Source organism: Tripterygium wilfordii, chromosome 21, assembly GCF_013401445.1.
Source record: "Tripterygium wilfordii isolate XIE 37 chromosome 21, ASM1340144v1, whole genome shotgun sequence".
Taxonomy (NCBI): domain Eukaryota; kingdom Viridiplantae; phylum Streptophyta; class Magnoliopsida; order Celastrales; family Celastraceae; genus Tripterygium; species Tripterygium wilfordii.
The window spans coordinates 12,130,913-12,196,125 of record NC_052252.1 but is presented as its reverse complement, the minus strand read 5'-3'; the positions used below and the strand labels follow the sequence as shown (position 1 = coordinate 12,196,125).

Sequence of the window (65,213 nt, the reverse complement as noted above, 5' to 3'; positions counted from 1 at the left end):
TTCGCAGGTCTTTTCGGTGTCCAATTGCACCTTAAATCAATTGGTGGCGACTCTAAACATTTTTCATCCTCAAACGCCGGTCTGCGTCGTGACCCCGGTTGCGACATATGCTTTTCGTGTTAGCATGATATTTTGTTTCGTTGATGGTCTACCAGAGTGCCATTAATAGGTGGTAGCGTCATTAGTCGTTTCTTTAATGATGTTATGGAATAACATCAAGTGTTAATATGGGAAATTTTGGGTGGATACTGTTATCAATCAAGTGAGTGTTTATGGAATATTAAGAATTGAAACGTGTAACAATGAAATCAATATGAAGAAACAACGTTACCATATTACCGATCAATTGGATAATACATTACCAATGAAGAACAGAAAAAGAGATTGAATGTAAAAAGTCAAGCCCAGAGTAGTCTCTGTCTCCTTAAGACTAAATCGCCTCCTCACCGGTTTGCTTCGAGGAATACGGACGACAGTCTCTCAGGATAGAATGGCCTCAGCTCTGCACGGAATGGAAGCTTCACACCAGGCAACTTTTGGAATCAACAACGGCAGCTCTCAACTCTCTCTAAGAACTCAAATGCAAATGCTTTGAAGGTGTGTTCTGTGAATGGCATGGAGGCCTCTATTTATAGTGCTTGGGAGGTATCAAGGATTGGAACGAAAAAGGATTGGAAGCTAATCTACACAGATAATTCCAACATTTATTGAGAATAATCAAAACATAGATAATTAATTGAACAGATAAAATTTGATTTGTTTGTTCTACACAGATAAATTTTTAATCTGTTATTCGTTTATCTGTTTTTGAGCCCCACGAGCTGGGCTGAGACAAGTTTTCGGGTTGGGCTGGAAGTCTGCTGGCCTGTGGGCCAGACAAGGAAAGACTTGGAATAGGCTGAAAGCCCATTGGTCTGTACTCCAAAAAGAAAGGAAAGACCTGGACTGAGCCACCCATCACACACACATACGCGTGAATCGAACCAGATGGACGGCGGTGGAGACGAGCGCACGCGTGTGGCCTTTTTTGCATAAAGTGCATTCTTTCCCTCCCACAAAAGCTTGGGTGCCCTTGGGCCCAAGCCATTAGTTAAACCTTCACTCCTATAAACAAGAGTTGGTTCACTTAATTCTCCAATGTGGGACTTTTATTCTTCCTCAAACTTAGTCATGCCCAAATGGCTTACTTTGAAATAACATTTCATTCACTATATTCCTGGCTTTGAACAAGTGAATACATATAATTATTCTCCACATGAAACTCGATAGATTCATGTTTAGTTCCAACATATCCAATAATTGGATCTCAATTCAATTCATGGTCAAAGACATGAATTTCCAACAATCCCCCACATGAATGAAATGCAGAGATGCTATGCAGACTCGACTTAGAGAAATAGAGAGAGCTTTGGAAAATAGCTGCGTCAGGATAGGTAGCTTTTGCCTTTGAACCTTCCCAAGTAAAATATCATCAGGTTTATTCGCTAACCAGTGAACGCGATGTCTTGAACTGTTCAGCTTTTGTATAAACCAAGACAACAATATTCACACAGTTTCTTTTCCACCATCATTGGGTCCTTTTACATTCTGTCCATTTTGGCCCTGGACATGCCTGGTAATTCATGAGTGCTCGAGAGAGATTAGTCCTATTACTCTCATAGAAGTGGCCCCTTCACACTCATATAGGTGATTTCTTGTTAGAAGTATCCTTCCATACTTCAGTTGAATTTCCAACGTACAAGAATCATTAAAATCATAGATTATCCTGAACCCATGAGAGGTATCACCATCTCATCATAGGAAAGAGTTAGGAATAAATTCCTTAGTGATTACTTTAAGTTCCCCCACAATTCGGTTGTCCCATTGAACCTAGATCTTGGGATCTCCAATCAGCTAGGTTGGGTTGCCAGTGTGGCAGAGCTTCAGGTTATGGACTTTAAACCCATTCCCCTTGATGAATTATATACTTGATCTCTAGTCAAGCCTTTTGTCAAAGGGTCAGTGATGTTGTCCTTTGATTTAACATAATCAATGGATATAATCCCATTTGACAAAAGTTGTCTTACAGTCTTATGTCTACGACAAATGTGTTGAGACTTACCGTTGTATATTTGATTTTGTGCCCTTCCTATTGCAGACTGATTATCGCAATGTATGCAAATAGCCGACACAGGTTTTGGCCACAAAGGAATATCCTCCAAAAAATTACGAAGCCATTCAGCTTCTTCTCCAGCTCGATCTAGTGCTATAAACTTAGATTCCATAGTAGATCTAGCTATACACGTTTGTTTCGAGGATTTCCATGATATAGCTGCACCACCAAGTGTGAAGACGTATCCATTAGTGGATTTAGCATCTTCTGAATCTGAAATCCAATTCGCATCACTGTAACCTTCAATTACAGATGGATAGCTTGTGTAATGTAGTCCATAATTAGTTGTGTACCTTAGATAATTAAGGACTCTAGCTATTGCTTTCCAGTGATCCTCTCCAGGATTACTAGTATACTGACTTAGCTTACTAACTGAGTAAGCAATATCCGAAGGAGTACAATTCATTAGATACATTAGGCTACCAATGATCCTTGAGTACTCCAATTGAGATACACTAGGACCTTCATTCTTTTTGAGATGAAGATTCATGTCTACAGGCGTTCTCGCTGTGGTACTGTTATCTTTGTCAAATCTATTGAGCACCTTTTCAATGTAGTGTGACTGAGATAACGTGTAACCATCCATTGTTTTGGTAATCTTGATTCCAAGGATGACATCTGCAAGACCTAAGTCTTTCATGTCGAATTTGCTTGCTAATAATTTCTTAGTAGCTTTAACAATATTATTATCACTACCAATGATAATCATATCGTCCACATATAAGTAAATAATGACATAATCTGATGATGTGTTCTTCAAATACACACATTTGTCACATTCATTAATGTGAAAGCCATTTGACATCATCACTTGGTCAAATTTTTCATGCCATTGTTTTGGAGCTTGTTTTAATCCATATAGAGACTTCACAAGTTTGCATACCTCCTTCTCTTTTCCTGGAATCAAAAACCCTTCGGGCTGCTCCATGTAGATTTCTTCATCTAAATCACCATTCAAGAATGTTGTCTTCACATCCATTTGATGGATTTCAAGATTGCGTAATGCCGCAAAGACTATTAGAAGCCTTATAGACGTTATTCTTGAAATAGGGGAATAAGTATCAAAATAATCTACTCCCTCAGTTTGTTTATAGCCTTTAACTACAAGTCGAGCCTTGTATTTATCAATTGATCCATCAGTGTTGGGTCTAAATTAACCTTACTAGCAAGTGTACTAGTCGACGACTACAGCACAATGATAAGCAAGGGTCGAATCCACAGGGACGGTGTTATATCTAATCCAAATGTATATTTGTATGTACGTATGGACAATGCAAACAAAAGTAAAGTTCAACTCAAGATTGTTTGGTTGGGTAATTAAACTAAGACAAGCAAATAGCAAAGTGTTTTTGGTATTTTCTTAGAATAGAGATGCAACTAATGCAAATGAGATGAGTTAACGAATATGAGATGAACACCAAGGCTTCGGAATCCCCCTTGGGAAATGACTTGCAATGACATAAATTCACACACATATTTGCTAATTCGGGCATAACGAATCCGTACCTAAGTCTGTTTTAGCACACTTAAGCCAAATCTCCCTAAAATCGATTACTAGCCATCTTATTGGTCTAGGTCGGATATTCCTAAATACATTCTAGCCATCCTATTGGTCTAAACATGCATAGGAATTCATGAAGTTCTATGGAGATTAGGATTCATACAAATTGTCACCTAATTAAAGAGAGACACATTCATAATCAAGTGTTTCAAGAAGCATAATCTACTTGACATATTATTGTCTAAGCAAATTCTCCAAACAATTTCATCCAAAAAACCTAGGTGTTGGCCAAACACCACAAGCATGAAGAAATTGCAATCAAACATAGAAACACAAGATTTATACCCAAATCCACTCATATATATGTAAATCAAGCTATAAACAAAGTCATCAAACCCAAGGCTTCAACCTAGCCTTGGCACAAGAGATTTAGTTACACATAATGAGAGAAAAACACAAAAGGAGAGATGAGAAAATCATGAATAAACCCAATTAGTTGAGTAGATCCAAGTTGAGCTGAAGAATCTCTCCTCCTAGCTCCAAGAGTCGCCTTCCCCCTCTGGTTTCGCTCCCCAGAAAATCAGTTCTAGGTTAAAAAGTGTCGTGCGGCTCGGCAAGTTCGCGAATTAAAACATCCCAAAAAACTGTCTTGTGCGCCTAGGCGCGTTGTATTCACGCCTAGGCACACCACGCCTAGGCGCACGCCTAGGCGCAATCCTAGGCGTGCACAACTTCAAATTCACGCCCCAACTCGCTGGACTGGGCGTGCAGGAGTGATACTGGGCGTGCACAAATATTGCGCCTAGGCGTGGAATGATTCCAAAATCTCCATACGACGTCCGATTTGCACGATTTTAGCGTCTACGGAAAGCTTGAGATGTCTAGTTTCCAATGCCTTTTATTTTGCTTGATTCCGATAACGTGACAAAAAGTTATAAGTATTTGAACACACGAAGGTCGGTGGACATTTTCTTCAGTTCAGCCCTTTTTTCATCACTTTTCATCCAAACCGCAATCAACCTATCAAAAATACAAATCAAAACATAAATACACTCATTATTTATTTAAAGGAAGCTTAAGAGAGGGAGATTCCTACCAAAAACAATAGGTATTATCACACCTATCAAACACCCCACACTTAAACCTTACTTGTACTCAAGTAAAACTAGATTAAGTACATGCACCACTAACATCTTAACTCACTAACGCAGGAATCACGGTTGCATTTAGCATATGCAACAAGCCTTTAAACCCCTAGGTGTCCCTAGTGGAGGAGTTGTGTCTCCTGAGGGCTTACAAGAACGACACCCACAAACGTTTCAGTCTCAAGATATCAAACACCCCACACTTCATCCGCACGATATACTCATGGAAAATTTTCAGCCTACTCAATTAAATCTTTTTTTTTTAGATGGCATGCAGTGCTAAGAGGAAATGCATAAAAATGTGGCTTCCAAGAGTTTATACATGCTAAACATAGTCACATTCCAAGACTCCCAAGAACAACCAAACAATGATACCAAGGCACATTTATTTATATACATACTACTCTGTCTAAAGGTTTTCTCTCTTTTTTTTTATCTAGAACCGTGCAATGCTCACTCCATTAAACTTTCTAGTCAACCCATGTAGCGAGTTCTCAACCAATGACTCCCAACCAGTAGGTTTAGGGCATTAGGTGACAAAGCACCCCTCGGATCAATTTCTCGAGTTGACAAGGTTTCGAAGTTAAGCAGGCCTAGTATGTTCATCATGACTGCCTCACCTTTTTACGCGAAACTCAAGTTGGTTAGACAAGAGCCCCGGTTACTCAGCAAAAACACATGAGCGGAACATGATTTTCATCATTTTCAAGCTTTTTTTTTTTTTTTTTTTTTTACTTGTATACAAATAACTAGTGCCAATGATATTACTGAAATGATGTTCTAGCTCATCTAAGAGAAAATCCACATTCAACACATATATCCAACCAAGTCATACCCCACTACATTTCAATGCAAGTGAATCAATTTTGTAAATAATCAAGTAGGCATCAATGATTCCTCAAGCATATAAGGGGACAAGATGGGTTCGCAACTTAAATATGAAACATAAGGGAGTCCATCCACGCACAGATTAACAGAAAATAAGAGGGCATCATCCATAGTACTTGACCTTAATAACAGCAGCATAAAATAAGAGAGGAATAATCGGGACAAAATAAAATGGATGACAAGCGTAGAACAATACAACCTGCAGGGGAAACTACTGAGTGGGTCCACCAGAGGTCTTGTGGCGAACATAAGTGAGATTTTTGTCGCGCCGCATCTCCTGGAGCATGGATAGGACATCAGTAATCTGCTGACCCTGAGTCTGGAACTGCTGCTGGACATACTCAGCATGAGACTGGAAAGTTTGCTCAAGACGAGTCAGCTGGTCGCTCATCTCCTTGAGCCGAGTATCATGATCAGCAGCATCGGCATCACTCGGAGCGGTATCCGCCTCCTCGTCATCCTCGTCCTCCTCCGCAAACTGCTGCACACCCGGAGCATATCGAGCTCTCCCAGCAGGGGCAGAGCGAATACGAGCTATACTAATACGCCAGTTGCTCAAATCATACGCCTCCATGGGAAGAGAGACGGACTGCAGAGTCAGAGGTAGCACCTAGAGATATGTCAGCAAGCGAGTGATGATCCGCGGCAGAAAGAGCCTCTTCACCTTGACTTTGGTGTCCTCCACGCTCCTACGAATAGCCAAAAAAGACCGAATATAATAGTGGCCAAGATCAAACCAAGTACCAGTCCAGATACAATAAAGAATCTCCAATGCCTCCTCCCTCCTCTCACTCTGGTGCCCAGTTGGCCATAAGTTGCCATGCACTAGCCGGTCCACAAGATACATAACCTGCGGAAGAGCAGATTTCCGAACAAATTTTCCCCGCCGACCAGTAAAATGTTGGACCATCCACTCATGATCCTCCAGCTGGGCAGAAGGAATAGGTGGCTGGAGACCACTATCAGGAGGCTGGGAAGTAGGATGTCCAATACTGGCACTAACATCAGCAGCAGAAAAAGTAATCATCCCGGAAGGCAATATAGCTTGGTAGAGGCCAGTCTCTGTTGCTTCCACGGTGCGATAGAATGCACGCACCAGGTTTGGATAGACCGCAACATCAGCAGCAGAAACATCCGGGGTAGCAATGAAAGAACAAAAGTGGCAGAGCCGGCCGAAAGGCTCACTTCTTACCCCAACCTTGTTCAACAGATCAGCAGATAAATATACCTCCGACACAAGAGTAGCAATGTCAAAGTAATCAGTGGCAGCTCCAGAAGTAGACCCCTCTGTTGCAGGAGGTGGCTGAGGTGTTGTGAACTGAGAAGTGCGCTTCTTGCGCATGGATGCCACTATCTTTTGACGCGGCATAATTACTGCAAAAGCAATGTAAAACAATTAAGAATATCAGGGATAATCATAAACGCAATACTGCACTGACAGATGAAAAAGATGGTATGAGTTAAGGTGACATTACGCCTAGGCGTGATGGAACCACGCCTAGGCGAAGTCACGCCTAGGCGTGCGTGAACCACGCCTAGGCGAAGTCACGCCTAGGCGTGAGGGAACCACGCCTAGGCGTGGTCCCTTCTTCCCCAACACGCACGGGTTGCCATGGCAACCCGAGCTTCAAGCACCAAAACCCACACTTTGTATACAAAAACAGCAGATCAGGCAGCCTATATGTCCTACATGACTCAGAATGAGAGAATCAACCAAGATATCCCATACTTTGGCCCTAAACTCCCAAAAATTAGGAGATGCCATTGCCAAACTTTGCAATTCTCTCACTTCAATTCTTGCTTGGAATAGAGCAAGCATAGAACGCAAAGATCACAAAAAAAAAAAAAAAAGTGGAAGAAACTATTACATACCTGATGCGCTTAGATTGTCGCTTAGGCGAGGATTGGAGAGGTGCGCCTAGGCACGCGGTAGAGAGAAAGCTCGGCGTGGGTATGTGAATGTGTACAGATTGTGTGGTATATAATTAAGAGATTTTTTTTTTTTTTTTTTTATATAGACGCGCCCAGGCTTGGATAGGCCACGCCTAGGCGTGGTGATAAGTTGCGCCTAGGCGTGGATATGCACGCCTAGGCGTGGTCTGGCTGTAACATATTGCCCAGAAATTTCAATTTTCCTGCAGCCAGATTCCAGCACATGCAAACTAACATCCACACAAAATTTTTGCCAATAAAAATGGAATGATAAAGAAGAAAAGGATACACAAAAGGATATACTGCATTGGGTTGCCTCCCAAATAGCGCTAAGTTTAATGTCTTCAGCCAGACGTGGCGGTACTAAGATCTTCAAAGGGATGGAGGATCTTCCAAGCGTAACTTGTACTTTTCCATATCAAAAGAGGTCTCAAAATAGGGCTTGAGGCGGTGACCATTTACTTGCTGCTCAAAACTTGTGCGAGGGTCCTTGATAAATACAGAGCCATAAGGAAGAACTTTAATCACCTCATACGGACCACTCCATCTTGATCGAAGCTTTCCCGGAAAAAATCGAAGGCGAGCATTATACAGCAAGACTTTTTGACCTGGTTCAAATACCTTCCTTGAGATATGTTTATCATGAAAGAGTTTGGTCTTTTCCTTGTAGATTTTAGCATTCTCATAGGAGTCATTCCGCAGCTCATCAAGCTCATTAAGTTGGAGCTTCCTCATATTGCCAGCTTCCTGGAGATCAAAGTTCAAAACCTTGATTGCCCAGTATGCTCGATGTTGCAGCTCTACCGGTAAATGACAAGGCTTCCCAAAGACTAACCGGTAAGGAGACATGCCAATAGGAGTCTTAAAAGCGGTCCGATAAGCCCAAAGAGCATCATTAAGCTTAATACTCCAGTCCTTTCTACTAGAAGAAACCGTCTTCTCAAAAATATGTTTGATCTCCCGGTTCGATATCTCCACCTGGCCACTCGTTTGCGGGTGGTAAGGTGTAGAAACCTTGTGAGTTACCCCACATTTTTTCATCAACTTCTCAAAGTACTTGTTGCAAAAATGTGATCCACCGTCACTAATAATAGCTCTTGGAGTTCCAAACCTTGCAAAGATCATATTTTTCAAGAAATGCAAAACCACACCATGATCATTGGTTTTGCACGGTAGAGCTTCAACCCATTTACTCACATAATCAACCGCCACCAAAATATATAGATTTCCATGGGAATTGGGGAATGGACCCATGAAGTCAATCCCCCACACATCAAATAGCTCAATCGTCAATATGTTGTTCAATGGCATTTGATCTCTTGCTGAAATATTCCCGGTTCGTTGGCATCGATCACACGTCAAACAGAAAGAATGAGCATCTTTGAACAAAGAGGGCCAATAAAATCCACATTGAAGTACCTTGGCAGAAGTTTTCTTCCCCCCAAAATGCCCTCCACACACATGAGAGTGGCAAAAGTGAAGAACACTTTCTTGCTCATTAACCGGAATACATCGTCTGATAATCTGATCAGGACAACATCTGAATAAATAAGGATCATCCCAATAGTAATATTTGATGGAGGATAGAAACTTGTTTTTCTCATGTGTGGTCATGCCCGGAGGTAACTTTCGGCTTACCAGATAATTAACGATATCTGCATACCAAGGAACCTCCTCGACCTCAAATAAATGCTCATCTGGAAAGGTCTCATTAAAATCCATATCTCTTTCACCGTTTTCCTTGATAGCGAGCCGAGAGAGATGATCAGCAACTACATTCTCACACCCCTTTTTATCCCGAATCTCCAAATCAAACTCTTGGAGAAGCAGTACCCAACGAATGAGCCGTGGCTTGGAGTTTTTCTTTGACAATAAATACCGCAATGCTGCATGGTCAGAGTAGACAATCACTTTAGAGCATGCTAAATATTGACGAAACTTGTCCAAGGCAAAAACAATGGCCAACAACTCTTTCTCGGTGGTGGTATAATTGACTTGAGCATCATTGAGTGTTTGGCTTGAATAATATATAACATGAGACTTCTTGTCAACTCGTTGACAAAGCACTGCTCCAATGGCAAAGTCAGAAGCATCGCACATAATTTCAAATGGCAAAGAAAAATCCGGAGGCATCATAATTGGAGCGGTAGTAAGTTTCTCTTTCAACAAATCGAATGCCCTCATACAAGCTTCATCGAATAGAAAAACTGCATCTTTGGTCAAAAGGTTGCATAAAGGCCTAGCAATTTTAGAAAAATCTTGAATGAACCTCCTATAGAACCCTGCATGTCCCAGAAAAGAACGAATTCCTTTCACATTGATCGGAGGAGGAAGCTTCGATATAAGCTCAATCTTTGCCGGATCAACTTCAATCCCATTTTTGGAGATAATATGCCCCAACACATTTCCTCGTTGCACCATAAAGTGGCATTTTTCCCAATTTAGCACCAAATTGGTTTCTTCACATCTCCTCAACACAATAGACAGATTCTGAAGGCAATTGTCAAAACTTGACCCAAAGACAGAAAAATCATCCATAAATATCTCAATAAAACGCTCCACCATGTCAGAGAAGATGCTTATCATGCAACGCTGAAATGTTGCAGGAGCATTGCATAAGCCGAAAGGCATCCGACGGTAAGCAAATGTTCCAAATGGACAAGTGAAAGTAGTCTTGTCTTGATCTTCGGGAGCAATGGCAATTTGGTTATAACCAGAATAACCATCCAGGAAGCAATAATACTCATGCGCTGCCAGTCTCTCAAGCATCTGATCAACAAAAGGTAATGGGAAGTGATCTTTTCGGGTAGCTAAATTCAGTTTCCGATAATCAATACAAACTCGCCATCCCGTGACCTTCCGAGTAGGAATAAGCACATTGTTCTCATTGGCTTCGACAGTAATCCCAGATTTCTTCGGCACAAGATGGACTGGACTCACCCATTTGGAATCAGAAATAGGATAAATAACGCCAACATCCAAGAGCTTCAAAATCTCACTCCGGACAACTTCTTTCATGATTGGATTTAATCTTCTTTGTCCCTCTCTAGTGGCTTTAGTTCCGTCCTCCATCAAAATGCGATGCATGCACACAGAGGGGCTAATGCCACGAATATCCGCAATGGTCCACCCAATTGCACTCTTGTATTCCCTGAGAACACGGAGCAATTTCTCTTCTTCCAAGAGAGAAAGATTAGAAGAAATAATAACAGGAAGAGTTTTAGAGTTACCTAAGAATGCATATCGCAAGTGTGCGGGCAAAGGCTTCAACTCTAGCTCTGGCGGACTCACTATAGATGGTACTAGCTTCTCAAGATTTGGAGAGTCCCTCAAATTTTCAAAGGTCGGACGCCACTTGTGTTGATAACTAGGAGAAGCCTCAAACATGTTTACAACTTCTTGAGTATCATTGTCCAGAGTCCTCTCAATATCTCCCACTAGAAAAGCTTCCAAAGCAATGGTTTTATCATTTCTATGCAACTCCATGTCGACTCTTCTATCCACCACATCCACCCAAAAACAAGTCTTTGAATCATTAGAATGTCTCATGGCCTCAAAGAGCCGAAACTGAATAGTTTTATCAAAAATTGTCATAGTGAGAACTCCCATCTTGACATCAATGATGGTGTTGGTGGTTGCCATAAAACCGCGGCCTAGAATGATTGGTACATCTTTTCCCGGATTAGGTTCACCCTCCATATCAAGCACTAGAAAATCCACCGGAATAACAAACTCTCCCACCTTCACTAGAACATCTTCAACTAGCCCAAAAGGATGCACTAAGGAGCGATCCGCTAATTGGAGAGTGACTGATGTTGGTTTCAACTCACCGATCTTCAATGTAGTGTAAACAGAATAAGGCATGATATTCACACTCGCACCAAGATCCATCAAGGCTTTTTCAATTTCTTTCTCTCCAATAATACAAGGAATGGTAAAGCTACCCGGATCTTTTAATTTGGGTGGGAGCTTCTTTTGTAAAATAGCACTTGTCTCTTCGGAGAGAAATACTTCTTCATGATCACCAATCTTTCTTTTGTTAGTGCACAACTCCTTCAAAAATTTTGCATATGCGGGAATAGACTTAATTGCCTCAATAAGTGGAATATTAATCTCTACTTTCTTCAAAACTTCAAAAATGTCCCGATTATACTTGTTTTTCTTAGCCGGTGTAAGACGAGATGGAAAAGGCACTGTTGGAACAACCTCTTCTTCTGGCTTTTCCTTCTCAACATGAGGTGTGGTGGGAGCACTCGGTACCACCACTGTAGGTTCATCATGACTCTCACCATCAAGCCCTTTATATTCAATCTTGTTGTCCACCTTTTTCCCACTTCGCAAGACAGTAATAGCATTAGCATCTTCATGCTGTTTAGGATTTACCTCAGGTTGACTTGGAAGCTTTCCCGGTTGTCTTTCACTCAAAGCCTGAGCAAGTTGTCCTACTTGCATTTCAAGCTTTGCGATGGACTGAGTATTACTGGAAACAGTTTGTTGCAACTGAGTCATTGAATTGCTCATCTCTGCTTGGGAATGCTGCATTGTGACTTGTGATTGAGCAAGTTGGGTGATAAGGTCCTCCATAGCAGACTTCTTTGCATCTTGAGAAGGTGGTCCTTGTCGTGGAGCTTGCCAAGGTCTGTGCCCTTGATTGAAATTCTGGGATGAAGCATAGGAGAAATTTGGGTGATTCTTCCATCCTGGGTTATATGTGTGAGAAAATGGATCATTCTGCTGCCTATGAAAAGGTTGAACTGCATTAACTTCAGCTTCAGGAAATGTCCCACTTCTAGAACATACATGAGTAGGATGATCGGTGCCTCCACAAATGCCACAAGGCTCCAAATTTCTGCTCAGCAAAGTTACTACCGCATCCAATTTCCTAGCCACAGACGCCATCTCTGAATTTGAAGCACTAGCCTCATAAACCATGTGTCTAGGAGCATCAAGATCACGATTATCCCATTGTGAGGAATTTGCTACCACAGTCTCAATAATTTCATTGGCTTCAGTCGGTTCCTTAGCCATAATATTTCCTCCAGCAGCTGCATCTAACCTATGGCGGCATTCATCAGCCAGATGTTGGTAAAAGTATGATATAATCTGCCATGGCAAGAATTGATGATGTGGGCAACCAATCAATAAAGTTTTATATCGCTCCCAAGCCTTAAAAAGTGGTTCTCCCTTGTTCTGCCTGAAATGGAAAATCTGATCCCAAAGCCTCTGTGTCCTTGACTGAGTATAGAACTTCTGAATAAACTTAGCAGAAAGTTGATCCCAAGAAGTGATAGAATTTGGTGGCAAAGTCTTGAACCAGATCTTAGCACTTTCCTTAAGAGAAAAAGGAAATAACTTCAACCGTATGAACTCTTCAGATATGCCTTGAATTTTTTGAGTGCCACAAATTTCCAGAAAATTATCAATGTGATCACTAGCATCTTGATTTTCCGCTCCTGAGAATGATGGGAGCATGTTAATCACATGACATTTAAGCTCATAAGATAGATTTGGCGGAATGGTTGGTAATATGATGCAAGATTGTCTAGTAGAGAATTGTGGCATAGAGTAGTCCATGATGGTGACCGGAGCATTTGCATTGTTGGCATTATTGCCAACTTCCTCACGATTTTCAGCCATGCTCTCCTGTTCAGAATGTTCTCCCCAAATGTTGTCACTAGATGAACTAGAGCTGGATATAGGAGGAGAGATAGAACGAGTGGAAGATTTCTCCTCAAGAAAATCCTTGTCTCTCTTGTTCCTTCGTGCACGTTCCAAGTCTAGATCGACAGGAAGAATTTCTGTATCTTGAGAACGCCTTCCTTGCATGAACTACAAACAAGAAAGAAAAGTATAAGGATCACTAATTATCAAGTAAGAAAGAGCTAAACTAAGTATGTAAGTATCTATGTATATAAACAAGAATGGATCAAATATAAGCAACCGTCCCCGGCAACGGCGCCATAAACTTGTTGGGTCTAAATTAACCTTACTAGCAAGTGTACTAGTCGGCGACTACAGCACAATGATAAGCAAGGGTCGAATCCACAGGGACGGTGTTATATCTAATCCAAATGTATATTTGTATGTACGTATGGACAATGCAAACAAAAGTAAAGTTCAACTCAAGATTGTTTGGTTGGGTAATTAAACTAAGACAAGCAAATAGCAAAGTGTTTTTGGTATTTTCTTAGAATAGAGATGCAACTAATGCAAATGAGATGAGTTAACGAATATGAGATGAACACCAAGGCTTCGGAATCCCCCTTGGGAAATGAATTGCAATGACATAAATTCACACACATATTTGCTAATTCGGGCATAACGAATCCGTACCTAAGTCGGTTTTAGCACACTTAAGCCAAATCTCCCTAAAATCGATTACTAGCCATCTTATTGGTCTAGGTCGGATATTCCTAAATACATTCTAGCCATCCTATTGGTCTAAACATGCATAGGAATTCATGAAGTTCTATGGAGATTAGGATTCATACAAATTGTCACCTAATTAAAGAGAGACACATTCATAATCAAGTGTTTCAAGAAGCATAATCTACTTGACATATTATTGTCTAAGCAAATTCTCCAAACAATTTCATCCAAAAAACCTAGGTGTTGGCCAAACACCACAAGCATGAAGAAATTGCAATCAAACATAGAAACACAAGATTTATACCCAAATCCACTCATATATATGTAAATCAAGCCATAAACAAAGTCATCAAACCCAAGGCTTCAACCTAGCCTTGGCACAAGAGATTTAGTTACACATAATGAGAGAAAAACACAAAAGGAGAGATGAGAAAATCATGAATAAACCCAATTAGTTGAGTAGATCCAAGTTGAGCTGAAGAATCTCTCCTCCTAGCTCCAAGAGTCGCCTTCCCCCTCTGGTTTCGCTCCCCAGAAAATCAGTTCTAGGTTAAAAAGTGTCGTGCGGCTCGGCAAGTTCGCGAATTAAAACATCCCAAAAAACTGTCTTGTGCGCCTAGGCGCGTTGTATTCACGCCTAGGCGCACCACGCCTAGGCGCACACCTAGGCGCACGCCTAGGCGCAATCCTAGGCGTGCACAACTTCAAATTCACGCCCCAACTCGCTGGACTGGGCGTGCAGGAGTGATACTGGGCGTGCACAAATATTGCGCCTAGGCGTGGAATGATTCCAAAATCTCCATACGACGTCCAATTTGCACGATTTTAGTGTCTACGGAAAGCTTGAGATGTCTAGTTTCCAATGCCTTTTATTTCGCTTGATTCCGATAACGTGACAAAAAGTTATAAGTATTTGAACACACGAAGGTCGGTGGACATTTTCTTCAGTTCAGCCCTTTTTTCATCACTTTTCATCCAAACCGCAATCAACCTATCAAAAATACAAATCAAAACATAAATACACTCATTATTTATTTAAAGGAAGCTTAAGAGAGGGAGATTCCTACCAAAAACAATAGGTATTATCACACCTATCAATCAGCCTTCATCTTTCTTTTAAAGACCCACTTCGAACCCAATGGTTTACTTCCAGGAGGTAAATCCACTAGTTCCCAGGTGTGGTTTTGAATGATGGACTCAATTTCACTGTCTATTGCCTCCTTTCATGATAGAAAGTCAGGACCAAATGAAGTAGAAGTCCGTGTTCTTTTACTTCGTCTTGGTTATTCTTCAACATTTTGATGTGAAGTTCCTTCTTCCTCATTTTGAGTCACAGCTTTATGAGTTCGTTTAAGAGTGCTCATTTCATGTGTACTTTCGTGAGGAAACACATTCTCAAAGAATGAAGCATTTCTAGATTCAATAATCATATTCTCACGTATTTCAAAATTTTATGATTTATGAACTAGAAATCGATATGCACTACTGTTGTGAGCATATCCAATAAACACGTAGTCAACCGTTTTAGATCCTATTTTGATCTTTTTCGGATCAGTGATTGCAACCTTTGCCAAACAGCCCCACACTTTTAAGAATTTGTAGGAAGGTGCTCGACCTTTCCAGAATTCATATGGAGTTTTATCCATCTTTTTGTGAGGTATCTTATTCAGAACGTAATTTGCAGAAAGCAAAGCTTCCCCCCACAAATTTTAGGGTAAACCAGAACTTATTAACATTGTATTCATCATTTCCTTTAACGTTCTATTTTTCCGTTCAGCTATCCCATTTTGTTGGGGCGTGTACGGCGTTGTAGTTTGATGAATGATTCCATTTTCGACACAGTGATTGAAATGGTGACTCATATTCACCACCTCTATCACTTCTTAACATTTTGATTTTCTTGTTGAGTTGGTTCTCAACCTCAACTTTGTATTGCTTGAATGCTTCTATAGCTTCATCTTTGCTTCTTAGCAAAAATACATAACAATACCTTATGCAATCGTCGATGAATGTAATGAAATATTTTTTTCCACCTCTTGTTTGTACAAATTTTAAATCACATATATCTGTGTGAATTAAATCCAAAGGTTCACTATTTCTTTCAATCGAGTGAAATGGTGCCTTTGCCAATTTAGCTTCTACACATGTTTCACATTTTTTATTCATGTCTAAGCTAAATTTAGGTATTAGGTTCTTGTTAATTAATCAACGTAAAGTCCCATAATTAACATGTCCTAATCTGCCATGCCATACATTACACGACTCAAGCAAGTAAGTAGGAGATGCAATATTATTAGCACGATTCACAGTCATTACATTCATTTTGAACAGACCATCAACTAGATAACCCCTCCCCACATACATCCCATTCTTAATAAGAGTAAATTTTTCAGATTCAAAAACAAGTTTGAATCCTCTCTTGCTAAGCAGTGACCCTGACACTAAATTCTTGCGAATTTCAGGCACATGCAGCACGCCAAGGAGAGTCAGCTCCTTTTCGGAGGTCATCTTCAGAACCACATCACCAGCACCATCAACTCTGGTGGTAGCAGTATTTTCCATACAGATATCCTGATTCACTATGGGACTGTATGAGGAGAACATCTCCCTACTAGTACACACATGGCAAGTAGCTCCAATATCCGCCCACCATTCTCTGGGATTTCCAGTCAGATTGCACTCAGAGATCATTGCACAGAGGTTCATCTCTTCCAGATCCTGTTCAACTCCAATAAGGTGTGCCTGTGCCTTCCTTTTCTAATCAGTTTTCTGACCTTTCCTTGAGCGGCAATCCTTGGCTCGATGCCCCTTCTTGTCACACAAAAAGCACTTGCCCTTGAACCTTTTAGAGCCATTCTTGTTGACTCTATTGAACTTCCTCTTAGAGGGCTTGCTTGTCTCCACCACATTGGCCTTTGCCTCCTGATGCTTGTACCCCTTCTTCTCATTATTGCGATTGTCTTCCTCAATCCTTAACTTCAGAGTCAAGTCATCAAAGTTCATCTCCTTTGTCTTGTGCTTGAGATAACTCTTGAACTCTTTCCAGCTAGGAGGCAGCTTCTCAATAACCGCAGCCACTTGGAATGACTCACTCAACATCATCCCCTCAGCCAGGATCTCATTGATGATGACCTCTAACTCCTCCGTCTGAGTTACCACTTTCTTAGAATCCACCATCTGGTATTCTGAAAAACGTCCCACCATGAACTTCTTTGATCCAGCATCCTCTGTTTTATACTTCTTCTCTAAAGCCGCCCAGAGTGCTTTAGAAGTGGGGAAAGTACTGTACACACCGTACAAACTGTTGGTCAGACCATTGAGGATGGTGTTCTTGCATAGATAATTTGAATGCTTCCATGCATCCACCGTAGCTACAGCAGCAACATTCTGAGTGTTGACATCTGCGTCATCCAACTTGGGTGTATCCTCTTTGAGAAATTTGGCCAGATTCAAGGTGGTTAGGTAGAAGTGCATCTTTTGTTTCCACCTCTTGAAATCTGCCCCACCAAATTTCTCAGGCTTCTCACCATGCGGGTTGACATGGAACGTTGTTGGAACAACAACGGTAACTTGCTGAATGCCACCAGCAGCATTCCCACCATTTACTCCAAACGAGTTCATTGTTGGCACGACAGGGATGTTTCCTCCAACCACGTTGGCAGCCATGTTTTCTCCCGCATAAAAACGTTAAAAACTCCTCTATGGAGAGAGTGGAGGAAATCCAAGGCATCAAAGTGGACCGTTATACTCTATCTAGTGTTCTTAGAAGTCTAAGAAGTTAGTGTAGCTTTCCTACAACATTTCGTAACCAATAACACACCAGAAATTAGTAATAGTTTCAATTCGAGGAATGAACCATAAACAACATAAACGAAATTTAGTCTTAAGATTGTTATCAATTAAGTGAGTGTTTATGGAATATTAAGAATTGAAACGTGTAACAATGAAATCAATATGAAGAAACAACGTTACCATATTACCGATCAATTGGATAATACATTACCAATGAAGAACAGAAATAGAGATTGAATGTAAAAAGTCAAGCCTAGAGTAGTCTCTGTTTCCTTAAGACTAAATCGCCTCCTTATCGGTTTGCTTCAAGGAATACGGACGATAGTCTCCCAGGATAGAATGGCCTCAGCTCTGCACGGAATGGAAGCTTCACACCAGGCAACTTTTGGAATCAACAATGGCAGCTCTCAACTCTCTCTAAGAACTCAAATGCAAATGCTTTGAAGGGAGGTATCAAGGATTGGAAGCTAATCTACACAGATAATTCCAACATTTTTTGAGAATAATCAAAACACAGATAATTGATAAAATTTGATATGTTTGTTCTACATAGATAAATGTCCTGTAGTCCACTGAGTCGGCCCATCACACACACACACGTGCGAATCGAATTAGATGGATGTTGACGGCGGCGTGCGGGGCCTTTTTTGCATAAAGTGCATTCTTTCCCTCCCACAAAAGCTTGGGTGCCCTTGGGCCCAAGCCATTAGTTCAACCTTCACTCCTATAAACAAGAGTTGGTTCACTTAATTCTCCAATGTGGGACTTTTATTCTTCCTCAAACTTAGTCATGCCCAAATGACTTACTTTGAAATAACATTTCATTCACTATATTCCTGGCTTTGAACAAGTGAATACACATAATTATTCTCCACATGAAACTCGATAGATTCATGTTTAGTTCCAACATATCCAATAATTAGATCTCAATTCAATTCAATTCATGGTCAAATACATGAATTTCCAACAGATACTTTGAACTCTCTTGAGATTTAAAATTCTAGAGAGTGCTAGTAAAAAAAACTCCTCCCGAAACTACTGTTGCGGTCATGTTTTAGTACACATTAATGGCAAAAAATAGGGATGATAATTCTTACCCGACCTACCCCAACCTGAAGGCCTCGCCGCGACCCATGCGAGTTTTTCCCGTACAACTTTTTGACGGGTAAAGAAACTAAATACACATGCTGCACGAGACAGTTCTGTAACCTACCTCGTAGGTGACCCATCCTGACCAATAATATTTTAAAATTATGTATACATATATCTAAATTTGCTAAATTTCTTTCATAATCTAGAGGCATATTTATATGTAAAAGCATATATTAACTTGATGTTCTTATTAAAGCCTAAGTTAAATTGGCTAAAAACACATTTCTTAATTTAAACATATAATTAACTTTATGTTGTTAAAACTCTAGCCCTTAAGTCAAATTTAATAATAACCCTTAAGTTATTTGAATGTTTGTTCGATTATCTTGTATTGCACAAGTTGATTATGATAGGATTGGGTTATGATCGGATCGGATAAATGTCAAGATTGATAGGGATGGGGCCCCTTCTCGACCCCACGAGTAGAGACAGGGTGTAAAGTTTCCCCGATACCCGGGGTAGGATAGGGTGGGAATTGAACATACAAATAGAGGTGCCGGCAGGGACATGGCAACCGTGATTTATAACCAATCCGTCCCATTGCCATCCCTAGCCAAAATCTTTTACACAAAATTTGAGAAACTTCAATTTTTGACTCACTATTAATTAATTAATCTTACATCATAAAGTATAAAACATAATATATACACACACACACAAAACTTCTCAAGGAAGTATGTCTTTACTTCCAGAAGTTGGTTACAAATAACATCTTCAAAAAAATTGAATCTAGGCATATTCACTTGACAAGATTCTTCTACAAAATAATGTGACCATAATCTGTAGTTGATTGACACCGAAAAAACAAAAAATAATGAAAAACATAATGTAACCCAAAAAACATAGATAGGATATAAGACATGGATCATTATAAAATTTTCTAAAGTGCGGTTGCGGTCTGAATCCTCTCTGTTACACCTTCAAAAACATCCTAGCTACCAGCTCATGCTACTGTGTCAGTCCTACAATCCTAAATAATTACAGTAAATCAACTAATATATGTCTCAAATGGATTTAAATAATAAATTCAACTAGTTACCCATGTAGAAGCTGTAACTAGCATTGCCATCAACTTGGGAGTTGTGTGTATTATGAACTGGTTGAGATGCCCGACACAAACCCAAGAATTCTAACCCTATGTCTAGTCGTACCAACCCTCCTACTGTTACAAGTGTCAGGGGATTGGCCATATCGCCTCTGACTATCCTAATCGTAAGACTGCGTCCTTTATAGAAGGAGCCCTAGACCCAGAGAAGAGGAGTTGGATGATCCAGTGTATGATGAAGAGATATATGATGGAGATGAGATCGTTTATGCCAACCAGGGCAAATCTCTGGGGGTTCGTCGCAGTTTGAGTATCGCACCTATTGATGAAAAAAATTGGCAGCGCAACAATATCTTCCACACAAGATGTACTTCTCAAGGGAAAGTATGTGATGTTATTATTGATGGGGGAAGCTGTGAAAATGTGGTACCTACAAAAATGGTGGAGAAATTACAATTAAAGACTGAAACTCATCCTCGCCCGTATAATCTCTCATGGCTCCGTAAGGGTAGTGAGGTAAAGGTTCAGAAGCGTTGTCTTATATTTTTTTATTGGGAAGAAGTATTCAGATGAAGTAATGTGTGAAATTATTCCTACGAATGCGTGCCACCTCCTACTTGATAGTCTGTGGCAATATGATAGAAAGGTAGTCCATGATGGCTATAGTAACACTTATTCTTTTGTGAAGGATGGGGTGAAAATAGTGTTGGGTCCTTTTAGGGTGGACGATTATTCTCAACTGTCAAAAACAAGAGGTAGCAACTTTATAACCAGGTCTAAAGTTGAAGGGGAAATTAGGGAGTCTAATGAACCATATGCTCTAGTAGTGTTAGGGGAGAATAAGGATAGGATTGGTCTACCACAAATCATTGAAGGTTTATTGCAGACTTTTCAGAATATCATACCTGAGGAAATTCCTTATAGGCTGCCACCTATGAGGGATATTCAACACTGTATTGACCTCATTCCTGGTGCAAGTTTACCAAATAAGGTTGCCTATAGAATGAACCTGAAAGAACAAGAAGAGTTGAAACGACAAGTGGAGGAATTGATGAGAAAAGGGTTGATCAAGGAAAGCATGAGTCCATGTGCTATTCCGGCTATCTTGGTGCACAAGAAAGATGGGTCTTGGTGAATGCGTGTTGATAGTAAGGCGGTTAATAAGATCATCATTAAATACAGATTTCATATCCCACGTTTAGAAGATCTCCTTGATCAATTACATAATGCTACGGTATTTTCCAAGATCGATCTTTGTAGTGGTTACCACCAAATCTGAATGAGGCCCGGAGATGAGTGGAAAATGGCCTTCAAAATGTGGGATGGCCTTTATGAGTGGATGGTGATGCCATTTGGCTTGTCTAATGCTCCTACCACGTTTATATGGCTCATGAATCATGTCTTCAAACCCTTTATCGGATCATTTGTAGTGGTGTATTTTGATGACATCTTGATCTACAATCAACACCTCCAACAACATCTAACTCATCTTCGCCAAGTGTTTGAGAAGCTCCGAGAGCAAAAGTTGTATGCTAATTTGAAGAAGTGTCATTTTTGTATGGATAGTGTGGTTTTTTTGGGGTATGTGGTTTCTAATGAAGGAATTAAGATGGATTCAAGCAAGGTTGCAGCAATCACCAGTTGGCCAACTCCAAAATCCATTCATGATGTCCGAAGCTTTCATAGGCTAGCCTCATTTTACTGTCGATTCATTCGGAATTTCAGCACGGTTGTTGCACCTATTGTTGATTGTTTGAAAGGGAGAGTGTTTAAGTGGATTGAGGATGCACAAAAGAGCTTTGAACTTCTTAAGAAAAAGGTAATAGAAGCTCATGTACTTACTTTACCAAATTTTGAGCTTGTGTTTCAGGTGGATTGTGATGCCTCTAATGTGGGGATTGGTGTTATTCTTAGCCAAGAAGGAAGACCTATTGCATATTTTAGTGAGAAACTGAATGAAGTTCATTGACGATGCTCTACCTATGACAAAGAATTCTATGCTATTGTGCGCACAATGGAGTATTGGAGCCATTATTTGTTGCCAAAAGACTTTGTGTTATTTTCTGACCATGAAGCCTTGAAATTTATCAATGCTCAGCACAAGCTCAATAGGCGACATGCTCGTTGGGTGGAAATGTTGCAAGCGTATTCCTTCACCATAAAGTGCAAGTCTGGTGCACTTAATACAGTGGCGGATGCTCTTAGTAGGAAGCATTCTCTAATTACTTCAGTACAGGTGCAAGTTGTAGGTTTTGAGGTTATTAAAGATCTTTATTCGATGGACCCACATTTTAGCCATATACTGGCTATGTGTTCAATGGGACCTTTAACAATTTTTTGTTGCAAGATGAATTTCTTTTTAAAGATAACAGGTTATGTGTTCCTCAATGCTCTTTAAGGGATGCTATTATCAGTGAAGCTCATGGAGGTGGTTTAGCTGGCCATTTTGGGCGTGACAACTCTTGCTTTAGTGAGGGATCAATTCTATTGGCCTCGAATGGACCGAGACATTGTGCAACACCTGAGGCGTTGTAGGGTATGTCACATTGCCAAGAGTCATGGACAAAACACTAGGTTGTATATTCCCTTACTAGTTCCAAATGCTCCATGGGAAGCAGTGAGTATTGACTTTGTATTGGGGTTGTCGAGAACGCAGCGGAACAAGGATTCGGTCATGGTGGTTGTTGATCAATTTTCAAAAATGACACATTTTATTCCTTGTAATAAGACAATAGATGCCTTACATGTAGTTGATTTGTATTTTTGTGAGATTGTTCGTCTTCATGGAGTTTCAAGAACCATAGTCTCTGACAGAGATACTAAGTTCATGAGTCAATTTAGACGCATCCTGTGGAGAAAGCTTGGAACTCAATTGCTTTTCAGTACATCCCATCATCCCCAAATAGACAGTCAAACTGAAGTAGTCAATCGGAGTTTCAGAAATTTGCTAAGGAGCCTCATAGGTAAGAACATTCGAGAATGGGATCTTAAGCTAACTCCAGCAAGTGTGTCTACAATCGTTCCCAGAGTCAGACAACTGGTTGCAGCTCCATTGAAGATGTTTACGGTCTCAATCCAACTACTCCCTTGGATTTAGTTCCTATTCCTGTTACTCAGTAATTTAGTGGGGATGCTGAGACTCACATCGAGACAATCAAGAAACTGCATCAACAAATTCAAAAAAAAATCTGAAGCACAATGAGAAGTATCGTGTAGCAGCTAACAAACATCGCAAGCCTGCAGCCTTTCAAGAAGGGGACTTGGTGGGGATCCACCTACGAGACGATACAAGAAGTTGATGCCGTGAGCAGATGGCCCATTCAAAGTGTTACAACACGTGGGGGAGAATGCTTACAAGATTGACCTTCCAGGTGAATATGACGTCTCAGCAACCTTCAATAGCTCCGACTTGTCACCCTATTATGAGGATGAAGATACTTACAGACTCGAGGACGAGTCTCCTTCGATTGGGGGAGCATGACACGAGTGTTCCTATTTCTATTATTGCTTACTATTATTGCTTAAACCTGTGTTAGTCGTTGTATTTTATTTTGGGGGCATCTTACTACTTTGACCTGCTAATGTTCTTTATCTTTAGCCTAGTGTGTGTGTTCAAGCAGTTTTAGACTCTTGTTGAAGAATATTGGCCACCGGCTGTATTGAAGCATTTTATCCTTGTTATCCTTCCTATTTCTCGAGTTAGTCTTTTCTTGAGCAAATCAACTGAGAGTAACTGGTTGAGGGCTATTTCTAAGCAGGTTGTGACTCTGTTTTCATAAAAGTATTTAACGAAAGGTGTGATTGGTTCTCTATTTCTTAATCTCGATGTCAATCATATTCTAATTACCCCTCTCCTCGATTCCCTTATTTATAGCAAACGTACTCCTTCCTAGTAATTTTGGTAGCTTTGTTTCTAGTAGTACTCCACATTCGAGATCTAAATCCAACCTCTCTTACCTTTTCATTGTAAAAATTATGGACTTCAACTAATGATTCAAACTTTTGTCCAAATTTTGAAATATTTTCAAACCAAACTTGAGGAGTATAAGTAAAATAATTGGATGAAGAAGAACGCATCCATTTTTGAGTTCAAATTATCTCTTTCAGTTATGCCATCCATAACTGAGAGGAAAAATAATTTCATGCAGTAAAAAAATCGGCATAAAAGAATGCATCTTATCACCAAGAATAGAGAGCAAAAGATTCTGAGAGTACCTAGTGGGATATTTAGTTGTAGCCCAAAGAAGGCATACTATCACTAAGATTATGTACGAAAGTGAAGTCCCAAAGCTTGAATTAAATTATCCAAGGCTAATCTCACAGTACAACTGAAGAAGAAAAAATAAATAGAGAAATTCTTGTTAAAACACGTGAGTGCCCTTATTTTATTGTCCTTAGGGATTTTGTCTTTAACGAGCAACAAGAAGTACATCAGATGTGCAAACCTTGATATCTAGGGATTTAGGAAGAAAATCAACTTCTATCCGGGCTGAAGAAGGCCTGATGTTGCGAAAGGCGCGATGTCGCTAGAAAGAACCATCGATGAAGAAACTCAAGTTGAACTATGAAGAAGGTCTGATGTTGAGAGGCACGATGTCGAGATGAAGAGAGACGGTTGATGAAGAGAGAGAATGGACCCGCTTCTATTTTTAGTGTGTGTTTGGCAGAGCGATTATGTTGATTTTCAACTCTAGCTGTTAAGCTATGGAAAAAAAGTTGAGCTTAAAACTATGAAATAAACTATGAGGTGTTTGGTAGAGCAATGAACTATTGTTAGCGGTTAAATTGTGTAAAATATATTTTGTTTGTATTTTTAAATTTTAAATATTTTGTAGACAAATTTAATTTACTAAAAATTACAAATAAGCAATTTATAATTTTATTTTTTGAATTAATTAATTTTGTGAGCAATATCTATAATATTTGTATACAATATGTATAATTCTAATATGCTAAAATGAATAAAATAATATGTGTTATAACATTTGTATATATATTATTTATATATAAATATAAAATAACTAATGTAAAAACTTTAATTTACAATAAGTAATACTTTTATTTTTTTAATTACTTAAATATATGGGACACCGAAGCCCAAAAAATATTAAAAAAATAAAAAGCTACACGCTTTGAAACAAATTCCCATTGAGAGCTTATTTTGGCTGGGGCTGGCGGTATTGCCTAGCTTATATGGGTCATTTGGCGAGACAGTACCGCTCACCAAACAGAACCTAAGGCTCTGTTTGGTGGGGCGTTTATTGGGACGGGTCCGCTTTCACAACCCGTCCCACCAAACAAGTAAATAAGATGGGCGATATCGTCCACATAAGTTGGCGTACCGCTAAAAAAAAAACTCCGAATAGGAACTTGTTTTATGGCGTTTTGGCTCTTTAGGTGTGGGATCCACGTCAAAAAAGTTATCTCACGCCTAAAAGGTTGTACTTCTTATTATTTTTTTTATCCTTTTGTGGTGGCATCCACCCATTTAAAGTAATTAAAAAAATTTTAAGAATATTATTTATTAATGTAGTATTTTAACCTATTACTTAATGCAATATTTTAATGTTAATGTAATATTTAAAGTAATTAAAAAAATGATGTAATATTTATATAATATATTTCACTATATTTATATTTATATTATAAATATATTTACAATATAAATTTTTTTATTAAATAAATTGCAAATGACTAAATTAAATTATTTTTTAATAAATTATCCCTAAATTATATTAGACTTAATAAATAAATTAATTAATTAATTAAAATTAAAAATACAAATACAAATTAAATATACTTTACACAACTTAAGTGTCAATAATAATTAACAGCTTTACCAAACACCTCATAACTTATTTCGCAATTTTAAGCTCAGTTTTTTTTTTTCACAGTTTAACAACTAACGTTGAAAATCAAGATAGCTGCTCTACAAAACACTGACTGAAAAAGTTGCATTTGTCAAAAATTAATACCAATCCTTGGATTCTTTTGAATTTTGATCTACCAGGTTTATCGATGGAGTTAACAATATATCCAGTCCCTCCCCCTCTTGATTGAAAGGAATTCCTATGACCCAACTAAACAAGGTAAATAAGGCCAATATAAGTATAGGAACTAGCATAGTATTGTTCGATTCGTGGGGATAAGGATTTAAAGTATTATTAAAATGAATAGTACGAAAGACCATCGTTATCTTTCTTTCATTAAGATCAAGTCGATCTGTCTTCTTGCAAAAACAAAAAAAAGGAGCCCTTTAATTAGTATTTATTTTTAATAAAGGTAATAAAGAATCTTAGACTTCTCAGGTGTCTTCTGGTTTCGCGGGCCGCGGCTTGTTTTGGAGGAGCTCTATTGTCTTCAACTCCGCTGATCTTGTTGTTATCATTGTCGGGCGTGTTAAATACCACATGTATCACATCGAAATATGTGGGAGTGGTATAAGGACAATCCCACTTTCTTACTACTAACAAGATATTTTTTTAAGTTTGAGTGAGTTAGGTCTAATCCACTTATTTAGGTCTAAAGAGAAATAAAGTCGTACAAACCCGATATATTCACCGAAACTGGACAACCCAAAGCGAATAATATTGTTGATGTGTATGAGAGTGAACGAACAATATTATTGATGTGTATGGGGGTGTGGATTTATAACAGGGTGAGGCTTGTTGTGGATGAACTTGGTTCTCTTCAGCTCCGTTTGGCTCTCGTCTGCAGCGGATGATAAGCTTCGTTTTCTCCGGCTTCGCGGTTTAAAGTGGAGCTCTGGTCAAAGAGGCGTTGAAGATGTGATAAGATAAAAGGTTAAAAGAAAACACATGGTGAAAAATGAATGGTGAAGAGAAGACGCGAATAAGGGATGAGAGATGGACTTGTGGGGAATTGTGAGCATGTTTATTTTTTTAAATACTGTTCATTGCATATTCAGTTAAGCAATTTTTAAGGGAAATACCGAAATAAATTGAAACTATTTATTTATTTTTTCATAATTTATAAAATTATGAAAAAATGCTAGAGACGCCCAAAATATCACCCCTAAAATTCCCCTAAAATTCCTCCAAATCTAGGTGGCATTAAAATAATCATTGATTAAAAACACACATGTAGGACCCACTTCACATCCAACACTCCACATTAAATGAGGTCTTTTGGGATCACATTTTGGAGGTCTAAAACATTATTCTAAGCTAATATATTAAATAAAGTGGACAATTTTTTTCGTGCCTATTAGATAAATAAATAAGAGAAGAAGATAATTAATGTCCTTATACGTAATTTAACGTCATATTCTCTATGTCTAACAAGATCTTCACCAAACACCTAATCAACGCATCCTATAACTCTTAACATATATCTATAGAGCATACTCTAGTGTAAAAAAAGGCGTGCACGGGTTTGTTGTGATCCTTTTTATGGCAGTCCCACTATATATGGTGTGATTAACAATTTTTTTAAAAAAAATTATGAATGTATTTTAATCGAATTTATGAATACAACAATATTTTTTTTTGTCTCAAATAAAATCAAATTTCAAAGCAAGAGAGATATATAATTTTTTGGGTCTACATTCAATGGTCCAAAATTTTCATGTCTTTTCATATTCAATTTGATATTTGTTTAAATATATATATATATATAAAGAATTTCTCATATAAGGGTTTAATATAAAAATGTAAAATAAGGATGATTTTTTTAATAATATGGATGAATAAGATGACAAATGAGGTCCACTGCATATAATATATCTTTGGATTCATTTACCGATCAAAAAACGTAATGATAAATTATTTTTAAAAAAAAAACTTTACACCCACTCTAGAAAAAGAGGCTTTTTAAGTGCCATTATTTCTCTAGGGCACCGCAAAAGAGAATATTTAAACATATCTCTTACGTCATTTCAAAAAAAGCCATCAAATTTGTTTTTGACGGATTTGTTGATCCAATCAAATGGATTTTTAGGTCATTTAAGTAAAATTGACTAGCACTTAGGAATAAAAAGTAAAATTAAGAAGTTTGGATAAAAAGTTAAGGTAGGAGATTAAGACCACAAAGTCATCATCCCATGTATGATTCTGCCTTAAAAATATGTAGACATATAAGGGCATCTCCAACAATGATATGTAAAATGAGTTTCCAAATGTGTATTATGTATACTTTAAAATGGTTTACATACTCATTTACAAATTTTGAAAAACTCTTCACTCCAACAATGATTCCCAAATTAACTAACTCACTTTTACTCTCTAAAAAATATGCATACTCACTCTCTCTCCTCTTTGGGTTTGTATATTTGGGAACTCATTTGAGAAAATACAAATTTACATATTGTGATGAGAACCCTGTTGGAATGATAAAAACTAAAAAATGAGAATGCATATTGGCGGTTAGGATTTTACATACTCACATGCATCCTTTGTTGGAATTGCCCTAAGTCATTTATGAAATAATTGTACAACCTAACGACTAGTCAGTAATTACCTTAAACGGTGCGTATTCGAAATCAGTACCAACACCTTTAACAAATTCAATAAAAGCAATACACTCCCTGTTCGCCTTCACGTCAATTTCCGACCGTAAAACCGCCGGCATGAACAGCCAAATACCGGTTGCCAAAGCGAACGCCACCACCACCGGCCCGGTAACAATCGTCGGCAGCCTCAATTTCCCGTTCACCTCCTTCTTCACGACGAGCTCGATAGCCATACACACCCCGTGTAGAACAAAGAAGCATGTGAGCTCCCAATTCGGGGGTTTTCTTCCAATGTAGAAGAAGATCAGCTCGTGCATCAGGCCGGACACCAGAAAGGTAGCCACAACCGCCGGTAGAGGCGCTAATTTGCTTCCGAAAACTCTGGTCGAAACCTTCCGGACCGGGTCGTAGACCGTCGCGTGCAGAGTACTCGTGACCATGAGATTCCATCTTCTCCCCCAAAAGTCCTGTATTGAAGTGGCGAGGTACGGCTCATTGAACTGCGGCTCGAACTCCACGCCGAGCCAAGCTCGAGCCATGGCTGCAATCATAGCCAAAAACAGCTCCAAAGCGCAATACAAGTAAACACAATACGACAGCTTTATAAGGTTGGGATTGATTTTTTCTTTGTTTTGAAAAATCGGGACTGCCGTAGCAAAAATCAGAGACTTGACGGAGTAATTCAAGGGGGATTTGTGGGTTTTAAGAGACGGGTCGGGTTTGTTTCGTCGGATCTTGATCGGAAGACAAGAGACTAGTAGGAACTGTTGAAGGGAAAGAGCAGGGGAGGTGGAAGACAGAGGACCCTTACCGGCAGCGAAGAGGAGGATGCGGAAAGGGGCGAGCCATGAAAGGAAGAAAGATGTGGGACCCACAAGAAAGACTGCGTGAAGATTGAGTGGGAGGTAGAGGAAGAGAAGGACAACAGGTAGAAATGCAAGAAATCTAGATTTTCCTGGTTTGGTGATTCTGCCAATTGTGTGACAATAACAGAGTGCAAGCATGGCAGAAGCCCAGACCATGATGAACCTCTGGATCTCTCCTTCCATTTTCTCCTGCTTTCCCGGAAAATTTAGGAGAAAATCAGATACTGAGAGAGACATTGTCGTCGTCGTCGTTGTTGTTGTTTCTCACATAAAAGAGGCCTCCTTTATAGGGGTTTATGAACGACGTTATTTTGGCGGATAGTGTGGGTTGGAGATGAATTATGTGAGGCCCGAAAAGTTTTTTTTTTTAATCAAATTTGTTTGGAATTAATTAATGTGCTCAACAGAAAAAAACAAGAATATGAATCTGTGGGGTTTGTCATGTCAATGTCAGTGAACAAGAACAATTTGTTGCTAAACGAATCCCGATTATTTCTTTTTCAATGGTGAATCGTAGAAAGACACGAAATTTGGAAGACGAAAAGAAAACATGTGATTTGACCAGTTGTCAATCCAAAGAAAAATGGGGCCGGAAACCAAGCAAAGTAGGACTAATTCTTGGCAACGTAATTTGGACGAAACTGGTATTTACTTTTCCATATAGCCTATATTGACGATTTGATATGTTATTTTGGATTGAGGTATAGGGTTTAGGAGGTAATATGTTCCTATTGCTGAAAAATAAGACTTCTTCCAATTCCTCATTTTTTTAGATAAAAAATATTTTAAAATTAATAAATAGAAAGTATGTGGATCTTTAAAAAACACAGATAACATGTTATATACACTTTATATCCAACCACGTAAAATCACTCATATTTTTATATATTTTTTATTTTTTTATTCAACAAAAAATATAGTGTTAGAGATTCAAAATAATTTATGTTTATTTATTTATATTTATAAATTGATTTATGTCAAAAAATAAGGATGAGAAGAGATCACAATTTTTTTAAATAGTGTCATACTCAATCCCTGTTATTAGTAACCTTTAGGCTCTGCTTGGATTGCAAAAAATAGAGTTAAGTGGGGTTATGGAAAGGGGAGTTAAGTAGATAGAGTTATGTGAAGAGGAGCATACGCACTTACCCTTATTTGGGTAGAAGATGTACTTAATGAGGAGCAAATTTTTTTTAAAAAATATATATTTTACTTATATACCCTCATCCCTATTTTTTTTCTTGCATGCCATTTATTCATTTTGTCTACACTAGTAGTGCTAAAGACTTTTGCCTCCTATAAGTAGGTCTGAAACAGTAAAATAGAGAGAACACCAATTATACAATTATTTAGTACATACTTGAACAGTCCCTATAACAATTATCATGTTCAAACGATTAAGAAAGCCATCAGCCAAGTGCATTCCATCATTTCAATATAATTGTACCAATAGATAGACAAATCAACTCACAGTAAATTGAGAAAATTTTGTTACAGAAAACACTAGTCATCTGCTCACACGTGAAGATGTGTCGAGGAATTCACAATAATCATATAGGATTGAGCCATTATTGCTAATAGAAAATCATAATATGAAATCCTATAACTAATAAGCTAACCCATGATAAAAGTGACAAGAACTTTGAGCTATTTCACATTAAAACTAAATCAGTCTCTTCTGGGACATTCGATCACTCCTTCGCACATTTTAATCATTCTTCAGCTTACTCTTTAAAGAATCATCCTCTCCATCTCCAAGAATTGTCTCTGCATTTCAATCGGGAGCAAGATGAATGTTCTTGACTTCACTGGATTGCCAAGTAAGTAGCTTTGGCAATTGATGAGTGCATGACTTTCAATACCTAACTCCTGTAGCTATTCAAAAAGAGCTTCATCTGCATCATTAGATCGATTAGCACATTTCAATATAACATCTCCTAATCGATTGGTTGCATTATTAAATCTAACACATATACGCTTGAACTCTTTATTGATATCCTCGACAGTGATTGATTTCACTGCTTTAATCTTCTTCTTTTGTGTTGTTGCACTTGAAGAAAGAGCTGATGATGAGCTTCTAAGGAAACTCTAGGAGATGGTGGCTGAAGCTCATCACTCACAAAATATGTGGGTTTTGTGTGTCGGCACATGTGTACAGCTCCTTAGGGGGGTACAGCGTATGGCACATAAGGCATGTCCACTATCCCACATCGAACAATGCTTGAGGGGAAGTACAGAATCTAATATGTCAAACTCTCAAATTAGTAACTATGGATGCAAAAATCTAGACGATCCACACGTCAGCTGATGATATGGCTGACTAAGCGATAATCCTCCATGAATCCTGCAAGAACAATGGAAAGGGCGGCCCTTCATGGTCAGGGATACTCCGACGCTCAAGTCAGTAATCGCATTCAGAGAATCAAAGTGGAAGTGAAATATCTCGGTTGTGAAAGCATACCTAGGATGAGTCTGGTCATCCTCCTTTTATAGTGTTGTAGGTCGTATCTGTTGGGATTTTCATATCCCAAGTCTGTTGAGATATTGATCATTTGTTGTGATATGAGGATTCTTCATGATCATTTCTAGTTTGAGTTTGAATCTTCCCTAGGTTGTCTTTAGGAACTTTTCCTTCTTTGGATTGAGTAGGTTGAGTCTAGGTGCTTCCTTAGATCATACATGGTTATTAGGCTGGTATACTGACCTGATGGTAGGTAGGATATCGAGAATCATGGTAGGTAGGACCAAATTTCTCTTGATCCCCAATCCCTGATCCCTGATCTCCTTTGCATTTGAACATTTGTTAGCTTGAGGAGGATATCTTAGCTTGAGATATTATTCCTTGAGAGTTGTCCTCTCCCTGATTTTATTCTTAGTACGACGTTCCCTTCCTGGAAGCTGCTGTAGTATGTTCCTGTGACACATGGTATGCAGACAAGGCATAGCTTAATTTTCTCATCCATAGTAACAACCGATTTTCCTTAGAGTGGTGGCACCAAATCCCATAAAAACTCCGCAGTTAAGCTTGCTTCTACGAGAGCAATATTGGGATGGGTAACCTCCTGGGAAGATAAAGTCGTGAGGGCCAGTTGGGCCCAAATCGGACAAAGTGTTACTGGACTTGAAGGGGTGAGCTGTTACAGTTGGTATAAGAGCGGGTGGGTTGGGTCGGTGTGGTACTCATGGTTCTGCGTGGGTGTGCTCACGGGGACGTGAGCCTTTTAAGAGGGGTGGAATGTGGGCTCTGTGTGTCGGCATATGTGTATGACTCTTGAGGGGGGTACTACGTGTGGCACAAGAGGCATGTCCACTATCCAACATCAAACAATACTTAAGGGGAAGTGCAGAATATAATAGGTCAAACTCTCAAATTAGTAACAACTGGTTCTCCTTAGAGTGGTGGCACCAAATCTCATAAAAACTCCGCAGTTAAGCGCCCTTCTTGGAGAGCAATACTGGGATGGGTAACATCCTGAAAAGACAAAGTCGTGAGGGCCAATTGGGTCCAAAGCGGACAAAGTGTTACTGGACTTGAGGGGGTGGGCTGTTACAAAATCATTGTCCAAAGTGACAGACAATGATTTTGTGACACCATGTAATCTACTTCATTAATAAAAGACATAATTTCTTCTTCTTTCATCTCCTCAAAGTGTGTTCTCATTCCACGGTTGTGAAGTGAAAGATATCCACTTACCCTATCCTCACCATGTAGTTGAACTAGCTTGTCGTAGTTCCGTATTTCTTTATTTATCCATTCAATTGCTGTAGGTTTGGACTTAAAAATAATAAAAAAAAATATATAATTATTTAATTGATATATTAAACTTTATTTATCCATACAATTGCTACAGACATATTGTATTTTCTCAAACTTCTTTTGAACTAAACAAGGCTCACAAGTGCATGATTGATCACATATTGTATTTTCTCAAGTGACCACGAAAGTTTATCAGTTTCACAAAAACTAGAACTTATTGACTTAAATCCAAGCTAGTTTACTTCAAAAATGATGCAACTTGATTCTACAAAAATGCTTTTGGATCAAGTAATACTATTTTAATTACTATAAAAGAACAAAACATTGCATAAATCATAAAAATAGAAAATGGCATTTATACATACCTCAATCAAGACTTTCCAAACTTCATCTTCAGCATTCCAATTGCATGTAACAGGAATCCAACTAAAACCACTCAAATTCTTGAAGATGTCATAACAAGTCGTCCACTTTACCTTAATTTGCTTTATTCGATTATTAATTTTTTCTTAGAATATTAGAATGGAAGAAAATTTGCTTCGAAGTTCATTGAATACATTTTTGTAGGCATCACTAGTGAAATTTCGGTGGCTTTTGTTACCTTTGATATGTTCATGCAAGAATGTATCAATCAGAGTATCATCCATTACAGTTGACCACTGCACTTTTGAGCCTTGAACATTTAAATCAACAGAGGAGGCACCATTGTCATGAACTTCAAAAGCTTTTCTTTTACTCATTGTGAAATCTTACAATTTTTACAATCAAGAAATACCAAGTGTGATTGGATTGAGCATTAATCTCAGCATCTACTTCGGCAACTGCCAACTATAATTGAATTTGAATCTAATCCTAATAAGATGTTGTCCAAAACACAACATGCTACTATTATAAACCTTTGTGTTTTGACATCATAAGTAGGTTCCGTCCCACTTCCTAGAATTGGGAATCGCTTCTTTAGCACTCCAATCACCCTCTCAATTGCATTAATACGCAATGATGAATGGTGTAAATTAATCAACTCCCGAGCATTTTGAGGTGGATTGCGGGATGGCCACTCTTTTAAGTGATATCTTTCTCCTCGATATGGTGTTATGAGGCCACTCGTTATCATATATTCTGCATGAACTAGATAATATTTTCCTATTGAAAATTCAAATATGTTAGTCAACTAGAGATAACAAACATTTATCTCTAATGTAATGAATGGTTTTAACTTCAGGAATTATAAGTTTCCCACATGCACTTCATAAAACATTTTTAATAATTCTTGAGTCAGAAGTCATTCCCTTCCAACCAGTCAAGACATAGGTAAATTTCATATCAAATGTGCATGCAACCATGACATTTGTGGTTGGCCAATATTTTCTACCATGAAATCTAGGGGCATCCCGAGTAAGGTATTTTGCATGAATGTGTGTTCCATCGATATTATCAATACAATCCTGACATTCACTAAAAGTAAGCTTTTAAATTAAATAATTGAACAAAATAAAAAATATTGATACTCACCTTAATATGGATCAAATCTAGGGTTCGCAACAATCTCTAGAAGAACTTGGGAACCATATGTCTGCTTTATAAATATTTCCTCAACTTATAAGCACATTACGAAAATAACGACTAACTGTCTCTCCCGACTGACGATATATAGTATTTATTGATATATGCCTCACAGTGTTTGAAAATGTATAGAAACTTAGCTACTTGTTCTTCAATCGTCGCTTGTCAAGTTGGACGGAGACCTCCATCTCTCACAAGGATACCACACAAATGTAAGAATGATGTTGGATTCATTTGAAACAAGCCACGACATTGTGATTCATTGTGACATATATGTCTCAAGAATTCATCTCTAGCTTGGTCTATTTCTAACCGCAACGAGTGAGGAATATTTCTTCTTTGAGACTGTTGTATGTAATATTTAAGAGCTAGATAATAGGTTGATATAAGTAGAAATGACCTACTTAAATGCCACCAACATATTAAAGCATAGAATATATGCTCATCCAAACCACCAATCTTATCCATCTACAATCAACAACATTCAATTAAAGATAGCACCATCACACTCCATGCATGATTCACTATGTATAAATTCTAATAAACTATGTATAAGTATCATAAGAGCAAGATATGAGAATTAAATGTTGTCAATTCCAGACAGAAAATAAAATGGATTCATGAAAAATAAATAAGAACATCAAATGATGTATCTACTACTCTTGAATGATAAATGGATTAGCCACACTACAAGGATTATGACTAATTACCGCGGTTTAAACCGCTGGAATTAGTAAGAAAAAGCGCGGCTATAAAATGGATCAACACATGAAACATAGTTACATCTCAGCTATGAGAGGTGGGCATTTTGCTACAACCACAACGCTCAGCTAAATTTGCGCACATGAACACACAACCATCTAGTTCTATTCTCTCTTGCACTAAAATAACAAAGAAACCAACAATAACTAACAACTAATGAATAATTACATGCATCAAGGAAATTTAAAAGCCTCAAATCTATTAATTACCAAGCATCCAAAGAAGTACCAGTTACAGAACACATTTTTTTTGATAAATCTGATCAATTTATTGAGGTTAAAAGACAAAATTTATAACAAAGACCAACTACAAAACTCACACAAACCCAGAGCATAACTTCCCAAAACCTAAAAGGTAAGAAGGCAGCAAAACAAGGCCGCATAACACAAACGCAGAAAGAGGACAACCCAAACCACAAGCCAAAGGACAAAAGAAATGCTACAAACCCATAAAAATCACAAGCCATAGAAGACACAATCTCCTTGTGGACATTTACACAAAAAGTGAAGCAAATTCGTGGGAGTTACTTGTGGACGAGATCAGAAATCGAGTAGGATATTGATTCTGTCTGTCGTAGCTTTGCTTGTGCGATGGGAGAAAACGGTTGTCCTCTTGGAGAAACGAATGAGTACTGTAAAGATGTATTAGGTCTAAAAAATGACAAGGGGAAATATGAAAATAAATTTTCATATTTTATCCCCCCTCACAAACCCCTTAATTTGGGGGTAAAAAAAATGGACAAAAGAGAGTATTATGCCCTCCTTTATCCTCCTCTCCAATCCAAGTAGAGTGCACATTTTACCCTTTCCTTAACCATCCCCACTAAATCCTCAAAAAGTCCAATTCAAGCAAGCCCTTAATGAAAAATGGAAACTGACTTGAGGTGATTTAAGGGGAAAAAAAAGGCAAATTGAATATATTATTAAAATTTTTAGGACATGAATAATGGCATGCAAAAGTGTACGAAAAGATATATATATATATATATATATTTTTTTTTTTTCTCTAAAGTGACCCCTCCTTTCCTCGTAATTGATTGTAGTGAGAACTTTAGAAAATATTCGAAGACATATGCTACTTTAAATCGTATAATATAAAAGAGGACATGATTCATTGCATGTCGCTCGTCAATAACTGCCTTGTTAAAAGGGTCGAGAATTAAATTGAACGTTTCTTTAAATAATTTATTTTATTTATAAATAGTATAACTGTCTAATAATGTTAGGAATCTTAAAAGGTATGATTATTTGTTTCGTAGATTGCATACATGAAATTGTATATTTGTTGAACCTTTTTAACATTAATATAAAAATATAATAATAACAGTAATTTGATAAAAGATAACGAAACTGTTGTGCGGAGAGAGATTTAGAGATCGATCGAGAAGCACTAGGTTAAAGGAACTATGGTTGAGAGATGATGGTTGAAGTGGGGTCCAACAAACAATCATCATTGTGATTGCTCTTTTCATTAAGATCCCTAACATTATTATTCTCCAAATAGCGTAGAATTTCATCACAATTGGTAATCAACGATAATTCAATCAATCCTTGTCGGATAATACTTTATCCGTCTTTATTATTTGTTCGACTTATGAACTTATGTAACAGAAACCCTACCCTACAAATATCAGGAATTAATCACATTCAATTCTTAGTTATTATTATGGGCAGGGTAGCTGAGGTAGAGGCAACATGAATAAATAGAGTAGAGAGAAGCCTCACTCCTTCACATGTAACGATGCCCTTGCGATAATAGAAATTAATGACACTGAATTCATACGTCACGTTAACTATCCTACTTAAAACAAAAAGATGTACCTACCCTATACAATAAAATTAATTGCTTTACCATCTAAATAGTAAAATCGAGTATGATAGATATATAATGAAGGAGCCGGAGAAAAACGTATCACCTATAAAATATTATAATTTTTCTTTTTCGTAAGATCACCAATAAAATATTAAGTAAAAATAGTTCTGTTTTTAAAATGTAGCATGCACAATGTCGTTACAAAACGGATCACCTATATATATATTTATTTACTAATAAATATATATAAATATATATATATATTTATTTATTTAATCAAAATTGCATAACCGTTGAACAATAAACCACGAAACCTGTCAAGTGCCAACAGCTCGTTGTGTTGACGTCAATAAAGGGCCAAGCTCGACCGGCATCCTTGAAGAAGCCGCCAGCAGCCGCGTACCGTCAACCTGACGCTGGAGCAACAACAGGCAAAAAGTCATGAACATCACGGATCCGACCGTCAAAACAAATTCCTACAATACATTTTATATTGACCGGCATTTTTAGTCAAGACTTAAGACAATCTAGAAAGCATTGAACTAGTGCACATCTCGAATTCAACCGTCAAAACAGCCAATGTTTACATCCCCATAATATATTATATTGACCGGCATTCTTAAGGCACAATCTACAAAACAATAACCATAGTAATAGATCACATCAATTCACTTTAGCTAGAAATACGGCATAAATCAGGAGGTTTTTTTTTTTTTTTTTTTGCACTAGATTATCAATTCAATTTAGCTATAATCAATTAAATCTCTTATATCTTTTTATTTTATTCAATTCCTTTCTTAACATTTATCCTATGATAAGACTTTTAGAAAAATAACAATCATCCAAAAAAACCCTTAATTAAATAGAAATATTGTTAATTACAATAATTATTTAGTAAAATAACAAATCGTATCGTAAACATAATTGTTGATAACAATTTGTGAATGGTTAAAACTAAACAACTAGAATAGTTATGTTAAAACAATTAAAAATTGATAACATTAGTAATAAAACAATACAGATTATATCCATAGTGGTGCATTATATTTTACAAAAAATATAGATAATATCTAGAAAAATCAATTTAAAAATTGAAACAATGAAATACGCTAAATGTGCTACTCCTAATAGCGCATTTCATGTTTTTACAAATAATGATTTAATGCAAGTAACGCATTATGTCATATTGGTAAAAATAAAACTATGTTATTTTAATATTTAAGATTTTCAAATGTTCTCATACAGAAAAAAAAAACTCATAAAACATGTACCTGGGGTATTATATTTTTCTCCTTCACATCTTTAAAGGGAGTTGTTGTTGGAAAATTGAGGCCAATCATCAATAATGGCATCCTAGACATTTCGGTGACAGCTTCATCTTGGACAGTTCCATCATCAGTTGGTTTTATGATGCAGTATGAAAGTAAAGATCTTGGTTAGTTTATGAATAGGCAAACATAACTTGGAATCCATCAAGAAAATTAGGAGAAATTTCAAAAATTATATTAATCCATCATTGATTTTTTTGGTGGAGACGGCTATAACCCTATAATTATTAAAACAATAAAATCCTCATAGATATGAAATTACTAAAAAGTACTAATAATAAATTTTAAAAAAACTAATTCGACTAAAATTCCTATTAACTAAAAAATAAAACTCTTAATAACATAACAATAATAAGTCCTAATAATTAAGTAAATAATTTTGTCCTACGTTTGTCTCATTTGCTTGAAAAATAACTCGTCCTGGATTTAAGATTTGACTAAAAAAGAATTGTATTTACCATGATACGCATAGAGAATTGATCCCTTGAAGTTTTCAAGCTCATTTGTTGAAATTGTAGGATTACAAGATATTACTTTTGACTTGCTCACAAGATAGTGCTACATGAATTGTAAAGTCTCAAAATTTTTCTTGTTCGACAACAACTCATTGGTAATTTTTGATATTAAAGAACTATTGTTGAAATTAAAATCCACAATCCCAAGAAAATCAATATGTTGTACCACACAATCTATTTGTAAAACAATGTATTCGTGGCACATGTCACCTCCATGATCTCCAACAAAATTGTCAAAATATTTATTCTCAGGAATATGGTTTTCAAGAATACTGTCAACAATCTCAACCTCATTATGTTGTTTGACAAAATTTTCATGAATTTGGATTTCACTCATCTCATTATTGTTCTCCAATTCTCCAGCCTGTAATATATTCTGCACACAACCATCAAGGTCCTCCTCTGATATTTTGATCGACTCACGTAGGCTCACTAGCTTCTTGTATGATTTGAACAGTCTCAATTAATTATTTGGCTATTTGAGAATTTTTTGAATTTGCTTGAAATAATCTTGCGACTTCATCAATCTTTGCGCATTATATTGGCAATGGATTACAATATTCAAAATGAGAACTTTGAACATAGGAATCCATTTGTCAATCCAATTCAAATAAAATTTCTTGTCAATGATAAGGAAAAAATTCAACTACAATAATTGTTTTCATCCTAGGCCAAGACCGAATTTTATCCTTGCACTATCGAATTCGAATACGTTGTATTGTGTCCTACCATATCGTTGCATATTCACCGAGTTTATTTGATGCAAGTTTGAGCCTTTTCAAGTAAGGAATATCATTGTAATTATGAACATGAATCTTGTATCTTTTTTCTTCAAGTTTGAGCCTTTTTAGGCTAATTTCGTATAACATCACTGTCGCAACCGAGATTACGATGTAGGTGAGCACTCAAATATGTCATTACAACCCATCTGAATGTCTATGAAGTCGGTACCAATTGATAGTTATAGATGTAATTGGACGTCTGTCAATCAAGGCATGGTCTGCGTATATACTTGTCGTGCAGTGGTTGAACACGAAATCATATCCTTACCTCTTAGCTTCTCTTCTTTCCTTTGTGTGCCTCCACTTCATATTAGGTGTCTTTTTGTTTCCCTCTTGATTTATCCTCCTTCCCTCCCTTTTCTCCTCTTGTTTTCTTCGTTCTCCCATAGATTCCTCTCGAAGCATAGTCCACTCTTCAGGGTTTTTTCTCTCCTTTTATTTTTCTTCCTCCCTGTCATTACTTTTTTTCTCATTTCCCGCTTTTTTCAGCTTGTTGTCCCCCACTTGCTTCTTTTTTCCTTCTCCCCTATTCTGACGCCCCCTGCATAGCCTTAAGGATGTATGTTTTTCTTTCTCCTTCCTTATGTTGTCAGGCTCCCGCCCATCTCCCACACTGTTTCTGACAACAAGTCTCTTTAATTTGGATGGTCACGAGACTGGGTTCTCTCTGAGATCTAGCGAGAAACTTTACTTCGTGTTGGGTCTTAGTTGGGTTTGAAGAATGGTGGGCCGAATGTAGTTTTGGGCCATAAGCCCAGTACTTATGCTAAAGTTGATGGGAGATAACCCCATTCAAGAGCTTCATTATTTTCAAGGCATGGAGGAGGTGAAACGATGAGTCTCAAGTTCCCATGCGACTTGGGCATTACTGGTGATGTTTTGTTTTTCTAATCATAGTGATTGTCATCTAGTCCATAAAGGTGAGAGTCTGGGCTCTATTTATTCAACGAACTCTATTCACTCAAAAGATGAGGAGATCCAAGAGGCGATTTAGGGCATTCTAACTCTTTTGGAAGTATGATCATGATTGGAGAGAGCATGTGATTGGACCTCTAAATTAAGATTCTAATATCCTTTAATAAGGGAGTTTTAGTATCTAGGTAATGTATTTTTGTGTGTTTTAGTATAATTTTACTCTTATAAGCATTTTCCATTAGTTTTGTAGAAAATGGGAGCAAAGTGGCTATTTTTTGAGCACTTATTACAACTGTCAAGTGACCACAAGATACTCCCGTTGGGACACCATCAAAGCTTGTCCTGACAAATGAAGCTTAATAAGTCCAGAATTAAGATGGAAGAAGAGGCTGTTCGGACAACTTGAATACCCATCCAGATGAACAAAGAGGCCGTCCGGACGACCAACATATTTTGGAGATAGATTTTAGAAGGTCGTCTGGATGACCCCATATGCCCATCCATACGGGGTGTCGCGAGCAGCAGACCTTTGAATTGTATTTTTAAAGGAAACTTGGAAAATAAAATACGTAACCTTTGGGGCTCATTTTTGTAAGGGTAGATAGGATTTTTTAGAGTTAGGAGAGAGTTTATAACCCTAATTCAAGGGTTATTCTCAACACTTTTGATACTTGCTTCATTGTTTTCGTAGTTATCCCTACAATAGTAAAACAATTTTCTCTTAAGTTCTCATAGATTTTTCTGGATTCTTCTCATTGATTCTTGTGTAAGCATTGATTTTAATTAATAAAATTATTATTTATCATAAAATCATGAGTGGCTAATCTCTTTATCTAGTCTTTAATCTCTGAACGATAGATGCAAAGTTGAATTGTTCAAGGTATGGTTTGTAGTTCTAAATCTTTTAATGTTTTTATAATTTGACTGCTGGTTCTGATTGGGTAGTTATAAACGAGCATGTTAATGTTATGAGTTAGAGATTTAGAGTGTGAAACTAGATTGACAACTAAGCCAAGCCGTTATGAACATTAATTGATAAAATGGTAATGTTATAGTGCATTGATTTTTGAGTGTGGAACTAGGATGTTGGCTAGGCTAGGTCTTTTGATTGTGAATTAAGTGCACTACTCTTAAGCTTTATCGTAAATCAATGAACCCAACGTCTTTCCATGTTTGTATTAAAGTCGTCAAAAATCAATTTTCCAATTGAGTTTGTGTGATTGCGTGCTTTTTGCCTTAAATATGAAAACTACGCATCTACCGAGATGGATTAGAGAATAGGTTTGTTTCATTCACATTTTTCTAAAATCATTAGGTCTGACAAAATTTCTCATGCTACAGAGTCATTCGGCCTTTTTAAATTTCTACACAAAATTCGTTGTTCTTTGCGAAAAGCTCTCCTACTAGTTTTTGTATTACATCCATTCAACTTAGCAGTGTTTTCTTATGGTTCAACTTCGAACTTCTGGATTTATTACTTGACGACTGCCCTACACTTGAGGTAGTTTCTTTGTCACTTTTTGGTGTAGGTCAGCATGTAGAATCCTCGAGATGCCGAAATGTCTTTATAGCAGAAGAAACAGGGATTGGTTGCATGGTATTTGTCGAAGGTCTCACAGTCTTCTTTGGGCAGCGATCCAATTCCTCTAATCTTTCCAAGAAGGCAATCCAGTCCCGCCAACTCAATGGTAGAGTCTGGACACCCTGGCAGGGCTTGTTGTTATGCTCTTTCCTCTCAATCTCGACTAGGAAATTGACTCTAGAGAGGGAACTCGAAGGAGTTTGCTGCAGTGAAGCCATACGAGGGAACGCAACAGACCCTTTTATATGGGAAGGAAGGAAGGATAGCAATTGGCTGAGTGCTTCATTGTAATCAGTTTTGCAAAAGATTTTTTTTATAGTTGTAACCTTATTTAATGAAATTAGAATTTCAATTGTGTTTCTCTTTTTGCTCTGCGTTATTGACTTGAGCATAAATTGTTGATTATCTAATTATTGGGGGGATAGAGCTTTACTCTTACAAAGTCACTGTCACGCCGCGATTTTCATAGAGAAAAGGGACGTGAGAAGTCGGAAAAGAATCCGTAAGATCAAATGGTGGACGTTGCGTAACATGGCATAGTAATGGCGCCACTCAATTATAGAATTTCCTAACAACATAATTGCCAAGTGGCTCAGAAAATTTTCCTCAAAAGCATAATGAACATACGTTTTCGTAAAATAAACATAAACCATATATAACATGCCTCCGACATCCAACGAAACTAAAACATTCCATCCTATGTTTAGTCTACCGTACCAAATATAATTTAAGTTCCAAAGGGCAAAGAGTCAACCTCCTGATACACCATATAGTACAAAAGGAAATTAATACACATATAAAGCAAAATGTAAAAAGGGATAATTTGGACTCACCTGAGAACAAGGTAAACAAGAAAGAAAGAGAGGAAGGAGTGAGCCAAATCCCCAATAGGTTAAAGAAAGCGAGGACATATCACAGAACAAGAAAACTAAAGTAAAACTTAAGAATTACAATGACAAAACCGAAAGTGCCAATCCCTAAATAACGCCCATGTCCAAACGTGGTAACCTAAGTAAGTTCAAACCAAAGTAATTTACTTCCAACAAAATAAATACATTTAACCAATTACCGAGTCTTCCCAACTCTATCTTGATTACCGTTCTTTAGTCCTACCGTGATCCTCTACCGGTATTTCACCAGACACTGATCACCTTTGATTGCTTGACTAGGTTATACGTACACCTAGCACGACATCCAGAGCCTTAACTTAGGTTAGGTATTGGAATATACTCTTCCAATCACCTACTTCTGACTAAAGAATCTTAAATCCTTGGCCTATTCCTCAGAGCTCAGCTCAGCTCAGTTAGGCACAATTTACCAATTATGTTAAGATTTATCCAAACACGATTCCAATGCAAGACCCCATCAAAATCAGGATGCAATCTACATTATTTTTCAAAGTTTAAAAACATTCTCATCTCAACCTCTCGTTTGTCCCAACATGATAGTTTAAAGACATCAAGTATAATATATATATATATATCTATATATATATATATGCTTAAATTTATGACTTCATTCCATACATGAATTAGCAACCTCATGCCCTTTCAAAAAAACCATGAATGCATGAACCCCTTTCCTCCCATAGAAGAATTTACGAATATACCCAAGCAAAAGATATCCAATTCCAAGAGGAACACCAAAGACTTAATTTCAAAGAGTCCAAGAACACACACCATGGCCATTTAAACATCAAAGTTCAATAATGATTAATGATAATTTATTCAAGCAATATCCATGACCATGCAAAAAGTGATCTCCACAAGGATTTAACACCTCTAGAATAAGCTAAAACAACAATATTGAAGCTTAAGAGCCCAAAGATAAGAAACCCCTACCTCTCCTCTTTAGCTTTTACTCAAATATCACAAAATCGTCCCACGTGCGCACCAATTTCTTTCCGAGTACTATCCATTGAGCCAATTACCCATAAACAACACAATTTATCAATAACAACCTAGAATAAATTATTCAAACTAGAAATCCCGAATTGCCCATGAACCCTAGAAACCCAAATCACTTAAATCTCCAAGTACTAGTTTTTAGGTTTTGAAGACTTACCAAGATTGTAGAAACAAGTAAAAGGAATAAGTCCTAACCTTGAAATTTATACAAAAGAGGGGTTTAAAATCATGAAGTCTAGAGAGAATGAATCTCTAATCTACTTAGGAATAACTCAAGTTAGGAGGATCTTACCTTGATAGATGATCTTGGTTGATGTAGATAAGGGATTTTGAGAGAAAAATGGGTTTTGGGAGTGTTTAGGTCGAGACAATAGAGAGAGTTACAAGAAATTGGGTGTTTTAAACTATTTCACGCGTGCAGATTTTCAAGAGGTGTCTAGACAGCTGAATAGCCGTCAGGACACCTATGTCTGGTATAGCATACCTGGGCTATCTGACTCTAATTCCTCTATGTCTATCCAGACAGCTTCACATTTGGTTCAGACAGTTATACCTGTTATCAATATAACTCAAATTTAAAAGCACTCATTTGCCTCCGACTCACTCGGTATTAATTTCTAGTGATTGTTAACCTCAATTTTGACTATTCAAACTTATCTATTCGACTCAAATGGATACGTACTCAACGCGTGTCGATCCTATATTAATTCAACAAATATGGGGTATTACAGTCACACTCGTTCGACTTGGTAGGACTCTCTCTCGTAGGGTAATTATTTAGGCCAGACAAAAATGGGGTATTATAGTTACCCCCTTTGCTTTCCTATTTTGAAAAAGGTGGCAAATAAAGGAGTAGTCTAAATTTTGGGATGATTTTCAAGTCATGCCCAACAAAATTAGTTTGGTCTAAGGTGAAGACCTCCGATTGGGGATCTTGGGATCTAAACCTTCGGAAGGGGTAGAGGAGAGGATTCAAATCTGTGGAGGCAAAAGGATTTTACCGACTCAATCTGAGTATTAGAAGAAATCATGTTCAAAACTACGATTGAAATTTGGCCCGGACTCCAAAAGGATTTCAGAGAAGCGAGTAAGGCTTGTGAAGGTGAAGTTGGGGGAATACTGGTAATGAATTTTACCGAATAAAATACTACACTTAATAAGTTGACGTTAGGGACACGAGTGGATTTTTGAGATGTACTGCCTGACTTCGCTTGGTATTGAGGGATGTTTGAAAAGGAATTTTACCAAGTCAAACACTGATCGGGATGAATGGATTTCAGGGACACGAGTGATACTTGTGGGACACTTCCCGAATTCTCATTGGATTTCAGCTTGGACTAACTTGTAAGAGGGACGTAAGTCAGACTTATAATGCACCGCTCAAATATCTCTTGGATTGATTTTGAAAGGAATTGGAGGGATGTAAGTCGGACTCATGATACACTACTCAGATATTCCTTAAATTTCGAGTTGGATGATTCTGAAAGGAACTCGAGGGACATGAGTTGAACTCATTACTTTGATGATTTTGAAAGGAACTAGAGTCGTCGTTGAAGTTTCTGAAAGATCCACCATTTCAAGAGAATGATGGATGCACCTCTAGATACCAATTTTTGAAACCACTAGATCTCCTATTTCATTTTTTAGTATATCAAATAATAAAATGGATGGTGTGAGAACATGCCTCCATAACCCAAAGAGCTTGATGAAAATGATAAGCCGTTGCCCGAAGATCCGCCATAGCAAGAGAATGATGGATGCGCCTCTAGATTACGTCATCTTTCAATCTCAGCTCAGAGGATACAACAAGAGAAAGAAAGTTCCTTACTCTCACTTTGTTCACCACACACTAATTTATTTACTTGACAAAAGTGGGTTTTCACCAAAATGGCCTTGGCTAGAGTGTGTGGGAGGGGATTTTTGGCCCAATGGCTTAGCCAAAACGAGGGGTGTCCACTGGGTCGGGTTCTAGGTCATCGGATCGGATTTGGCCTGACCTGATTTTTTGGACAATGGAGTGACCCGCCCGATAACCCTATTAAGGATCATCAGGTTATCATGTCCCGAGTCGGGTGACCCGATATCCTTAACAATCCCAACCCATTGGCACAAACTCACATTCCTATACATATTTATCTTCTGTTACTCTTTGTTTTTGTATTGAAGCTACAAAACCTGCAACCAAAAACTAAAATATCAACCCAAGAACACCTCAAATCGAAAAGAAAAGCAAGAAAATAAGACAAAAGTACCACATTAATCACACAAATATATTTTTAAAATAAAATAATTTTCTTACCGGGTTATCGGGTGACCCGATAATCCAAAAATTCTAAAAAAATGCACCCGGGACCCGGACCTGTTAATCCAAGATCGGGCCGGGTCAGACCCAGACCGATAAGAATTCTTTCGGGTCAGCCCGATAATCACCGGGTCGGGCCGGGTTTCACCATATGATGGACACCCCTAGCCAAAACTTTGTACTAGAGTGTATCCATGGACCTCTTGTTAAATTATGAATAATTTTCCTTCCCATTGTGATCCATAGACACTTATATGAGTCCCACATAAAAGAATTATGCAAGTCCCCATAATAATTCCTACGACTTTGATTACGGGAACAATTGGAATTCTCCATAAAATATTCGTATATTCTCTACCAACACTTTTTCTTTTTGATTGTTCCAGTTCCTGCTACCCGATCTTTATTTGTGTTTTGCCATTGCAAATATAAGGAGAAGATCTTCTTCAATGGAGTAGCTTTTTTTTTCCCTGATCGCTCTATTTGATATAGTTGTTGTAGTATTTTTGCTTCATTGGAATTTTGGGGGCTAAAATATTATATATATCCTTGGACTTTCACATTTTTCTCGATTATGTCCTTAAACTATTTTTTTTCTTCATTCTATCCTCAAACTATTGTTTTTCACATCGTTTATATCCTGAGTCAGCTCTCCGGGGTTGACTCCGGCGAAAACGCTGACGTGGCATCAAGAAAGCTGACTCGGGATTGGATTTTTTATAATTTTTTTGAGAATTTCCACCTCAATTATACACGTGTTAATTGAATTTCTTTATAAAAAAAAAAAAGTGGGTGCCACGTCAGCGTTTTCGTCGGAGTCAACCCCGGAAAGCTGACTCGGGATATAAACGATATGAAAAACAATAGTTTGAGGATAGAATCAAGAAAAAAAATAGTTTAAGGACATAATCGAGAAAAATGTGAAAGTCCAAGGATATATATAATATTTTAGCCGAATTTTGGGATAAAATTGTACTATTTTGACCCAATTAATCTAACACCGTTTGGCTATTAGATTAAGGGAGAGAAATTTCCAGATAGTATCTTTGTTATTTATTTTATAACAGAATTTCCTTGGACCTTTTCAATTAAAGAACTAATTTTGCTCATGCTTATCCTAAAAAAATTTTGAACAAATAAATTCATCCCTTACCATTTTTTTTGGTTTACAGAAAGAACAGATTTATCAATCTTAAAAGCTTTGCAAGCTTTTCAAGAAAAGATATGAATATCCCCCTTAAGCGATTTACATAGGCATCTTCTCATATCACTTGTCAAGCCGTTCAACAAAAATTCGACAAGAAAAAATATCAAAAACCAATCAGCTTGGTCAATCTATAAACCCAAAACGCTTGAGATGTAAACAATCAGGCAATTCTCAAAACTTTTATTAATGGATGCCTAGCGAATGAATGTATACATGCATTCCCATTTAATCTTCTCTTCATTGTTTAGATGCCAGATCAATCTCAGACATGAAAGCAAATGAAAATTAAAAAAAGAAGGGAATATCTAACATCCAAAGCAGATTCAACTTGTGAAAAAGGAAATTCTGAGTTTTAATTTGACAGCCACTCTTTTCGGATATCAAAAGTGTAGTTGATCTCCAAGTAGCACTTGTTGTCGTCATCTATAAACTGGAAACAAAAGAGAGGGACAATGAGTACAAAAGAGAATGAGTACAAAAGAGATCAATATGAGGGTAGAGTACTAGCACTCTAGCAGCAATCTTTTTGTCATGGTTTAAAAACTTATCTACCAAACTTTATAAGAGTACCCCACGGTTCTGCATTGCACATGTAAAATTTATGACATACGTGGGGTCTGACAACGAAAGAACTCAATCATTCATCATATAAAAAAGAAAAATAAAATCAATGCATGTAAGGGGGTTTTAAGTTGGCCTCGGTTCTGCAAATTGATTATGCCAGAGCAAAGACTCAAAAAGTGGGATAAACTCAGTATCAAGATTCCAAAATCATCATCCAGTTCTTTTTTCTTTTTCCTAAACATTCACATAGTTGTCATATGTTCAATTGTTCACAATCATCAGTGGCTTTTACATCAGAATGATTGCTTAGAATGGTATAATGGTTAACCTAATACTAATATACTAGTTCACGAGTCTTTTTTAATGCAAAGCATGAAATTAGTATTAAAAGCTGTGGGACTTACCTTGGTTCTAGCTGCATATTGGCCTCTAGCAAACATGCCGGATGGAGTTGTTTCTTCAGGCATCTCATGAGTATAAGGTTCGGCCTGAGGGCTAAAGGTTCCAAGCATCTCTTTTGCACTATCCACTGTTAACAAATGACCACGTATTAGTGAAAACATCCAAAGTCTTTGAAATGATCTCAAGAAAAAAGAGTGAGACTAATACCCCTCAAGCCAGTTTTCCAAACTGTGTTAGTATATCTGAGGCCAGAAACAATGTTATTGTTAACCTGGAAAGTGAACATCAGACTGTATTTGCTTCCTTCTTTTAAGGTGAACCATAAGCCTTTTGGATCTCCAGTTGGAGGAACTAAAAGGACAATATCAGGTCTACCAGAGGATTTGATCGCCAGGCTCAGGATCTTAACTTCTGGCTCCAGATTTTCTACACAATGGCAAACAAAAATTTTTTATTTGCGTCATGTAAAAATGAACAAATAGCAAACTGGATGCAATGAAAAAGAGAAGTATAATTCCCTATGTTTTAAAACATAAAGACAAGTCCTCAACCAGCCAATGATTAACTTGAGAATCTCAAAAATTTGGGCAAAAACCCGTCAGCAGATGTTGAAAAGCAGCGCATTGCCTTGGAAGATTATTCCAAGAGCATACAAGAATTGGCATAACTCAAATTGAGGGCCGACATAGAAACTCAATAACTTTCAACAAATTGTTACTGTTAATTTAATTTGGAAGCAGATTAATCCTGCACGTGTTAATTTGCAACACAGAGAGATGGACATGAACATAAAAAGCTTAATTCTTGAGTGCTCCAAAGATCAATCATTAGAGAAACAATCAAACAAGAACTTCTGTGGCAGAAATTGTAAAAATAAATTCACCTCCAACAGATTCAAGATCCACACCCGCAAGCAGCTGTTCTTTCCACCTTCTCAAGCTCTCATCATCCTAAATTCTCAAAACAGCACCATAATGCATTAAAGAAATGTAGATTACACAAAAATCCCAATTTAAAGACTTTTAATTATTATAACAACCAAACAAGAATTTTTTTTTCTCAAAAAAATTAACGGAAAGAAGAATCAACCTTATCCTTCTCAGAGAGTTCTTTAAGCGTGACCTGAGGACCCAACTCAATCTTCCTTTCTTCATCTTCCTCTTCATCCTCGGTTGCACAGATGGAGCTCTCACTCATTTGTCTACTAATGCCACCACTCGGAGGTTCATCTTCGTTCGTGGGCGTTTTCGCTGCTGCTGCTGTTGTTTTGGTCTCCAAGACATTTTCATTGTTCTCATCCAGGCCCATGTTTTTGGAACTCGAATCCACACCAGCCGTCAAAGACATCGACAACAGCCCATCAAACAGTGACAGGAAAAAGGACCAAGAACGGTTTATGAACTCTTGTCCCCAAAAGAGAACGCACAAAACGTCTCGAAAGCAAAAGAACACAGACAAAGGCAAAACCCAGAAGCAACAAGAAATGGGAGAACCCCAATAAAAGATAATGATAGTAAAAAATGAAAAAGTAGGATAATTTGGGGCCAAAAAGGAGGAAAAAAATGAAAGAAAATCAAGAAACCCCACGAAAGTATAACCCTTGAGACAAGAAAAGACACCAAGAAAAAGATGAAAGAGAGCAAAAGGCAGAGGTGGGTTTGTTTAGGAATGTTTCAAAGCAAAGAAGGAAACGGTCATGTGGTGATCCGATATTCTGATTCCAACAATGGAAAATAAGCAAAAGAAGAGAGGGAGAGAGGGAGGTGGCGAGATCGTGAGGGTCACTTCAGCACTTGCTTCCACGAAGACCAAGGCTCGAGGAAGAGCATTTTCAACACAGGTTCATTTGCCCTCACACACACGAGAGAGTGAGATAAGAGGAGAAAAAGCCCAAGATTGGATGGATAACGGATTCACTTTGACCCCTCTTCTCCTGAATTCCCGAGGGTTTAGTGAGGTGTATTTAGTTTAAAATATGATGCATATACTACTCACCTTCTTGATATTTCATAGTTTTTAAAATTGACTAAGCAGTCGGTTTATAGGTTTTATGATTGAACCAGCGGATCAATCGGGATCTAAAACTATGAGATATTAGATAACTTTTTTTGTTTGTTTTTATAGAATAAAGAAAAATATAAAGATAAGCAAAATCTTAGATGGGGCTTTTATGTAGATTAATCTGAAGATTATGAGAACAAATGTAATCTTTTCTTAAAAGTTTTGAATAATTGTATTATTTCAAGTTTGATTTTATTTTTCCCACGAAAGAAAAGATTGGTCAATACTTTCTAGGCATGTAAATCTCAAAAGTCATAACTACTTCCCTGAATAGAAAAAATAGAGGGAAGAAAATAATGGTTAATGTCTAAATTGATTGAATATTATGAAATTCATGATTGATTGAATGTGCATGCAACGACCTTACGTGGGGGGTTTTTTTTTTTCTTTTTAAAAACATTCGATTGTAATCCAACATATCCATGATAAGTAGTAACTGGTTGTCATAATTGTGAAAATAAGTTAATAATGACATATACATGCAAAGTAATAATGCTGCTTAATTAAATATTAGTCATGAACAATCAATGTTCAGAGGTCTCAGATCATAATCATGCACAGAAATTCATCATAGTTTATAAGCAGAGTGGCAATAAACCTTTTATGTACAGAAAATCATGATTCATGTCCATCTCATAGTGAATTTACATTAGTTGATTGTTTAAGTTTATGACACAGTTTCAATGTATTTTTCTTACGGGTTCCAACTCGATCTTTCTTATCATAACGGGTTTCAACCCGATATTTCTTATCGCTAACATGGAGCGAACGGATATCGGTCTGATCTTTTCTATCGCTAACATGGAGCAAATTATGTTGACGATCCGAATTTAGAATTGACCCAATTATCCAATGGACATTTTGAATTGAGAGATTCTCGGTTATAAAAAAAAAATCTAACCACCGTATCAGCAATAGGATTTGCCCTCCCAACTACCATAAAGAATTTTCAACACTCTCGAGTCTTGACACCAATTAAGTTAGAGAATAAAGAATTTGACCAAATCTCTTGAGGTAAATTAATGTTCCTCGACAAAATTTCAATTTGTCGCCCATGAATACAAGAAAGAGAACCTCAATTTTTCATTGCAGCTCAACAACCTACAAAGAGGGAATCCTAATTCCAAACGCAGATGACCAACAAATAATGACTTAAAAGAATCAAGTAACTATGAAATATTGATATTCCATGATCCCATCAATGAAAATTTTTCGTTACTGTTGCTCAATAAGTTGCTCAACAGAAGTTTGATCCCTAGTTTCTTCACATGAAAGGCCAAAAAGCATGGGGTACAACAGCAATTAACACATTACAAGCCGGTGAATTAATCTCTAAACTAAAAATAAAGCTCTCACTCATTTCCCCATTTCCTTAAAACTCTCTCTTTGGCTGAAACACTGCTGTAGACTTCTTTCCTGGACATATCAGCAAGATGAGCAGGGATATCCAGTGATGACTTTCTCTGGATTCTTGATGTAATCATACTGAATCCATTTCTTATTCCTCGTAAACAATACAGCAATGGATTGAAGACGACAGCAAGCATCAGTTCACCTTTCGCAACTATGAGATACTGCAAAGGCAAGCAATACCATTAGAGAGACATAAAGAGAGATGGTGATGATACTTAATAATTGAAGGAGGAAACTGGTTACCATGATCAAAATCCCTAAGACAGCGAGACATGTCTGTTGTGCTTCTTGCCAGAAATGGTCACCATTAGACCAACCAAATCGCCCTCCCCAGCCAAACCAACCTCCTCCCCCAGTATCTCCTCCTCCTCCTCCCACCTCCTCTCGCTTTTTTATTTCTTTGTTCCATTTCTCAAATTCATTCTTCTTTCCGCCAAGTGCACTTTCTAGTGCTTTCCTAGCCTGTTCCTGCACCCATGAAATTGGAATGCCAAGTCCATCAGGAAGAAAGAAAATTAAAATCAGCAATGAATTATACTGTAAAGCATTACTGCATGCAATTGGATGGTTGGGAGAAGTGGGTGGGGGAAGCGGAATGACCAGAACATACCGATAAAAGGAACAACCTGCTTGCATTTAGAGTTCATTGGCATTATGTCCCAAAAACTGTAAGGGCAGTCAAAAGAGCCAATTCTTGAGCAGAGACTCTTCAAAAGCAAGCGTAGCTCACTAATCACTTCCTAGTAAGGTATAGGGTTATTTGGTACCTTGATATGTATTTTGATGTTGTTTCACATTCAGACTTGTCCCAGATATCCCTACACCTATCTATCAGAAGTTTCAAATAACCAAAAACATAAGATTGGAGGACAGACAGGTGATGGGGCCTGATTAAATTATTTAAATCAGATTCATATCCAGGCTTGGGCCTTACAAACAGATTCTACCCATAACAAGTGAAGAATATCCTGCTTATGTGCATCTTTCCTGTCCTGCCTAACCTGTATAACTTCAGTTATATCATAATGCCTGCAAATCTCTTTCCACATTAACCCAGCTCACTTACTCGAGTCGTGCATGAGACTCAAAGCCAACATTATGGTCCACAAATATCAAGTTGTCCAGAGACTCAGAGGAGACTATGAAGAGCACAAGAGGTCCACAGTCCACATTAATTTTTTGAAACCTTTAGACTGAAGTGAACAGACTATGGTGGCTGCTTATGTAACGTAGGCTTAAACACAGTAGCAAGTGGCTAATAAATTGAAGATTGCAGTTCATAAGTCACTAATCCAATTATTTCACTTCTACATTTATCCACATGATGATGCTCTTCACAGGCTCACAACCCTGACTTCTTTTTCAAACAGTTTCCTAAAGGGATTTGAATTTGTGTTGACCTTAGCATCTAATCAGGGAAAAGCCAAATGTACCAGTAAAACTTGAATGACTTCAACTGAATAACAACAACAGCAACCACTTTTGCTGAGTTCACAAAAACAAAACTTGGTGAAGGAAACAAGCACAATATGCACTTCAGTCTAGGACCTATAGCCATTTCATGGCAAAGTATCAATCTTTTTTAAGCACTGATAATAACCTACCCCAATTCCAATCCATTCACCTTCTTCAGTCATTAACATTTGTACAGTCAACAATCGCTACTCTACAAAGCTGATATTAATACTGGAAAAGAAAGACAGTATTCAGAAAACATTTTCTTGGTCTCAAAACAGGATTGAAAAGGCTTACCTCTCTGCGATTATCTGAGAAGAGGCAAGAAAACCTGCCGTTACAGTTGAGCTTTCGCTGAAGAGAAGTCCACTGCTGGTTGTCGTTTTTATTGCGGGTGGCGTAGGATAGTCGGAGGCCATTGGATTCGGCTCTGGTCGCCGCGGGTAGGTTGTTCAGGTTGAGAATTTGTGCCATGGCTTTGGCATCTCCCTCAGTGAAGACTCAGGTCATCGCTATAGAACAATGGGCCTCATGGGCCTTGTGCTCTGCTGGGTTGCATTAAGATGGGCATCACCACTTGGCCCACCAGGCCGAAGTTGTAATATCCCGTATTTTGTGGGTCCGTTAAAACGGATAAGTGTCTTTAGTAGTAATATTCATTGAGCTACATGGTGTTGTAGAGGTTATAATTGTAAACTTAGAAATATTAAAATAAAAATGGATTTAGTCATATCTATTTTTAATAGAATACACAATGGCAGAATCGTGATTATATAAGTGGCAGAATAGTAAATAATGAGAAGTAAATGTCATAATAGTCTTAAAAAAAAAAAAAAAAAAAAAAAAACCTAAATCTACAGTGCACGACCGGACCCTCCCTACCCTCTTTTCTTCAATTGTTCTTTTATCCTCAATTTTCTGTGCGGCCGTGCTCTCTCCTCGCCACTGCAACCACAAGTTCCAACATCACCACCCACTCAAGTCATCGGCCAGCCATCTTCTTTCCGTAAGAAACCACCCACAAACCTTATTTACTGCAATGATTTCCAAACCAAGAGACTTTCTTTGATACTTTTTGGATTGGCAACAAAAGGGTAATTTGACACTTAAATCTCTTTCTTTTTGTCTATTAGGAATTATTTTGAAGGTCTCTACAGTTGGTAAAATCTATAATACCATTAAATACAAGTTTAGTTGAAAAAATTGTTAGAATACAATTTTAGGGTATTTGAACCAATTTGGGGCTTTCGTTAAATTGATGCTATCCTTGATAAATTAAGTCATGATATGTTAATTTTCATTAGGTTGGCTCATTGGATAATATTTGACTCGTGTTGCTTAAGCTTGTAAAGTTTGTGTCTACAAGAGGTAGGGAAACTACCACCTTCTTTAATAATTCTTTGTAGATCTTGTATTTAATCCTTATAGGGAAAACTTCTATCCTCTTTAATAATTTCTTTTATGCTTTGTATTGAATCATTGTAGGAACCTCCTATATTCTTAAATTCCTTGTTCCTACAATTGTTTGATTGTTGTCCATGGATAATTGTTGACCTCTATTATTCTTTGTCTTCCTCCATGGATATGTTGTTGTGGCCTAAGCCATTGTGTGGGTTTAGACCGTCTTGCATCCATCATGTTTGACTATGAATTTTCATAACAAAGATATAGCATAAATACTTTTATTTGCATCTATTTGCATCAAATTCTTTTAATGCATTAAAGAGAAAAAAATTGTAAATTTATTCAAAACCAATAATTTGCATATTTTACACCCTTGTGGAGTTCAATGGATGAGGGGTCGGGAGTGACGCCGGGGCTTTGGCCTGGACATTGTGCGACTCCTAGGAGGATCCCGAGTTTATTGGACCGCAAGATGGGATTTTGAAAATTTGTATTGTAAACTGTTTTGGGTACAACCCAGTTGTACTGTTGTTGTTGTTAAAGTAAGTTTTTGTAATGATATAAAAATTATATCAGTTGTAAATGTTTGACTATATTGTAATATGACATATATTGAGTCAAGTTTTGTGGACAATTGTTGGTTGTGTTGTTCTTGTATCACATTGTTCGGTGTGGGGTGTACAACCCACTACCGGTTTAGGTGTCCGGATATCCTTGTTGTTTGGGGAGTACACTTTCCTTAAATGGATCCTCCCTTGTGTGTGATTGTGACCTTACGTGTACTTGTATACACTTGGTCAACGAGTGCTTCGGCATTCGGTGTGCCTCAATTGTTCCACTTGTTGTTTTAAATATATACAATATTTTAAATGTATATATATGTTGTAAATTGCATTCATTGATGCATATTGGTTATTGTAAATTGTTCCACTTGTTGTTTTAAATATATACAATATTTTAAATGTACATATATGTTGTAAATTGCATTCATTGATGCATATTGGATATTGTACCTTGTAACCATTTATCCATATTCATTGTTGTTATGTGTCATGTTTATACTCTCTTGGCACTTTGAGCGCTGTAAATCTTTAAGGGGCCCGAATCTAGTACGGTTCCTTCTGGTATTGTATTTCTATACCTCGTTGTTTATCGTTCTATTTTTATTTCCCTACTGGGCCTTTCGCTCATGCCTTCTCTTCTTTCTTTTCATTTCCCCCCCCCCCCCTCAGGTTAGGAAATGTTCAGGATCGACTGCCGGAGGCGTGACAGTGCGGTGTAGCCAGTGTTTATTAGATGTCTGTTTCCTTACCTTTATTTAGGATTGTTAGACATTTTAAATTGTTGAATTTTATTTATGACTCAGTCACCTTCGACTTGAGCTGTTGTTTTGTTTCCGCTGTGATATTGACCACTAAGGTCTAGCATTCTGATTAAGTGGTTGTTTTATTGCATCTGCTTGATATGGACCGTTGGGGTCTTAATTACTATAGTAGTATTGGATTATGTTTCTGGAGGCTTAATGTCATTGGAGTCCTCTTTAGGATAATTATCGCTTTCTGTGCTGGTTGGCGCTCATTGTACTACAATGTTGCGTCATGTCTGTCGAATTTTGTTTGTGTGTTTTCCATCTCACGACCCCACCCGAAACGGGGCATGACAGAAGTTCTACTGTATAAGACTATAAGGCTGTTATAAATTTATAATAGCAGTAAATTATCCAATATCGTACCGTTATTGATTGTTTGGTTACCGAAAATGACACTGCAAGGGTATACTGTTATCAATTCGTCGGTTTGGTAAATTTTCCTTTAACTTCGGTATCAGTGGTCAAAACTCAACATTGAAAATTTTACTGATTATCGACATACATATTAATATTATTTTTATTTTTGGTTTTGTTTAATTATCACCCTTAGATCTCTTTGAAAATAGATCAAGCACATTCGTTTTTGAAAAATGATATTCGTACATAATTTTTTTGTACATAATTGTACATAACCTACATGGTATGACATAGGGTTAATTATACATTGCAGCACCGAAAGATAGAGGTTGTTACAATTTGGTCACCGGATTTGCATTTGTTACAAAGTCATCATTCAAAGTGAAAAAATGAGACAAAATGGTCATCCGGACAGTTGTCACTCAAATTCGATCAGATGGGTTGCTAATGTGACACCCAGTCAACGTATATTGGTCCAAATATGCAAACGTAGTTGCTTATTTGTCTTCCATGTAGGTAGATGCTTATTGACAACTGATGTGGCTTCTAGGGCACATCAATTGGCGCAACATCGTAAAATATCCCACCTAAATCACAAACACTTCAATCTTCCACGACCTAAACCACATATCTAAAAAATATTGCTCTGGAACCACACTTGAGGACAAAGAGATGGAGAACAAGGCTTCGCAAAGATCGGATTTGTTGCTGCGTTTCTGGGGAGGTAAATGCTGGTTCTTCTCTGGGTTTCGTTTCTGTTAAAGTCTTGGCAATTTCGTCCATGTCTCTTCTTTGTTCTAGGTTTCATAGATCCATGTTTCATTATACATTTAGAGTGTGTTTGGATTGAGGGATTTGGAGGGAAGGGAAAGGAAGGGAAATAGAGTTTCCTTCCAATTCCCTTGTTTGGATAGTTTATTAAAAATTAAGGGGAGGGATTTGAGGGGATTTGGAAGGAAGATTTCCTTAAATTTTTGTTAAAATTCTTTCTCTCCAAAATGGAGTCATTTGGAGGGAAGGGATTACTAATTAAGTCATTTGTAAGTTAAATATCTATTTTACCCTTGTACATAATATTTTAACATAAAAATAAGGATAAATTAGTAAATTAAACAAATTTTCCTTCCTTCTTTTTTTTATCTATCCAAACATGGGAGAGGGAAAAATAATCTCCCTTCCCCTCCCTTCCCTTCTCTCCCCCTCCCCTCCCTTCTCTTCCCTTCCCCCCAAATCCCTCAATCCAAACACACTCTTAGGGTTTAAGAATACCCCAAATCTAGTACAATTTGGCATTTAGTGACAAGAAAAGAATGAAATTTGGCATACCTATTGCTGTATGGTCCCTTGTGTAGCAAATTTAGGGACTTTGTGGTCCCAAAAATGTCATGCAACTTTGTCTGCTTTCATTCTTTTTTTCTTTATTGTCTTTGTGGTCCCAAAGATTTATTTAATTATTTGAATACGTTACAACAATAATGGTTTTTAATCATATTCTTTCCAGGTGTGGAACATGGTAAATGATGGTAATGATGTTAGAGCTGATGACGAGGTTAGGGTTGATGGTGAAGGATATTTATCTGATGGTGATGATCTTGATGATGAAGTCCTTGATTCCTACCTAGCTAGTGTAGAACAAGAAGTACTAATAGAGGAGATTAATATGGAGGAAGGTGATAAAAGTCGAGGAAGTGATAGTGAGAGTGATACCTCTGATGGTGATAAATCTTATGAAGGAGATGATATGGAGGAAGGTGAACATGATGAAGTAACTAATGGTGATGAAGTTGATGTTGAGGAATGTAGAATAGATGGAGGGGGCAGTGATATGAGTTTAAGTGATGATCCTAACTTCCAATTAGGGTATGCAAGTGATGAGTTGCATAGTTTGCACTCTTCTGATGATGAAACAGTTGCTGGACAAGGGAGAAGGATTATGCCAGAATTTAATACAAATGTTGATATAAGTGAAGTGACATTTGAGCTTAGGATGCATTTTACAAACTTTGGCCTAGGGTAAATGGTGATCCAATTCTTCCTCCCAAGTACTCCAATGCACCAGGTAGGCCAAAAAAGAGAAGAAAAAGATAGTTTGATGAACCAAGAACAACCAATGTATTGAGAAGAAGATATTTGTTAGTCAAGTGTTCCAAATACGGGGTTAAGGGGCATAACAGAAGGACTTGTAATGGACCAAACAGGAGGGAAGTATATGCCTTTGAATTTGTAGGTGATTAAAATTTTTTATATTTAAGACTAATGAACATAAGTGTCTTTTGTAGGTGAAAATCCAACTCCGTAAACAAGGTCATCAATGGCTTCCATTGGAAGAGGAGGATCTTCATCAAGAATCCAAAGAAATGTCAATACAAATGAGACAATGCCAAGTACAAGCATCACTGGGAGGAGCAAGATAAGAGTGAGGAGGCATGTTTTAGAACACACATTGCATGCTGCCACTTCAACATCTAGATACTCATCCACTGTGAATGTCAGTCAAAAATCAAATGCAAGAGCCCCCAATGAAGATTGGAGTTGGAACTAAACTTTTGTATTATGCATTTTGATATATTTGTTTATGTTTTGCTATTTAAGCACATATTTTGATATGTTTAGTTTGAATTTGGGCATCCAATGACTTTGATATAATAGCTTTTTGAGGAATGAATATCATTCCTGGTTATGTTATGCCTATTAGGATATTTGGCTATGTTATGCCATTAAAGAACTTCTTTGTTATGTTAATAGTTTGAATGTTAAATTATATAAGTTTCAAAGAATGATAAATTTGTATTTTTTTCAACTTTGAGTGACTACTTTGTAACAACTTTAATATGGATTATGGAATGACTGCCAAATCAGGGGCATTCTTGGCACTAAATTCAATTGCAAGGCAAATAGTTTTTTTTATTTTCCACGTAAGTATATTTTTAGCAATATTTGTTAATTTAATGTCACATCAGTAGCGCATCTGACCAGATTTGAGTGAAACCTACCCAAATGACCATTTTGTCTCATTTTTTCACTTTGAATGATGACTTTGTAACAAATGCAAATCCGATGACCAAATTATAACAATCTCTATCTTTCGATGCTGTAATGTATAATTAACCCGTATGACATATCATCATGCCACATAGGATAATTTTTTAATAAAATTAAATGTGTCTATATCAATTCCTACTTCTCTCTCCTTGTTTACTTTATCGAAAACACCAAATTTCCCTACACTTCTTATTCCTAAGTATCCCTACACTTGCCACATAGATAAATAATTGTTTAAGAAATTGCATAATAAACACGTAGGTATTGGAGAACAACATCGGTCGGTGTGCTGCCTATTACTCATAAAGAGGAAGTTCTCTCTCCTTTGTCTTCATCCAAGCTATTTCTCTCTCATCATTCTTCTCTCTAAAAGCTTCCAAGATACAGAAATGAGATCGGAGAATGCATATACGGATATGTTGAGCCAACCCGAGTTGAGCTTGAACCACCTAGTTGTAGATCGTCTATTTTACCCGTGTTTGTTTGGTTCGATTCTACGATCTGGAGATGTTCTTGGATTTTTTAACTGGTTTTTCAAATTTATAGTAGAGGAAGATCTACAATGCAAAACTCTAGTGAATATTCTAGGTGAGGAGTAATTTTAGATCTAATTTTATGTATATGACTGGCATGCATAGTATTCGTTTGTAGACTAACGATAGTAGAGAGATAGAACGTTTCAAGCTTGAGTTTTTACATTGTAAAATTTGGTTGTTGAATATTATTTTATAGTTTGGAATACTTCTATTATATAATGTTATTAATTTCTAAAGGTTTATAATTACACTCTAATTGTGTTTAGTCACGCTATTGAATGAGATTATTACGTTATATTTGGATAAAGAGTTGTGGGTTACAATGTTTGTGAAAATGCGTTTTTGGGTAGGAATGTCCAAAACCGGACATAGTGAGAGTATGAACGCTTTTTTTGATGGTTACGTCAATTCGAAAACTACTTTCAAGTAGTTTATCGAACAATATGAGAATGCTCTATGGAAGAAAGTAGAGAAGGAGAGTCAAGCTAATTTTGACTCTTTCAACAAACAACTCTCGTGTGCAACCTTCTATGAAATGAAGAAGCAAATCCGAGATGTATACACAGTGCAAAAGTTTTTTTAGTTCCAAAAGAAAATCACTGGAATGATGTACTATGACATCAAATCAATGGAAGGAGAAGGATGCAAGGAGAATGATTTCATGTCCCAGGGATTGGAACTTATTTTCAATTGTTATATGAATGTTGATGATCTTTATATTATTATATTTATTTGAAGTATTGGAATTTGGAATGTAATAGTAGGGTGACGTTGTGTTTTTAAGACTATTAGTAATGTTTTTATCTTGTTTAATATAGTTATTGCACATGTATAATTGAAGTCATTGATATGCACATATTTGATACCACTTTTGTGCATATTTCTATATTCTTTTTGGTATTTTTGATGGAATTGGATTGATATTACATAAATTCTGTGTTTTTATTGTAGGCGAGTAGGCGTAAAATTATGAAGTGGAAAGATACAAAGTTGGATGAAATTTCGTCAAGAAATGAGCAATATTTAAGTTGAATATTGTATAGGACCACTTGAGCACAAATAACCACTCGAGCGCCCCAGTATACGTCTCCTGGAAAGAAGATTCATTCACCACAACTCAAGCGCTTATTACCGGTCGAGCTGATCAGTATATGACTGCGAGAACAACAACTGATTTTTCTGGCGCTCAAGCGCCCATTTTCGCTCGAGTGAGCCCCGACGGATCATATTTCCGAATTTGCTTAGAATTAGGTTTTCTTGATTCTAAAAGCTTAGTATAAAAGGGGGGCCACAAGTTTAGGGTGGTACACACTATTTTCTTGGGTTTTCAAGCAGTAAAACTCCTTCTCCCCAAGTTTTTGCAAGGATTCAAGGATCTCAAGGCTTTCTATCCAACAACAATTCCATCAAATCAAGGGGATTTTCATCAACTCTTTTCCATGATTTCTCTTCTTAGATTTATTTTTGATACTTGGATGATGGGTTATAACTAAACCTCTTTGTTAGGGCTTGATGTAGCATAGTATGAATATTACAAGTATTTCAATTTAATGAATGCATAATTTTGGTTCAATGATTCATGTCTTTAATACTGCCATTGTGCAACCCCAATGTGTGGTGGTCAAAATTTGGCCGTTAAGAATTTATATGAAGATCATGGTGAATATAATGCACATACCAAATTTCAAGTCAATTGATTCACAAATAACAAAGTAATGGTCTAACCAAGTTGACTACTTAGGGCATAAAATGTATCATACGACTAGGGCACGCAAAAACTCAGTTTAAATGACATTTTCTCTCGAACTATCCCTAGTCAGATATGTTCATAATGATGAAAATAAGGTGCATACAAAATTTCATGTCAATCGAAATTCATTTTTACGTAAAAACTAGTTTTGACAAATTTAATGTACATGACCAAATCTAAATGTAATGTACTTAATTTCAATTGATTCTTGTTCTAGAACACATGTTAGACTCTCATGTATGTGTAGTTAAAATTCAAATCGTTTGGATCTAAGTTGGTTAAATTGTGATCATTTAAAGTTTGGAACCCTAACTTAGCCTATATATGTTCATTTCCAAAATTGATTTTTCAGCACATATTCAAGCACATATAGATGTCAAATTCGCATAGAAATAGGCATATTCATTTAAATTCAATTCTCATAAAATAAATCTCATTCAAATGGCACAAAAGACTTTAATGTCATCAGAATCAAATATGTAGAACCAAAGGTCCAACAGAGATGAGGAGTTTGACATAAATACAAATTAAGAACATTGGGTCCTAACAGAATTAAACAATTATACTTTTCTTAATAAACAGAACATAATTGAAACTTGAATCAGAATTGAACATACTTGGGAGACTGACCTGCAATGGTCACCAAGTGTGTGAGTTGGTCGCAGTTGCAGCTTGTACGTGGTCAGACTCGAAGGTGGTGTATATCGTCGGGACTCGAGGATGATCGAAGGCGTAGATCATTGGGAATCGGAGTTGGTCGTAGTAGCAGATTGTCGGGACTGGGGGATGATCCAGGGGCGAAGCCAGCTCATCACATGAGGGGGGTCGCTAGGGCGGACAAAAGATTTCATGTCGGGGTGAGCAAAGCTAAGCGGAGGTTTTTTTTTTGAGTTATTTATTAATTATATCTTCGAAAGTACAAAAAAAATAATTTAGGTTATCTATTATTATATCTATTGTTTTTTTTTGGTTATTTATTAATTATACCTTATTTTTTGTAGAAAAAATCCAATGGTCAATAATAATCTTTGGAGATCCAAAGGCCATGAGGTGGGGTGGGGGGTCAGCTGCCCCCTTCGCTATACTGTAGCTTCGCCTCTGAGATGATTGAAGGCGTAGATCGAATCAGAGGTGGCCCAAGATTGGTTTCGAGTATTTTGACCTAATTTCACGCAAGATGAGTTTCACTTTTGAGTCTGTTTTCGATTTTGTTTTCTTTATTAACAAAAATTGGTAGAACGATGTAGTATTGACATAAAACCCTGTGAAGCAACCGTATCTACAGGCATTGCGCATCACGTCCAAAATACGCATTATGTTCAAAATATGTACGCATAGTGGGAATCATATTATACATACGCTTTTGTTCATTTTGAGTCCATTTCGCATCAAAACGCATTTCAAAACATTGTTCGTAGGTTTTATTTGCCCTGTCAAGTTACAGCAAATGAGTCTAAATGGAATACACAGCGTACAGAGTGAGTATTTTTATGTTTTTCTTCTGAATAAGACCCTACCTCATCAGGGTACAATCAAGTGCTCGAACTTTATCGAAGCATGATCTGGTCTAGACCTTGGAACTGTTGTTTAATACAACCAGAATATTGTAAAGAGCCCCATGACAGCCATGAACAACAGAGCTAGCAGGATTTGTGAAGCCTTCTTCTTCATTCTACCCTTCGGTCGTGGAAAGATACTCATTACATTCATCAGATGGGACATTATTTTCTGAAAGGGAAAGTGTCGAAGAGAAGTTACAGAGGGCAAATTTAATTCTAAAATCCCAATGCATTATAGAGAATCCCATAAGACATATTTGAACTCACCAGTCTTAGGGGTTCAATATGAAGGAGGGGCTCCATGAACATTTCCACATTCCTATTTCATAAATAGACCAGAAAATCCACAAAGGGGCTAATTTTTATCAGATTATGTTCATGAATTCTGGAATGCTAAAATCTGAACTGTCGAATAGTTCTCATATTCATACCTTACAAGTAGCCTTCCCTGGTAGTTTTGCAAGATATAGAAGCTGAAACCCTTCCCTAGAGGCATGTGTGTTTTACTCCATTCTGCAGACGAAATAGAACGGAAGAGAAAGTGAGAAACTCTCCTCTGCAGCCCCAATTGTGAGCATCTTTTTGTTATAAAGAGAAAGAAATACCTAGTTTCCAATGAACACCAACGTTCAATCCATCATGCAGTGTAGGTTGTACTACAAATTCAACGTGCTGTCCCAGCCATTCCATCAGATGGGTGAAAAATCCCAGAACTTGCTGCAAAACAAGAATAGGTGAAACAAAACAGAATAGAGCCTTAAACCCAAAATATTTGGAGACAGAAATGAGAATCCATAGTAAAAATAGATTTCTTGGCTCATAGAGGTAGAAATTGCGCTACCTTTTTCCCATGTAAAGGTTGGAAACATGAGAAAAAATTGCAGACACATCTACATTCATCAGAAATTATATCAGATAATTCGTGGGTGTTTCGGTTCTTGATCGCAGTGTAAAGCTTGAGAACGGCATCCAACGCTCGACGATCTTCTTCTCCTGATCCTGAACTCTCAGCATGCACCGGCGCCAGCAATGAGCCTTTGCGCTTTGGATAGAAGTTGTTTAGAATCAGTGATTGGTTCAGAAAGGGTGACTTAACCTTAGAATCACCATTATTAACACAAGCTGTTTTGGTGGTATATTTTTGCAGCCTCTTAGAAGGATCGCATGAAAATCTTGCTTGAGATATGAGCTTGGGGGATTTTGAGATTTTATATTTGGTGTACAAGGCAGAAGGGAAATAGATAGAAGCCATTGGAATGCTTGAGAGAATGACAATGACCTGCAACTCAAGAAGAACTACATTAACAGAAAGCATGATTATATATCAGGGAACCAAAACACAGGAAAGAAACCCAAATGCAAGAAAAGAATGAAAGCTAACCTCAACATGCATACTTCCCAATTCCCATCACAAGCTTAGAATCTTAAAAAAAGTAGCAAAAACTGTTCTGCATGTCAGATATTGCGTATAATCAGATTGAATTGCTGTTCTGCATGTCAGATATCATGTATAATCAGATTGAATTGCCGTAGATAGTCTATTATTAATTTATTATT

At 37.4% G+C, this 65,213-nt stretch overlaps 5 protein-coding genes and 1 long non-coding RNA gene across 6 annotated transcripts; 1 reads left to right on the top strand and 5 right to left on the bottom strand.

Annotated features, from left to right (window-relative positions):
• Positions 1-7,990: 7,990 nt before the first annotated feature.
• LOC119987911 lies at positions 7,991-15,633 on the bottom strand. The gene is made up of 6 exons (XM_038832817.1): positions 15,497-15,633; positions 15,283-15,400; positions 15,116-15,207; positions 11,738-11,951; positions 9,204-11,185; positions 7,991-8,906 (listed from the first exon to the last, which is right to left on the bottom strand). The coding sequence occupies exons 1-6, from the start codon at positions 15,631-15,633 to the stop codon at positions 7,991-7,993; spliced, it is 3,459 nt and encodes a 1,152-aa protein (XP_038688745.1).
• Positions 15,634-27,975: 12,342 nt separating this feature from the next.
• On the bottom strand, positions 27,976-29,686 carry LOC119988272 (acyl-CoA--sterol O-acyltransferase 1-like). The gene is made up of 2 exons (XM_038833244.1): positions 28,409-29,686; positions 27,976-28,076 (listed from the first exon to the last, which is right to left on the bottom strand). The coding sequence occupies exon 1, from the start codon at positions 29,547-29,549 to the stop codon at positions 28,440-28,442; it is 1,110 nt and encodes a 369-aa protein (XP_038689172.1). The 5' UTR covers positions 29,550-29,686; the 3' UTR covers positions 27,976-28,076; positions 28,409-28,439.
• Positions 29,687-47,897: 18,211 nt separating this feature from the next.
• LOC119988538 (rho GDP-dissociation inhibitor 1-like) lies at positions 47,898-50,634 on the bottom strand. Its single transcript, XM_038833605.1, has 5 exons — positions 49,800-50,634; positions 49,594-49,660; positions 48,918-49,136; positions 48,713-48,837; positions 47,898-48,174 (listed from the first exon to the last, which is right to left on the bottom strand). Exons 1-5 carry the CDS (start codon positions 50,055-50,057, stop codon positions 48,097-48,099), a joined length of 747 nt encoding a protein of 248 aa, XP_038689533.1. The 5' UTR covers positions 50,058-50,634; the 3' UTR covers positions 47,898-48,096.
• A 1,286-nt stretch (positions 50,635-51,920) lies between these two features.
• Positions 51,921-54,153, bottom strand: LOC119988608. The gene is made up of 3 exons (XM_038833708.1): positions 53,937-54,153; positions 52,428-52,652; positions 51,921-52,345 (listed from the first exon to the last, which is right to left on the bottom strand). The coding sequence occupies exons 1-3, from the start codon at positions 54,111-54,113 to the stop codon at positions 52,124-52,126; spliced, it is 624 nt and encodes a 207-aa protein (XP_038689636.1). The 5' UTR covers positions 54,114-54,153; the 3' UTR covers positions 51,921-52,123.
• Positions 54,154-54,512: 359 nt separating this feature from the next.
• On the top strand, positions 54,513-56,556 carry LOC119989904. Its single transcript, XR_005465906.1, has 3 exons — positions 54,513-54,733; positions 54,944-55,007; positions 56,276-56,556. It is a non-coding gene; the product is annotated as an uncharacterized LOC119989904 (long non-coding RNA).
• A 6,884-nt stretch (positions 56,557-63,440) lies between these two features.
• On the bottom strand, positions 63,441-64,929 carry LOC119990159. The gene is made up of 5 exons (XM_038836009.1): positions 64,498-64,929; positions 64,262-64,373; positions 64,088-64,169; positions 63,924-63,975; positions 63,441-63,825 (listed from the first exon to the last, which is right to left on the bottom strand). Exons 1-5 carry the CDS (start codon positions 64,906-64,908, stop codon positions 63,685-63,687), a joined length of 798 nt encoding a protein of 265 aa, XP_038691937.1. The 5' UTR covers positions 64,909-64,929; the 3' UTR covers positions 63,441-63,684.
• Between the last annotated feature and the right edge of the window lie 284 nt (positions 64,930-65,213).

Bases quoted from the DNA above. Each gene is read 5' to 3' on its own strand.
- LOC119987911 (XM_038832817.1), bottom strand. From the start codon at position 15,633: ATGGATAAAACTCCATATGAATTCTGGAAAGGTCGAGCACCTTCCTAC. The intron at 15,208-15,282 runs GTTGAAGAATAA...CTATCATGAAAG, and splicing joins AAGGAACTTCACATCAAAAT to GAGGCAATAGACAGTGAAAT. The intron at 11,186-11,737 runs GTAGAGATTAAT...AAAACTATTCAG, and splicing joins TTTTTGAAGTTTTGAAGAAA to TTTCGGCTCTTTGAGGCCAT.
- LOC119988272 (XM_038833244.1), bottom strand. From the start codon at position 29,549: ATGTCTCTCTCAGTATCTGATTTTCTCCTAAATTTTCCGGGAAAGCAG.
- LOC119988538 (XM_038833605.1), bottom strand. From the start codon at position 50,057: ATGTCTTTGACGGCTGGTGTGGATTCGAGTTCCAAAAACATGGGCCTG. The intron at 48,838-48,917 runs GTATTAGTCTCA...ATTTGTTAACAG, and splicing joins TTGGAAAACTGGCTTGAGGG to TGGATAGTGCAAAAGAGATG. The intron at 48,175-48,712 runs GTAAGTCCCACA...TTTTGTTTCCAG, and splicing joins AATATGCAGCTAGAACCAAG to TTTATAGATGACGACAACAA.
- LOC119988608 (XM_038833708.1), bottom strand. From the start codon at position 54,113: ATGGCACAAATTCTCAACCTGAACAACCTACCCGCGGCGACCAGAGCC. The intron at 52,653-53,936 runs GTAAGCCTTTTC...TCATGGGTGCAG, and splicing joins TCTCAGATAATCGCAGAGAG to GAACAGGCTAGGAAAGCACT. The intron at 52,346-52,427 runs GTAACCAGTTTC...TTGCCTTTGCAG, and splicing joins TCTTAGGGATTTTGATCATG to TATCTCATAGTTGCGAAAGG.
- LOC119990159 (XM_038836009.1), bottom strand. From the start codon at position 64,908: ATGGCTTCTATCTATTTCCCTTCTGCCTTGTACACCAAATATAAAATC. The intron at 64,374-64,497 runs GTAGCGCAATTT...CTTGTTTTGCAG, and splicing joins AACCTTTACATGGGAAAAAG to CAAGTTCTGGGATTTTTCAC. The intron at 63,826-63,923 runs GTGAGTTCAAAT...TTTCCCTTTCAG, and splicing joins ATATTGAACCCCTAAGACTG to AAAATAATGTCCCATCTGAT.